Here is a 67,964-nt window from a genome sequence, read left to right as displayed (position 1 = left end):
ATAACTCCTGTCTTTAAAATGTTGATACTCATAACAAAGGCAAACATTATTATCATTATTAGTATTATTTTTATTGTGCTGCACACACACACACACACACACACACACACACACACACACACAAACAAACACACACACACAGATGGGCCGAGTGAGCCAAGCGTCACCAGAGGACCGAGTGACTGCGGCCCCGACAGATTTTGGCCCCGCGACCGCCTTGGGGCCCCGCGGCGTCCTGGAGAGCTGCCAGACGACTCGCTGCATCACGACTCGTCATGCTGATGACGAGTAGCAGACTGAAGCAGAGACTCTGGTCCTCTCAGAGTTTCTTTGACTCTTTCCTGTGATAAAATGTCACCATTTTACAACCAACCAAATCTCCAACTTGAACAATCGTCTGTCAGGACCCATAGACTCCTATGAGCGTTTAGTACACATGTGATTATACAGACATGTACGGTTCACTGCTGTAAAAAAAGCTCCAGTTTCTGTGAATTTAGGTACAAAACCACTGAGCTAGGTTTAGCGCAGAAACCTTCCTGGTTATGCTCTAAAAGAGTTTAAAGAGGAGATAAATTATGGAAATGCTGGAACGTAAGTTATGTAAAAAGTGGTTTACTTTTGTTTTCACCTGGGACATGAACCCGTTCTCCACCGTTTGTTCTGTCCTAACTTAAACCCTTTTATGCCTAACCTGCTGCAGATCTGTATAAAATAAAGGTTAAATCTCTTTCTTTCCTTCTCTCTGTCTTGCAGGTTTGTCAGCAGTTGTGAAGAAAACACACACATGTAAGTCCACTGTTTCTTTTCTTTTTAATCAGCTGTGTGTTGGATGGGAATGTCTGGTTTATAAAGCGTCTGAAATGAACACGATGAGGTGCAGAGAGGTTTTGAGTGTCTGAGCCTTGATGATTTGTGTGTGTGTGTGTGTGTGTGTGTGTGTGTGTTTCAAGACAAAGGAAAATGATCATATGTGAGTCATATCAAATGATTTTTTTTCTCGTACATTTGTGAATTTTTTTCTTTTAAATTCATGATTTTTTTCTCTTGTAAATTTGTAACTTTTTTCTTGTAAATTTGAGAAATTTTTTTCTTGCTTATTTGGGATTTTTTCTTGTAAATTTCAGATTTTTTTTCTAATGGTAAATGGGGTGCACTTATATAGCCATTTTATCCAAAGCACTTTACACTACACACTACGCTTATTCACCCATTCACAAACAGATTCATACTGGGAATTCATTCACACACCGATGAACGCAGCATCAGGACCAATTTAGGGTTCAGTATCTTGCTCAAGGGGGGTGATCCCTTAGACACAGTTTCTCAAAAAGACTGATTGATTTTAATAAGTTCCATTCACCTGGATCGCATCAGGGCAGAAAAAGTAAAACTGTATCACTGGAGCTGCAGAACATTACTTCTAGTAATATGTGTGAAGTTACCCCTTTACAGGTTTCATGTGAGCTGAAACATTTTCTCTGGATGAGTTTTTAATGCGGCTGTGGTGCTCTGAAATGTGATGTTCTGCTCGTTAGAACCAGTTTGTGCAGAGGATGGATGTGTGGCGGGGGACGCTGCCAGAGCCCGTCTCTCTCATTAGAGCTGATAAGGATGGGTAATGAATGTGAGATGTGGTGTGTGCGTGGGCTGAACGCTGCTCCTCCAGGCACTGCGGAGGCTGTTTCCAAACAACTCGTAACGTGCTGCTGCGAGTCTATTGACGGGCTCTGACGAGGGGAGGCGGGGAGCTCGCCGCCAGCCGACCAGCCTCTCCAAGCGTAAACCGTCCCCCTGTTCTGCCAATTTTGGGGAAGAATGAAGCTCCTGCTGCTCCTCAGTTAGTCTCTCAGCTGGCAGGAGCCGCTCCGCCTGCAGCCTCTTGTCTTCAGCAGCCTCTGATTTGCTCTGTTTTCAGCCTTAATCGTCGTCCTCAGTCTCATGAAGCAGAGTGGGATGTTAGCTGGAGCTGCTCTTCAGCTCTTTCACTGATCTCCCTTCAGCTCTTTAAGGGAGTTTTCTGTGTTCGTCCTCTGCTGCAGCCTGGGAGCAGAAGCTGTGATACAGCAACATGTTCTCACAACAAGATCTCCAACCTGAAGGACAGAACAGCTTGTCTGTCAGAAACACACAAAACCGCACGAATGAGAGTTAAAAATAGCGCCATTACATCCTTAAACAAACAAACCCAGGACTTTCAACAGGAGAGGTAAAATGACCAAAAACTTACAAAAAATGACAAAAAAGACATGAAAAAGCTGTAAAATTAACAAAAAAGACACAAAATTACAAAAAAGATAGAAATGGTTAAAAAAAGACACAAAATGACCAAAAAGTTACAAAAAAGATACAAAATTACAAAAAGGCATAACAATGCTGTAAAAATGAACAAAACATACACAAAATTAGAGCCTAACAGTTCCTGGTTAGGCTCTAAAAGACAGTTTAAAGAGGAAATAAATGATGTAAATGCTGGAAGTGAAGTAGTTAGGGGGAAGACGTGACTACTGGAAGTGACATAGTTCAGTAAAAACGTGATGCAGGAAGTTAAGAGATGTTTGAATCACAGTTAAAGTAACAGCTTCTTGTTTTTTTACTGTTGGATATGTGTTTAATAATCATTTAAGTGAACATATTGTATCGAAAGTATCCCACTGGACTCTGTGCTGACAGATCGGAATCAGGGACATCCCTAAAGAAAAGGGTTATTTAAACTAACAAGACTTCAATCAGTCATAGGCATCCTACAATATTTTGACGAACTTGTGACAAAGCAATGTGATGTTAAAATGCAGTCAGTTCTCCTCAATCTGCATGAAATATTAAAACTTTAGACCTTCAAATTACGTGCATATAATATGCCAATCTGCCCTCTAGAAGCCGTAGTAATTGTGAATTACGGCGAGGCGGAGTATAAAGCACAAAGTGTCAGTTAGGGTGGGAGGGAGGGGAGGTGGATGGGTCAAACAAACCAGGATGGAAAATGACCAAAAAGTTACAAAATAAGACACAAAATTACAAAAAAAGACATAAAATGACCAAAAAAATTACGAAATGAGACACAAAATTAGGGAAAAAAATTTGGAGCCTAACCAGGAACTGTTTAGCCCTAAACCTAGCTCAGTGGTTTTGTAGCAGAAATTCAACCAAACTGCAGCTTTTTCTTCCAGCAGTGAACCTTACCATGTGTTTAGAAATGCTCATACACTCTAAGAAATTATTCAAGGAACCTGTAAATGTGACAGTAATATATAGGTATGCATACTAATAAAAATGTTGAATATCATCATGATGAGTATTTGAGTTGACTACATCAAAATTCATTAGTACTCCAACAGGAATCTTCGTGTAAAATATCCATATTTAAATTAAGTTTACTTAATATTTAACTCACAGATTATATGGTTTAAATATTTTCCAGATGGTTAACATAATATTTTAGTTACATTTACTCAATTTATGTGGTAATTGAGTAATAGCACTAGTAATGGTAATTTACTCATGTTTTGTTTAACAGATTTGAGAGCTTTCAAGTCAACTCAATATTTTTAAGTGTAAAAATGTTGCAATGATTAAATAAAGTCATGTGCAGTATTATTTTTTTGAGTGTATGAGTGGTTTTGTGTGGTTCTGACAGACGACCTGTTCTGTCGTTCAGGTTGAGATCTTGTTGGATCTTTCGGATCATTTCTATTTTCCATTATATCAAATCGCATTTTTGATACTTTGTGGACTCAGATGGTTTTCGTTGTCTCATTAATTGGCTGCAAGATGACTTCTGTTATATGAGCCAATCGAAGGACGACAAACTTTTACTGAAATAGTGATGAGCATTGAATGAACCGCTGAAGTGTTTTACTTTAATTTCTTTATTTGAATAATTGTGTGTTTTTTCTGTTTAAGCTGGTGCAGTGATGACAGAAATGACTGTATGTGTGTGTGTGTGTGTGTGTGTGTGTGTGTGTGTGTGTGTGTGTCTTTAGCCTGCTGGCAGAGGAACGGAGCGCTGTGATTGGTGGAAACGTTTCTGCTGAAGCTCAACTTTTTCTGTGGTTTCTTGTTGTGTCATTTTTTTTCTTCTGCGGTTGTTTTATTCCTCGTCGTATTTCTCATTTCACACCTCCTTCCTTCCTCTTCACACCTCCACCCTCCCTTCTTTCTTTGAACTGTTTGTGTATGTGTGTGTGTGACAACAGGAGGCGGGTCAAACCGAGTGTCCGTCATAATGCTGCCTGTTTGTTCTGCTAGACGTAGTGAGTAATATTAATCTGAGAGGATCTCACCCTGTTTCCTCCAGCAGCTCAGACACGAGGCTGAGAGGGAGGAAAAGATTTCTGAGGAGAAACATATTTAGAAAACAAGATGAAGGCTGCAGCTGCTTCACCTTTCAGAGCTGTTCTATGGAATCAGCACAATCATGGCTACAAATGGGAACAACTCAAACATTTATTTGTACAGAATAACACAGTTAGAATGACAGAAATCAGAAAAACATTGAATTTCGCTGATATTTTTTAATTTTTAAAATTTGACTAAAATGGAATTTATATACATACACATTGACAAGTGCCCACAAGTGTCACAAATAAATAAATGACCAAAAATACACATAATGACTAAAAGAAGACACGAAAAGACCAAAAAAGACACAAAAAGACAAAAAAAAACCCCACAAAATGACCGAAAAGACACAAAAGACAAAAAGAGACACAAAAATCACTCACTTCCGGGGAGTGTATGGCGCGAGTGTATGGCGCGATTGTCTGCCGCTGCTCTCCATGAGACCTGTATCACTCCTGCTGCTGCTCCTCTCTGCTGTCTGAGAGACCTGTATTACTGTGTTTGTTTGTTGCTGTCACTGCTGTTTTGAGCACTTGGACTTCAGCTCACTCTGCCTTCTTCTGTCAGAGCTCGGTGTATTCTACAGCCAAAGAAAGGGCAGTTTCAACAGCCAACAAGTTACCTGTGGGAAGTCTGGCTTGCCAGCTCCCTCACCTCATTTGGGCTGCTCTCCTCCACCCTAGGATTTTGGGCGGTCAGCTATGAAGATCCCCGGCTCGCTCACATGGATTCTTTTTACCTAGATCATCACCTCCTCCATATTCAACCCAGTGGCATCGCTACTCCAGTACACAACGGCAGAACTCTTCAAACTGCAACTCCGATTCGCTGAGCCGTCACCGGCGCTACACCTTCGACTAGATGAAGCTTGTCCGATCCTTCTGGTCCTCCTTTCAACAATCTCAAAAGAAATCTTCTCGGACAGCTGATCACAGCCCGCTAGCTTACCCAGCTAGGTTGGCTAGCGTCAAACCCACTAACAGCATCAGCTTCGAGCTATTCAACACCACTCGCTCTCCAACAAAGGTCTGCTACTGTACGATCTCATCACCAATCGTAAGTACGATTTCTTCTGCTTAACTGAGACATGGCAGCAGACTAATGACTATTCTCAGCTCAACCAAACGGCTCCGCCAGGGTTTGTTTACATCTGTCAACCCCGTGCGGTGGTCTCGCGATAATTTACAACGAGAAGTGGAAGGTCTCATCTGTCACTGTACCTTCCCATGTCTCCTTTGAATCAATCTCACTACAAATTAACGGACCAACCCCCACTATTTTAACCACAGTCTACCGTCCTCTTCACTGTGTTCCATCCAATTTGTCCATTTCTGTTCAAAACCGGTGTCTTTCAGTGCCCACTTAACAACATCCAGAACCAACCCGCCTCGTTCCATCTGCTTCCGTAACACCAAGAACATTGATTTACCCACTCTCACGAATAAACTGGACATCCTCCCCCATAGAGGCAAGGATTTGTTTTCTCACTTGACACCTGGGGTAGTGGGTGTGGTTGTGTTTGTGTGTGTGTGTGTGTGGGCGGAGTGTCTGTCTGTGTGTGTGTGTGGCTGAATGATTGCTGAATGAATATCACCTGCACCTGCCTGTGAATCCTTTTGTCTGGTACAGAGAATTGCATAAGGAGGCAACTTCCCTGCATGAGTCATTGGTGGAAATAGTACCTGAGGTGGAAAAGGATAAACAAAAGGTGTGGTTTGCAAGCATCAATAAATACAACAAAGGATTTATTGAGGATGTGACACAGTGGTTCTCTGAATCTAAGAGACCAGTCTCAGGATATGCTCTGGAACCTATAAAGGTGATTCCAAGTGAAGACAGGGGGCCGTATGCGGTTCAGACCATGTTGGGATTGACTGTTAACGGGCCAATGTTTGGTGAAGCAGAATTGGAACAACCCAGCATCACTGCTAACTGCATCTCTGTGGTGAAATTAGATGAACTGTGGAAGCAGCAGTTTCAACTCAACTTCCCTGAATGCAGCCATTAAGAGCAACTGGGTCCACCCAGAGAAGATGGCCAGTTTATGGAAATGGTGGCTGTTAAGCTGGTGGATGGTCACTACACCATTGGTTTACCTTTAAAAAGGGGAAATATGTGCATGCCTGATAACCGCAAGTTAGCAGAACAACGTGCCTTGAATTTGAAGAGCAGGTTCCAGAAGGATTCCATGCAGACTACACCACCTTTATGCAAAACATCATTACCTGCGATTATGCTGAAAAAGTGCCTGTGGAAGATCTGGCATGTAATGATGGCAAAACCTGGTATATTCTACATCATGGTGTATACCATCCGAAAAAGAAGAAGAAGATCAGAGTGGTGCTTGATTGTGCTGCATCATTCCAGGGTACATCACTGAACACACAGCTGCTGCAGGGACCTGATCTTACAAGTTCATTGATTGGAGTCATAGCCAGATTCAGAAAAGAACCCATCGTTTTGATGGCAGATATTGAGGCCATGTATCAGCAGGTGCGTGTGCCAGCTGAAGACTGTGACTTGCTGAGGTTTCTCTGGTGGCCAGGTGGGGATTTCTCCCAACCTATGGAAGAGTACAGGATGTGTGTGCATCTCTTTGGGGCAACCTCATTGCCAAGCTGTGCAAACTTTGCTCTGTGAAAGTGCGCAGAGGACAAGAGCAACTCCTACAGTCAGCAGGTCGTGGACACCATCATGCACAGCTTTTATGTAGATGATTGTCTTGTCTCTGTGCCCTCTGAGTCTGAGGCTGTTGCTCTCTACCACAATCTTCGAGCCATTTGTGCCAGAGGTGGCTTTCAGCTAAAGAAGTGGATAAGTAACACTCGGAATGTGTTGGCTGCAATTCCTGAAGAGCAGAGGGCAGTGGATGTACAGGAGATGGATCTGGACCATGGCACACTTCCTGTTGATAGAGTTCTGGGAGTGCAATGGTGTGTGCCATCAGATGCATTCAAGTTCAGGATTTCAATCCAAGAACAACCTTTGACCCGTTGAGGGATCTTATCTGTGGTCAGTTCCATTTACGATCCACTTGGAGTGCTTGTGCCAGTGGTGCTGAAGGCCAAACTAATCCTACAGGTTCTGTGTAGGAGAGGCTTTGGGTGGGATGATCTGGTAGCTGAACCCATTGCACAGGAGTGGACAAATTGGAAACAGGAGCTCCATCTACTGGAGGATTTCAAGGTCAGAAGATGTTTCGTTTCAAGCCTGTGGACTTTGGTACTGTAGCTTCTGCCCAATGGAGAGCTGTGCAGCACCCTTGTCATGGGAAAGTCAAGGGTGGTTCCCTTAAAACCAATTATGATTCCCAGACTGGAGCTAACAGCAGTGGTAGTTGCATCACGCATGGACATATTGTGGACAAGGGAGCTGCAGATGCCATTGCTTGACTCTGTTTTTTGGACTGACAGCACCTCAGTGCTAAAGTACATCAAGAATGAGACCTCTAGATTCAGAACATTTGTAGCCATTTGTTGAGTCTCTGGAAGAAGAGGAAGGAGGTCAAGGCACTGCTGTTACACTCAAAGACATGTGAGAGGGAGCAGAAGGATGTTCTAAGCAAGGAACTGCAGAGTGTCAAAGACTCTTTCCATGTTTCTCTCACTGTGGAGGAGTTAAGAGAGGCAGAGTTGGAGATAATTGGATCTTGCCAACAGAAAAGATACCCATAGGAGTTTTCCAGCCTCCTAAAAAATCAGCCTGTGAAACAGACGAGCCATACAAACTTCACCCAGTACTTGATAATGGCACATTGATAGTCGGTTTGGAGGTTCAGTAGGGCAGCAATGCCCGAAGAATCAAAGCATCCTGTCATATTGGCCAAAGACCTGCATATTTCTGACCTCATTCTAAGACATATACACACTGAAGTTGGCCATGGTGGAAGAACCCACACGTTGGCAAGGCTATGCCAGAAATACTGGATCGTTGGGGCCAGTGTGGCTGTATGAAAAATCTTGGTCAAGTTTGTTGTCTGCCGACGGGTTCTGGCAGTGCCAGCCAGCCAACAGATGGCAGATTTGCCACGTAACAGGATTTCTCCAGATGAACCACCGTTCACCTCAGTGGGGGTTGATTACTTTGATCCATTTAAAGTGAAACATGGAAGATCAAAAGTGAAAAGATATGGAGTGATATTCACCTATTTAGCTCTAAGAGCTGTGCATATTGAAGTAGCTGCATCATTGGAGACTGATTCCTTCATCAACACCCTATGTTGCTTCATGGCAAGAATAGGCCAAGTCAAGGAACTCTGCTCAGACAACGGAACCAACTTTGTTGGCACTGATCGAGTTGAAAAGATCCTTGGAACAATGGATTCAGACTCAGTTCCGTGATGAACTCCTACATAAAGGAATAAAGTGGAAGTTCAATCCTCCAGGTGGTTCCCATCATGGGGGAGCCTGGGAGAGATTAATTCATTCAATCAATCAGAAAAGTCCTCAACTCCACTTTGAGAGTACAAACTTTGGATGAAGACGGCCTCCACACTGTGCTGTGTGAAATCGAAGCTATCCTCAATAGCAGACCAATAACAAAGGTATCTGCAGATCCTAATGACCTGGAGGCTCTGATTCCTAACCATCTTCTCCGCCTCAAAGGTCAGCCATCTTTTCCACCTGGTGTTTTCCAGAAGGACGACTTGTATGCTGTGCGTAGATGGAAACAAATCCAGTATATGTCCAACCTGTTCTGGAAAAGATGGACAAAGGAGTACCTACCGCAGCTTCAGGAGCACCAAAAATGGAACCAGATCAAGCGCAATATTGTTCTAGGAGACATTGTGCTTGTTGTGGATGACTCTGCACCCCGCAACTCTTGGATTATGGGGAGAGTTGTCAAGGTTGTTCAAGATAAAAGAGGACTTGTTTGACAAGCAAAGATCAAGACCAGGACAAGCTGTCTGGACAGGCCTGTCACCAAGTTGTGTCTGCTTCAGGAAGCGGAGGACATCTGATGGGATTACTTGTTGACATGACTTGTTTGACATGACTTGACTTTGAATATGACTTGTGGCACAGACCACACTCTGTCTAGGCTCTGAAAGTTCTAGAACCTCTGGCCTAGTGACACTTAAAGACACATGAAGAACCTGCTCATTCAAGGACTTTGAAAATGAACTATTCTTATATCTGCAAAAAGAAAAAGGAAAAAAAATCTAATGTTCTTCTTTGATTTGATGTATTTTGCATTGAATTTTTCCATGCTGCTACTATTGTTCAGTTATTATTATGTTATAATAATTAGGGGCCGGAATGTAGAGGCAGGGATTTGTTTTCTCACTTGACACCTGGGGTAGTGGGTGTGGGCGGAGTGTCTGTGTGTGTGTGTGTGTGTGTGTGTGGCTGAATGATTGCTGAATGAATATCACCTGCACCTGCATGTGAATCCTTTTGTCTGGTACAGAGAGAGGGTGAGGTGGGGTGCCGATACTTCTGTTGACCGCAAAAGGCTAATTTATTCCATCATAGTCTAGTCCATGTAGTCCTACGAATCCACTTGCATATCTGTATGTTATTTTTACTGAAAGGGTAAAATAAATCCCTCAAACTGCAGTAATGACTTCATGTTGCATCCTTGGACTCAGCACCTCAGACAGAGCCCCTGCTTTCACCTGTCAGGGATTAATTTGGTTTTTTGATAGTCACACAACATCCCCAGTACAGAAAACTTTTCCACTCCCGATGAACTGGTTTCCCTCTACAATGACGAACTAACCAGTGCACTCTATCCAGCCTCCTATCCTCACCCTTCTCTCCTTTTTCCAGTTTTCAACTCCCAACTGTTGCTGATATTTCTAGATAAATTAAAAAATCAAAATCATCCACCTGTCTGCTTGATCCAATACCTACCAACCTCGTTAAAGCCTGTCTACCTTCTCTGTCCTGCTTAATAACTATGATCATCCAGTCTTCTCTCACCTCCGGTCTTGTCCCAGCATCTTTCAAAACGGCGGCATTAACCCCTATCCTCAAAAAGCCTGGAACTGATCACAATAATCTCGACAATCTCAGACCAATCTCAAAACCTCAATTTCTCTCGAAAACACTGAAAAGAGTAGTTGCAGCTCAGGTTCACTCTCACATCTCTAACAATACTCTCTGGGGGGGACTTCCGGGTCACAGATGGAGTAGACGTGCTTCCCTCGAGCTCCCGCTTAACTTTGCATACAAATCGGTTTCAGAGCCTCATTTGCTCATGCAATCGAACTGAACCAAACAATTAACGCACAGAGAACCTATTTTCTCCCAAAAAACACAAAAATGGCTGCGAAATCCAACAGAAAGAAGGACTCATCCGCCCCCGTCCCGGCCCCGGCCTTGGCCTCGGCCTCGGCCTCGACCTCGACCCAGGCCTCCCCAGCCCCTGCTTCCACCCAAGACATCATGGCTAACATGACGAGGCTCCTCGAGCAGCATAAAGAAGCCCTCTCACTTGAATTCAAGTCGGCTATTACACCACTGGAACAGAAACTAGACTTTGTTCAAGCCACGGTCACCGACCACGAGCACCGCCTGTCCTCACTTGAGGAGAACGCTAACCAACTTAGCGACCAAGTTGGGATGCTACAGGCTAAGTGTGAGGCTATGGAAGAGGGCTACGCTAAGCTCAAGGCTAAAACCATCGATCTTGAGTCCCGTTGCCGCCGCAATAATATAAGAATAGTCGGCCTACCGGAATCCATTGAAGGCACACAGCCTACGACATTTTTCTCCGAGTTGCTGGTAGACATTCTCGGCGAAGGGACCCTCCATGCACCTCCAGAGCTCAACCGTGCCCACAGAGCCCTCACAGCAAAACCAGCCCCGGGGTCCAGGCCTAGAGTGGTAATCGCCCGTGTTCACCACTACAAAATCAAGGAAACGATCATCCAGGAGGCCAGACGAAGAAGAGGTGAGCTGTCTTACATGGGGAAACCGGTGGCGATATTCGAGGACTACTGCCCCGAGGTCATCGAACAGCGGACGGCGTACCGGGGGGTGATGTCGAAGCTGTACCAACAAGGCCTGAAGCCATTACTGTTGTACCCAGCTAGGCTACAGATCACAACTAAAGACGGGAGGAAAAAGATGTTCACATCGGTGGAGGATGCTGAGGCTTTCGTGACACGCAGCGATAATGCACCACACTCACCAGCCGGGGAAAAGCGGTAACTCACTCAGGGTGGCCGATGCTAGAGTAAAGCTGCTATCTTCATATTGACATGACAAGCTAATGTTTACAATGAATGTTGCTTTCGCTTTCCCTGTTTACACCTAGTAGGCCTTACATAGCACTTTGAATGTATAATATAATCTAAACATATGTTCCACGTTTCTCTGGACTGTCTTTACAATGATGCTTTTGTACACTCGGCTGCCGTGTAGTGGGTAGCTACGGCAATAACATTTTCACATGGCTACTATGGGGGCCGCCATATTGTTTACACAGAGACTGTTTCATACTGTTGCGTAGCAACGGAGACGTGTGACTGTGAACTCAGCCACCACACGCTGCACTTGGCTGAGGCTCCCCACAACTCCAGAAAGATAGTTTCTATTTAATTTTGAGGCACCTCAGATCTTTACTTCTGGTTACTTATTATTATTTTGACTAACAATACTCTCTTCGATTCTTGACTATTAACTATTCTCATCCTTCTTGACCTCACCGCAGCTTTCGACACCATCTCTCACATCACCCTTCTTGACAGACTTGCTTCAATCGGCTTCACTGGCACCTCCCTCTCCTGGTTCAATTCATATCTCTCTGGTCGCCCTCAGTTTGTCCTCAGGGCTCTGTCTTGGGCCCCCTCCTCTTCATTATCTACCTTCTCCCTCTTGTTCACATCTTCAGAAAATTTGGCATTAATTTCCACTGCTACGCTAATGACACCCAGCTCTATCTCTCCTCCAAGCCCCATTCAGTCCTTCCACCCTCATCCCCATCCTGACTGTCTCACTGAAGTTAAATCCTTGTTCACTCATAACTTTCTCAAACTCAAACAAAATAGCAATAAAACTGAAGTTCTCCTTGTTGGCTCCAAATCTACCCTGGCCAAGTCTGACCACCTCACAATAACAATTGACAACTCCATAGTCCCTCCCCCCCGAGTAAAGAGCCTGGGTGTCATCCTCGACAGCACTCTTTAATTTGAATCTCATATCAACAATATCACCTGATCAGCCTATTTCCACCTGTGCAACACCAACCGTCTCCATCTGTCTCTTACACCTAACACTACCGCCATCCTTGTAAATGCCCTGATTACCTCCCATATAGACTTCTGCAATTCCCTCCTTTCTGGTCTACCTCTCAAGCTTCTCCATAAACTCCAACTTGTCCAGAACTTAGCCGCCCGGATCATCACCAGAACCCCCTCCATAAATCATATCGCACATGTCATTTAACAACTGCACTGTCTACCTGTAAAAATACAGCATCGATTACAAGATACTATTTCTCACTTTCAAAGCTCTTCATCACCTCGCACCTTCGTACCTTTATGATCTCCTTCACACCTACACACCCTCCAGGACCCTCCGCTCCTCCTCCTCCATGCTCCTCACTACTCCTCCTGTCCGCTTCTCTACAATGGGGTCCAGAGCTTTTAGCCAGGCAGCCCCCCGTCTCTGGAACTCTCTCCCACAAACCATCCGTGACATTACCTCTCTCTCCACCTTCAAATCACAGCTCAAAACTCACTTGTTTAGATTAGCCTTTTCTGTTTGACCTTACCATCCTCATTTCTGTTCTGTTTGTTGTTTTTATGTAGTTGTTTGTTTTTATGTAGCTGATTGTGTTCTTGTTTTTATCTAATGTTTTTTGCTGTGTTTGTAAGGTGACCTTGCAGTGTGACGTGAAAGGCCCATAAATAAAATGTATTATTATTATTATTATTATTATTATTAAAATTACCAAAAAAAAAAGACACAAAATGACTCCAAAACACTAAAACACCCAAAACATACTAAAGACATGAAATCCAACCAAAAACCAAAGTAAACCCCCCCCCCCCCCCTTTCTCAGTTTAGTTTCCTGTTTTTTGTTTTGTTACTTGTTATGTTATGTAACTGTTGTTTTGCCCATATATGTTTGCATGTTTTTATACATACAGGAGCATTAACTATTAATCACTTAATTGATCATCATCGATCGTTGTTACAGATGCTCCACTAGGCATGTTCCATCCCTCGACTCAACACACATTTATGTGAAAATCTTTGAGATTATTACTTTAAAAAACTCTAAAACAAATAAAAATCTGACAATTGAAATTCATGCAATAATTAAATGGAAGTGTCATATCAAGGAGTTTATAAATCTTAAAAAATAAAAACATATGGATATATTCTGGTTAATTTACATGACTGTGACCTCCCCTCTCTCTTGATTGGCTGACAGCCGTGTCAATCAGGGGAGGGCGGGCTGATGACGTCACAGTCACATGGATCCTCATGTGGTGCAGCGAGCAGCAGATGATGACAGAGCTGAGCGAGATACACACACACACACACACACTCTCTCTCTCTCACACACACTCTGCTCCTCCATGAGTCCGGATTATAAATATGTATTTTGTGATTTCTGCCATGAAAGGTGAGTTACAATAACTCTCTCTTAATATTATAATGTTTGTGTCTGTATGTGTAATGATCCACTCTGAAGCTTGAGACAGACTTTGATGTTAAAATTATCTTCATGATTTTATTCTCGACTCAAACTTTGTTTCTGAGCTGCACACAGAGACGTGTGTGTGTGTGTGTGTGTGTGTGTGTGTGTGTGTGTGTGTGTGTGTGTGTGTGTATGTATGTGTTTGCTGAGGAGCTGCATGTGTTTGTGTTGTTGTGTTTACTGTGCAGGAGGAAACTCGACTCTCTCACTTGGTGTGTAGAGACTCTATTCCTGGAGCTGTCAGTCAGATGAACTGACTGTACAGGAATGTGATCTGAGAGCTGCTGAAACATGCATTATGATGAGGATGATGATGGTGATGATGATGTGGTTATAAATCTGTGTGAGGGGAATGAAATGTGACAGTTTGAGTAGATACAGTGAGAGCTGGTGGTCAGGATAAAATATGGGGACGTTTGATATTTATTTTGTCATTTAAAACAACCAGAAAGACACACAATGACTTAAAAAAGACACAAAATTACCAAAAAAGACACAAAATGACTTTAAAAAAGACACAATGACAAAAAAGAAACAAAATTGATTAAAAAAGACACAAAATGACTTAAAAAAGACACAAAATGATTTTAAAAAGACACCAAATGACTAAAAAAGACACAAATTGACAAAAAAAAACACAGTTAATAAAAAATACACAAAAAGACTAAAGAATGACAGAAAATACACACAATTACCAAAAAAGACACAAAATTACCCAAAAAAGACAAAAGACTAAAAAAGACACATTACCCAAAAAAGAGACCAAATGACCAAAAAGGAGACCCAAAATGACTAAAGAATCACCAAAAACCATAAACTGACGACAAAAACACACAAAAAGACTAAAATAAGACACAAAATAACAAGAAATACACAAAATGACTATAGAAATACACAAAATGACTAAAAAAGACACAAAATGACAAAATAAAAGTTTTAACAGAAAATGTATAAAGAATTAAAAGAGATTTTGGAAATGTGTGTTTGTTTTAAACACCTGTGGCGAAAAAATTGGCAGATAAACTTCATTGTCATAGCAACAACATATCAGGCTCAGGGCCAGAAATGACTCTGGATGATGGTTTCTGACCCTCCTGTCCTGGCTCTGAACCTCTGGCTCTGGAGGTCCAGCTGCTCAGGGAGTCTCTGAGGGGTTCTGGATCAGGGTTTTGGGGGATGGAGCCAGAAAGTCGGGGGTGTGCTGTGTTCCTGGTGGTGAATGTGTCTCTTGTCCGTCCTCTGTCCCTCTGATCCTCAGAGACGCTGACAGGCTGCAGACTTGTGTCCTCCAGGAGATGTGACATTTTTTTTTTGAGGTGGTCAGTGTGTCACATTATAAAGTGTTTTAGTGATAAAGTGCTGTTGCAGCGCCCTCTGCTGGCCGACCCAGAGAACAGCCTCTTCTCTCTAAGCAGGAGAAGCTCAGACAGGATGTTGGTTTTCTCAAATATTCTGATCATATTCAGAATGAAACAGATTCAAACCTCTTTCTGGTGCTTGTTGTTTATTAGTTATTTGTCTCATCTGTGTTGATAATATTCATGTTAGTTGCTGTGTTGTCTGAATGAACCTGAGATCAATGGAGTGTGTTTCTGGTTTGTTGGTTTTGCAGCTTGTTGTGTGTTTTCTTTAATGTCCTGATATCTCGGCTGCTATCTGACGTTTCTTTGCTGATCACATCAGTTTATTTACCACTTCTTCATCATCTGAAGATTTTTGCATCACATTACCTCCACGTAACCAGCCTCAAGACTCTCAGACAGCTGGAACTTCAAAGTTTTTGTTTGAATGGAAGAAATCTGTAACATCTTTGGTAAATGTTGCAGAAAAGTCTACCCTCAGATCCTCGTCTACCTGCTGAATGAAGCGTGAAGGATGAGCTGGAAATACTCATAATTGTTTCTTGGGCATTGCTGCAGAAATTTTCAGCACATTTTTGGAATTTTCTAACATTTTTACTGTCTTTCCTGCAGCTTCTTTTTGCACCAATGTTCTCATGACTCTGCTCTCCTTTATGCTGTCTGATAAAGAAAGTTTTGGGGACCAATGAGAGACAAAAGAAAGACACAAAATGACTAAAAAGACACAAAATGATGAAAAAGATACAAAATGACCAAAAAAGACACAAAATGTTTAAAAAAATACACAAACTGCTTAAAAAAAGACACAAAATGACTAAAAAGACACACAATGACTAAAAAAGACACAAAATGACCAAAAAGACACAAAATGTCAAATAAGACTGACTGAATGTGTTTTAATAAAGCTGTCATGATGGGACGATAGGTTGTGTCATCTTGGATCATGATTTCAAAAAAAGCTATTGTAAGATTTATGTTGAATTGCCACAAACGTGATAATGTCTCAGCAGGACAGAGCTGCAACTTCAGGTGAACTGTCTGCAGTTTTTCCACCAACTGGAACATTAATTTGACCTCTTCTTTTGATGTTCAGTTCCAGTTTCTGACATATTTTTATGATTATCAGGTGAACATTGTAAATCGCAGTTATTTTGGCGAGGAAATTGTGTCTCATGTTTCTCCTTCAGGAATAAACTTTTCATTCATTCAGACAATTCAAACCTGTATTTTCTAGGTGTGTGTGTGTGTGTGTTAAAGCTGTCTGGTGCAGCGTCACAGACTGTGAGAAAGCTCTGCAGGAAGCGGTTAGCCAGCCTGTTATGTCACAGGATTACAACAGCCGGCAGATTATTTAACTGCTCTCTGCAGGAAGGGGGTGGGGGGGGGGTGACATCACTGGTGACAACACAGCGATAGCCACTGAAACATGTGCAGAAAAGGCTGGAAATGGCGACTTCTTTTACCTTGTTGTGCAGCTGTTGAACGTGTCTTCTTCATAATGTTACGGCTGAATGATGAGGTGATGCAGAGAGTCAGGAGGCAGACAGAGGGAGGTGGAGAGGAGAGGAGGAGGGGAGGCTGAGGGGCTTGGAGGTCAGACAGACCTCCTGACTCCAGCAGGAGGAGACCAGACAGCCATGAGAGCAATCACACACCAGCTTCAGTGAAGAGAAAACTGTTTCAGGGCTGTTTTTTACATTCTCCTCTCTGTGTCCTCAGGTTTCACTGCAATATATAAAATCTCTATAAATCTATTAATCCTGCAGCTCTGTGGGATCAGCACAATCAGAACAACTCAAACATGTCTTCGTGCAGATAACACAGTTAGAAAATCAGAAAAAAGGTGAATTTCCCTGATAAATTATTTTTTTAAATATAATAAAATGGAATGTATATATAGATAACTTTCCAAGTGCCCACAAGTGCCAGGAATGTTGTAAAAAATGACCAAAAAAGACACAAAAAGACCAAGAAAGACATAAGATAACCAAAATAAAAAAAATACCAAATCAAGACATGAAATAAAAAAAAAATAACATTTAAAAAAAAAACATAACATTTCCCAAAATTACCAAAAACTGTAAAATTACCAAAAAGTCCACACATTGCACATATTGAAGTAAAATCTCCTGTCCTGTCCTCTCTGCTCTGTATAAACAGATTTTCAGTGAATATTTGTCACGTGACCGTTGGTCTCAGCAGAATCAATCATGTCTTCACAGTGTCTCTGAGGAGCAGAATTTAATGTTTTTAGGATACAGGATCTGGTTAGTGCAAACGCTTTATTTTAAATTACATGTGTAGAATAAAGAGATTCTGACACATATATCAACATTTAACACAAGTTTTGGTCGCTATAATGCTACAATGAAAATGTTTGTTATAGATCATCTGTTAAAGGGCTGCCATAAAGTTCAAATTTCAATGTCAATGCCTGTTTTTATAGTTTGTTTCGATGATAAACTGTATATATTTAGCTATCTTTTAAATAAAACTAATTTGAGAGGGTTCAGAGGGTCACTAGCACTCTGTGTGTGACTTTAGAGGGAACACAAACATTAAATGCTGATGTACTATGTACAGAAATGGAAAACAGGAAAATAATTTCAACAGATACATTAAAATCAGACATAAAGTTCAGCTGGAGCAGAGGAGAAACAGGAGAAAAGGAGGAGAGGGGGATGGAGGAAGGGTTTACATCTCCTCAATAACCTCGACTCATTTCAAAGGCTTGGTGGCTTAACAGCGTCCTCTCTGCTCCTCTCCGCTCCTCTTTGATCCCGTGTCTCAGAAACTTTTTATTTTTATTTTTCTGAACACTGCCTCTCAGATAATTTATCCATCAGGGATTTGTTTTGCCCGAGCTTTAGCATTTTGGGAGTAAACACTGTGGTGGTGGCTCTCGTGAAGCTCTTCAGCTCATTAGCTTCATGTAGCGCCGCCACACCGCCAATTACACATTATACATACGGCGGCATGTATACGGCGAGCAGCTGCAGCCTCCACGGGGAGAACGCTTCATCTGGAGCTCTGAGTTTAATTACTTTACATGCAGAATATGTTTCAGTCGCAGCAAAGAGAGATTTCACACCTGAACACAACATCCGACTGCAGAACCTCGTCTGTTCTGTCAGATCAGACAGAAAGTTTCGGTTTTTATGGTCCAACAGAACAGTTCAGTTCATTAGACTGTTGATTTTAGACTTAACTCTCTGAACCCCAACAAGCAGTTTCAGGGCTTTTTTTTTTACTCTTTTTACATTCTTCTCTCTGTGTCCTTGTATTTCACTGCAATTTATAAAGATCTCTATAAATCTATAAGTCCTGCAGCTCTATGGAATCAGCACAATCAAACAACTTGAACATGTCTTAGTGCAGAATAACACAGTTAGAATGACAGAAATCAGAAAAAAGTTGAATTTCTCTGTTTATTCTTTTTTTTTTAAATTAGAATAAAATTGAATTTATATATAAAGACTTTCCCAAGTGCCCACAAGTGCATCGAATGTTGTAAAAAAAAACCCACAAAATGACAAAAAGGCATAAAATTACCAAAAAAAGACATACAATCACCAAAAAATTTGTAAAATGACAAAAAAAAAAGACAGAAAAAGCTGCAGAAAAAGCTGCAAAAAATAGACGCAAAATTACAAAAAACAGTTTTCTCCACATATTGTACATATTGAAGTATTGTCATGTTTCCAGCCTCTCCTGTCCTCTCCTCTCTGCTCTGTGTAAACAGCCTTTTCATAACAGAAACGTTCATAACTGATGATCCCTTCAAGGACCGTCGGAAAGTTTAAATTGTGACGATAATGCCTGCTTTTACAGTTTCTTTCTAAGAAGAAGACTGTTGTTGGTGATCTTATAAAAAAAACATACCAGAGGGTTAAAAAGAGACTACATGTGTGATGTAACTGCCATATGTTTTGGCCATATGGTGGAATTTTGCATATCTGCTTTTGATGGTAATTGAAAGCTAATTTCGACTGATTTTGTCAGCATCTTTGTCAGTTACCGCCGTAGAATATGTGAATCATGTGTTGCAAGATGAGGTATTTGTCTTAAGTGCACAACTTAATGAGTTCCAGTCCAGAATGGTTAATCAGTGTGAAGCGTTCTCTATCAATATCCATATGTTGAGTGTGTGTGAACGTACACAGACTCACAGTTTGCAGATTAGAGCTGCAGAGGTGACGCAGCACAGCACCAACTGTGGCTGTGGAACAAGCTGTTGCTTCGTCTGCTGACGGGCTGAGCGGGCGTGTCGGCGCTCCATATGTCTGCCGTTATTACATCCACTGTGAGATTACGTGGAAGCTGGACGGGCAGATTAAAGAGCCGGCTGGCAGCGTCTCTTCTGACAGAGAGGAGACGAGATGTTTGGACCTCGATCTGCAGGGAGGAGAGGATCACTGAAGACTGTGTGCACCAACTGCATCATGTCAGTTTGGAGACTGAGTCTCCAACAGCACTGATCTGTACTGAGACGTTCAAAGACCAAAACCCTGATACTAAATCAGGTACTGATGCATGATAAGCGGGAAAAATTTGACTTAAAGCCTGTAAATATGCTGTAATGATGGAAGATGCAAGCCTAAAAAACATCCAAAATGCATCCATAAAACATTTTTTTTTTTAGAAAAGATTTAATAAAATGGTATTTATTTATAAACACATTTCCAAGTGCCCACAAGTGTCAGGAATGTTGCAAAAAAAAAAAGACACAAAATGAAAAAAAAAGAATTAGAAAAAAACTATGTAAACTTGCCAATAATGACACCCAAATTACAAAATGGCACAAAATTACCAAATTAGCTACAAACAATTAAGAGAAAAAAATATATATATATATAAAGTAATAAAGTAAAAATATAAAAAAAAAACTAATCATTTTTCTCCACATATTGTACATATTGAAGTGTTGTCATGTTTCCGGACTCTCCTCTCTACTCTGTGTAAACAGCCTCTCCTGTCCTCTCCTCTCTGCTCTGTGTAAACAGACTCTCATTTAACATTGACATCCATGGAGGGAAAACAGACACTGGCCAAAAGTCATCTAGAAGTTGGGAAATAGCCTTGACTTGCCAAAAAATATCACTCACAATCTCACATAAACCTCTTTCCCACCAAATGATCTCGGTTCTTGTACTGGTATTGACTAATGTTATGTAAATATGTGGTAGATATTTATAGCAAATTCCATGATTTGATGCAATTGATTTGATCAGAGACAATATAAAGCACCTGCGTAACCATGAACTTTAGAACCGTAGTTACACCAGAAACTGCTGGACAGTTTTTCTGTCAGTTTCTCTTCTCTCCATTTTTATTAGACATGTTCCGGAGCAGAGAGAAATTAAAGTGATGATCAGGTAGATCTGTTATGTGGAATAACAAAAATAATCTTAAGAATAAAATAATAAAGAATGTGAGGTGCAGCAGGTTAACATCCAGCCAGGCTCCCTGTCTGCTTCTCCTATAGATTAATTTCTTTATTTTCCTTGTTGTCCAGAGAAGCAGAGCTGTGAGGAGCCTCGGTGATGCTGAGGGTGGCGGGGAGCTGCTGAACTCCTCACAAACACAAAGCAGATGTTTGTGTTTGTGTAAAAATATCTGCTGCTCTCACAGAAAGTCTAATTTCAGGCGGTGGCTTTGTTGAACGTCGCCTTTGATGTTGAAATGTGGAATTCAGACGGGATTAACACTCAGAGAGCTAATTACTGAGAGAGGAGAGGAGGCTGAGCACAGAGGGTGTGTGTGTGTGTCTGTGCGTGTGTGTATGTGTGTGTGTATATATATGTTTGTGTGTATGCATGTTCGTGCATGTCTGGACATATGTGAGTGTGTGTGTGCGTGTGTGTATGTGCATGTATGCAATGTCTTTCTGTGTGTGTGTGTGTGTGTGTGCATTCGTGTGTGTGTGTGTGTGTATGAGGTTTTCGTCTGTTGTTGACTATAAAACATTTATTTTAATGCCAAAATGTTTGATATCTGAAATATGTAAATCTGTTTTTATCAACAAGCTTCAGTTCAATTTACTTTAATAAGATATTATTATTTTAAATGTTTAGCCAAAACACAGTAAGTTAATTTATAGAATAAAGAGTTGCCGGGCCATCTCTCTCACATACTGGCGTTTTGTTCTGGCGTTCAGCAGTGAGGCTGATGTACATGGCTCCTTCAGTGTGTGTGTGAGACTGTAATGTAAATCCATTCACTGCAGTATTATACGCCTTGAGTAAATTATGTAATATATGTAGCATGAAGCTTTCATTCAGAGCTGGAAAGAGTGGAGGCAGATAGATCCAACAAACCCCAGAGTTAACCAAGAGCAAACGAACAAATGGCGGACTTTCACCAGGAGAATGGGGGTCGTGTCCAGACAAAAATAACCAACTTTTTACGTAACATTATATAATTTATTTTCTGGTTAAACTGTCTTTTAGAGCCTAAGCAGGAAGGTTGCCCTAAACCTAGTTCAGTTGTTTTGTACCTAAATTAACAGAAACTGCAGCTTTTCACAGCAGTGAACTGTACGTGTACTGCAAAAAAAGCCATCTTGTATTTTTTGGCGATTTTAGTTGGTAAAACTTGGAAATATAAACTATTGACATTTAGGGCAATAATGTAAGTTAGCACAACAAAGGAAGCCAGTTGTCTGCTCAAAAACAAGTTTGTGAATTGTTGTTACTTATATCTTTAAGTTGGGGTTCACAACAAGGGACAATAGTTCTGCTAACTCTTATTTCTTTGTTGTGAAATGCGGGAAAGCGGTGAAATTGATTAACGAAAGCTAGCGGCTAACTGATGCTAGCCGCGCTGCTTGTTACAGCTACAAGAGTAGCTATTAGCGTATCAATGCTAACTCAAAATTGCGGTCGCAACATTAGCTCACATTTCATAGCGGCGTTACAATCGTGCCAATTCAGCACATTGCAGAAATTAGCAGAAGTAAGGATTAAAAGTTATTATCATGTAAAATTATAAGTTAGTACAACTTACAGTTGAGTTGATATAAATCTGAATTCAGAGTTGAGCAAACTCGAAAACAAACTTAAAATATTTAGTTTAATTGTCCAACTTAAAATTTTATCGAAGTTTGTTGCCTTGAAATTTTGAGTTCACCCAACTTTTCTTTTTTTGCAGTGTGTCTGTAGAATGACGAATGTGTTAATTTTAGAACTCTCCTCTCTCTACCACGAGCCACCAAACGCTCATAGGAGTCTATGGGTGGTGCTGATAGATGGTCTGTTCTGTTGTTTAGGTTGGAGATCTGGTTGAAAGTCAATATTTTCATTTGGAGTGGATCTGTGTAACTTCGTCCTGTAGCCCAATGTGAAAGTCATTCTTTTTAAGCCTAACTCTGTTCTTTTACCCTAACGTTAGTCAAGTGTTTTTTTTGTTTTTCAAAGTTGTTTTTTAGTAGAGTAGTAGGGAGACAGAGTGAAAGAAATGCATCCATTAAAGATGATTAACATAATTTAATAAATTCCATGCAGGGAAAACAGACATTGGCCAGTTTTTGTGAAACATCTTGAAGTTGGGAAATAGTCTTGATGTGCCAAAAAATAACAGTCTTTCCCACCAAATTATCTCTGGTTCTTGATCTGGTTCATTCAGGATTCTTGGAACCTCGTAAGATGTGATACCAGAGATGTAGTAGATATTGATATCAAATTGCATGATTTGATGCAATTGATTTGATCTGTCAGAGACGATATAAGGTACCTGCATAACTATGAACTTTAGAAACATAATTACACCAGAAACTCTTGTTTTTCTGTACTTACATTAGTCAAGTGGTTTTTTTTTAGTTGTTCTTTAGTAGAGTGGTAGGGAGACAGAGTGTAAGACGTGCAAGAAAGTGTTTTGAGCCAGATTCAAACAGGGGCCCACTGGATTGCAAGGACTAGGCCCTAATGGTATGCACTCTACTGATGAGCCACCGGGAAGCCCTGTCAAGTGGTTTTATTGCAGAAAGTTAACTGTTTCCTCTGAACGCTGGAGTTTATTTTGAAAAGCCACTATGCATGTAACCTGTAGAAAGTTAAATAAACCAAGACAGAAGCATTTACATTTACATTTAGTTATTAGCAGACGCTTTTATTCAAAGTGTGATAAGAACCGTTAGTGCAGCAATAATTGCTAGTGAGGATTCTTTAAGGAGTAGAGTTGTGGTGTGGTGCTAGGAGAGAAGGTCCTCTCTGAAGAGCTGGGTCTTCAGGAGGTTTTTAAAGATAGAGAGGGACGCCCCTGCTCTGGCAGGAACTCGTAGTGGTTCCACCAATGGGGAACAACAAACACAAAGAGTTTGGATTGCCTTGGATGAACAGGTGGCAGAGCCAGGCGCTGTTCATTGAAAGAGTCGTGAGGTAGCATATGCCTGAATCAGGGTGTTCAGGTAGGTGGGTGCAGTACTGGAGACAGCTTTGTAGGTGAGCATTACAGATTTGAATTTGATGCGGGCTGCAACAGGTAGCCAGTGGAGCTGGATGAGTAGCGGTGTGACATGTGACCTTTTTGGCTGGTTGTAGACCATTCTAGATCACCTGAAGGGGTTTCAATGTGCAGTCTGGCAAACCCGTCAGGAGGGCATTACAGTAATCAAGTCTTGAGGTGATGACAGCTTGTGTCAGGAGTTGAGTAGCATGTTGAGTTGGGTAAAGTTTTTCTGATGTTGTAAAGTGCAAAGCAGCATGACCATCACCATCCTGGTAGGGCAAGACACAGGGAGTCAATGTTGAAGTTGATGTCATGGTGAATTGTAGGTTTAGCCAAGTGGTTCTACTTACATTGGTACCAGAAGTCGAGAGTTGTGACAAACCAGCGGTAAGTGAGGAGTGCAAGAGCATGTTGGAAAGAGCTAGAGTTCAGATCAATCATGAGCTGTTTTACTGATACAAACTGTGTGTGTGATGTCAGGTTTCAACACTTTCTTCCACAGATGAAGTCATTGAACTGAACCTGCTTCAGACTTCACTCTGTGTAATTAAAGACACATGCACTCATTATCATGAGTGTTCTCATGTCATTTAAATCATCTCCATGTCAGTTTAAAAAACTAATTGAATTTTAAACGCCTCAAATGTGACAAACGGAACGTTTTGTTCCGTTTGTCCTCGTGCTGACGGGGAGCTCACCACTGTGGTTTGTGGTCATCCTGAGCACAGGCTCAACTCTGCTGCTCATGTTTCATTACAAAGGCAGCACGGTTTAAAAGAGAAATAATCAGGCTTTCCAATCGTATAAGATGCATTGCCAAGATTCATTGTTACAACGAAGAAATAATCTACCAAACACAAATGTCTTCACTTTTTGTACATTGTTTCGATACAAATCAAATCCGGCCAGTTCTTGTTTCTCAAAAAAGTTGTTGGTTTAAATCCAACATAAGCAAGTGTTGATGATGTTTTTTAAATTTAAGGCAAATTTAAGAAAAAATTAAGGCAAATTTAAGGCAAAATGTAAAGCAAATGTAAGGGTAAATTTAAGGCATATGTCAAGAAAATTTAAGGCAATTATACACAAAGTGCTTTACAGAGGCAAAAACATACATGAGAAACACATTAAATAGATATTAAAAGCATAAGAAGCTGCATTAAAGCCAAATAAAAATATAATATTAAGGGAAAGTAAAAGTGTATCCAGAAGACGATAAAAACAATTTAAACAAGAACGTTTTGTTCTGTTTGTCCTCGTGCTGACGGGGAGCTAACCGCTGTGGTCTGTGGTCATCCTGAGTAAAGACTCAACTCTGCTGCTTGTCCCACACATGCATGTTTCCTTACAAATGTGGCACCATTTAAAATGGAAATAATCAGGCTTTCCAATGGTATAAGATTTGTTTTTACAACAAAGAAATAATTTACAGAACACAAATGTCCTTTCTTTTTGTGCATAGTTTAAATAATATTCAAACCCAGCCAGTTCTTGTTTCTCAAAAAGGTTGTTGGTTTAAATCCAACATAAGCAAGTGTTGATTATGTTGTTTATTTTCAAGGTGTCTGCATGTAAACAGACAAACACGATACATTAAATCTGATCCACGAGCAGATTTATAACCAGACAAAAGAGTGAAGAGATTTCTCCTCCTTTCACCCTGCAGCTCAACACTTCAACACGTCTTGTTTGTGATGTGTGTGTGTGTGTGTGTGTGTGTGTGTGTGTGTCTGTGTGTCTGCACTTGTTACATAACTTCCCTCAGCTAAATATAACACAGAGGAGCTGTCAGTGTGTTCAGGCTGCTGAGGTATAAATACACTCAGTCAGTCAGTGAGTCAGTGTGTTTCACATTCAGTCTGATGAAACTTCAGCTCGACTCTCCGTCTCTCAACATAAGCAAAGAGAGAACAAAATGCTGTTCAACAAGCTTAACATCTGCATCTGTTGGACAATAAGTTCTCTTATAAGAAATCAATGATGAATCTATTAAAACATAACGGTGAAATATTTTAAACAAGCAAATGTAAGGTAAATTTAAGGCAGAATTTAAGGCAAATTTAAGGCAAAATTAAAGCAAAATTCAAGGCAATTTAAGGCAACATTTAAGGCATAATAGGCAAATAATTACATGAAAAATACATTAAGTTAGACATTAAAAGCGTGAGAAGCTGAAATAAAAGCCACATTTTAATATTATATTAAGACAGTAAATGTGCATTTAGAAGACGATAAAAACAATTGAAACAAGCCATTAAAAGGATTGAAAATATATGTATTATATCTGTGAGAAACACCTCAGGTTTTCAGGATCTTCTTCCAGGGTGAGAAACTAAATTTTTGCAGTTTTAAAGTTTATAGATGTTCCAGTTGGGTCATGACTCTATAATACTATACCTCTATAATCTGGCTTCTTTGTTGAACAGCATCTATGGATCTCTTGTTTTGGATTTAAACCATCTGAATGATTTTTGGTCTCCCTCTTTCAGGCGTGGATCAGCCCCCGATACTTTTTGTGTAAAATTGATAAAGCACTCCTTGTTATTTGACTCTGACTCGTCTGTGTGATAACTCTGAGGACAGAAAGTCAAAGAGCAACATCTGAACCCTCCACATCTCTCCTTCTATCTGTAGCCCAGTTTGTCTTCTTCGTTTTGGAGGGAACAGTTTTTGCAACCAGATCCCCAACCTAAACAACAGAATATACAGTTTGTCAGAACTACCCATAGACTCCTATGAGTGTTTTGTGTTTTAAAACAGTTTAAAAAGTAAATATATGATGTCAATGCCAGCAGTGAAGTGACGTGAGCCACGGAATTTACGTAAAAAGTATTTTACTTTTGTTTTCACCCGGTTCTCCTGGTGAAACTCTATATAATATAATTTGTATTTTGCTGCCTGTATAAGCGCCCTGTATTGTAGTTTTTGGAGGGGAGACCAGTCTGTTTTTGTAAGTTTTGTGTCCTGCTTTGGTTGTGTTTCAGTGTCTTTAAATCAGAATCAAACTGCATCATCTTAACATCCTAAAGAACAGAAACTTCTTCTGTGATGTCTCTGCTACAGCTGCTGACAGATGTTTTCATGCCTCACACTTTATTTCCTCTGTGTCTCTGCAGCTCAGATTGAAATCATCCCCTGTAAGATCTGTGGAGATAAATCCTCAGGGATCCACTACGGGGTGATCACCTGCGAGGGCTGTAAGGTAAGCTGTTTTTAAGTTTAGATTTGTACACAAATCCCAACACAATATTCATGTTACCCTCCAGATATCCATGTCACTGCAGCAGCTGGAGTCTCTCTGTCTCCTCTGCTGCTGGTCCAGCCAGTCTGAGTCTCATTAACACAATCAGAGGAAACGTTTCGATGTTCAGTCTGGACCGTTTGGCAAAGAGAACCTTCTCCTGGTTATAACCGTCCCTCAAACAAGCAGCTGCAGCAGCTGCTGCCGGCAGCTGGAGGCTCAATTCACAGCCAACGAGCAGCAAGGGACATTTATCTGTGTACACACAAGATGGAGAGACAGACAGAGACAGAGAGAGAGGGAGGCCGATGGGAGTTGGATCATGGAGGTTGTGGTTTGGGAAACCGTAGAAAATAGGCGGTAAAGTGAAGCAAAGAAACGAAAAGACAAGTGAAGGTCTGATAACAGTGTCACTGACTGACTAAACAATCGACTATATCTAAAAATAAAAACTTGGTTAACACGAAAAAAGCAGGTTTTTTCCACATATTGAAGTATTGTCATTTTTCCAGCCTGGCCTCTCCTCTCTGCTCTGTGTAAACAGATTTTCAGTGAATATTTGTCACGTGAATGTTGGTCTCAGCAGAATCAATCATGTCTTCTCAATGTCTCTGAGGAGCAGAATTTAATGTTTTTAACAGGATCTGGTTAGTGCAACACTTTATTTTAAATGACACGTGTAGAATAAAGAGATTCTGACACAAATATCAACATTTAGCACAAGTTTCGGTCACTTTTTATAACGGAAACTGTCGCAAACCGATGATCCGTTCAAGGTCCGGTGGAAAGTTAAATTTTCGATGATGATGCCAGTTTTCACAGTTTCTTTCTACCATAACCATTTTGCCGACCTTCCAATGTAAACACACATTTCCTAGGTCAGATATAACTAGTATAATGCTTCTTTATCTCTCAGGGTTTCTTCAGGCGGAGTCAGCAGAGTAACGCAGCCTACTCGTGTCCTCGCCAGAAAAACTGTCTGATCGACCGAACGAGCCGCAACCGCTGCCAACACTGCCGTCTGCAGAAATGTCTGGCTGTGGGCATGTCCCGGGACGGTGAGACAGACACACACACACACACACACACACACACACACACACACACACATACACACTCACCTGCAGAAACATCTGGCGGTCAGCATTTTGCAAGATGTTCACCTGCAAACGAAGCAGCAGTGTCTGGCTCTGTGCAACATGTTGTCTGTGTTTCTGTTTCATGCAACAACGAGCCTGAACTTTCTTTCTCTCATCACTTCCCGCTCTCTGCTCTGCTGAGTTTGGTGTTTTCTTGCAGGGAACAACAAGGTTTTTTTAGGTAATAAAACCTCTCTTCTGACTGAAATTTCAGCTCCACTCTCCGTCTCTGAACACGAGCACAGAGAGAACAAAATGCTGTTCAACAAGCTGAACATCTGCATCTGTTGGCCAATAAGTTAGAGAGACGTCACTAAAGAAATCAGTGAAGCGTTATGAAAACACAACAGTGAAATACTTCAAACATCAAAAACTCCTGTAGTGTTTATTACAGTTCAGATTGTGCTTTTTTATAGGATTATAATCTTAGTTTTTAATATATCTAGACATTGATATATATATTTGTTGTTTGTACTAAATAAAATGTCCAAATAAGGTTACTGTTTAAATGATTCTGATGTATATTCTATTAGTTACGGCAAAATTTAAGGCATATTTGAGGCAAAATTTAAGGCAAATTTGAGGCAAAATTAAAGACAAAATTAAGGCAAAATTAAAGACAAATTAAAGACAAATGTAAGGAAAAATTAAAGACAAATTTAAGGCAACATTTAAGGAAAAATTAAGGCAAATTTAAGAAAAAATGAAATAGGCTGTGGGCAAGTCCTGGGATTGTGACACACACACAAACACACACACACACACACACACACACACACTCACTCACTCACCTGCAGAAACATCTGCCGGTCAGCATTTTGCAAGATGTTCATGAAGCAGCAGTTTCTGGCTCTGTGCAACATGAAATAGTAACCTTTTCTTTCTATCTTCTCAGCTGTAAAGTTTGGTCGCATGTCTAAGAAGCAGCGGGACAGTTTGTACGCTGAGGTGCAGAAGCACCGCCTCCAGCAGCAGCAGCAGCAGCAGCAGCAGCAGGGGCCCGGCCTCCTGTCCCACCCCGGCCTCGGCAGCCCGAGCCCGGGCGAGGCCGAGCCGCTGTCCCCTCAATACCGCCTCTCCTCCACGGGACTCACGGAGCTGCCGGACGAGCTGGGAGGCTACATGGAGCAGGACTCACCTGAGGGAGGATCAGTGTCATCAAAGGTCTGTTTTTTTACTTTTCAGACGTTTTTGAGCAAAATCTGCACCATAAACTGTCCTGAATTACCAACTGTTGATGTGGTTTTCTTCCCCTCACAGGCAGACTCTGGAGGAGGAGGGGAGAGAGGAGAAGGTCGCGGGTTCTACCTGGACATCCAGCCGTCCCCGGATCAGTCCGGACTCGATATTAACGGCATCAAACCGGAGCCGCTTTGTGACTACGGATCCGAGAACGGCTTCTTCCCGTACTGCTCCTTCAGTGATGGAGACACGTCGCCCACAGTGTCCATGACTGAACTCGGTAAGACAGAAACAGAACGTTAACCCTTTCCTGCTAAACTAATCTCAATCAAATTTGGCAAATTTGGATGCTATTGAGTTGCATTTTGGGAAATGTAGGATCCCATGGTTTTGGGGTTTGACTCTTTATACTCTGGACAAAATGTCAGGATATCAGAATACCCTTTTAGGCCCCGTTCACACGAGGACAGTCTGAACAGAAGACGCAAAAGTGGCGTCGCGTCTTCACTTTTTATTCCTCGTTTAGACGAGCTTTGTCGGGAGGAAACCTGCGTGCATACGGTGACGCAAAAGTGTGTGAAATTCGATTGTATGCATGCCAGGCGGCATCACTTAAAGCGATAAGAGCATCTTTGGGCATGCAGAAGTTTTCACGCCACACACTTTCATCAGCTTCTCCTTCCACAAAGTTATCCGCCATCCACTAGATCTCCCAGGTCTCGTTCACAGCCGTCTGGCTCGCCTCCGACGAATTGCTGCATCCAAAATGTGATAGAGGTAATTCCAGATCCTTCTCTGTTCATTAATACTATCTGTACATATCCTGTACATTTGGTGGAAAGACTCCTGTAAGTTAATTAGAGCTGCCAGAGCAGCTTGAAGGTCCGACGCATAGAAATAATCCCACATTTGTTTATTTTCCTGTACTGGAGCATGTATGTGACGTAAACACATACGTGACGTGAGCAAATCTGAGCAGAGTTTTGCGTCTTGGCAGTGTAGACGGACACGCTACGGCGGAGCGTATTTAACTTTTCCACTTTGGAGGGTGGTTTCAGATTTTTGCGTCTTTAAGCCCCCAAAACGCCGTCACCGTCTAAACGAAAGGCACTTCCGTTAAAATATTTTGTCGTTTTCACCCGCGAGCGTCCTCGTGTGAACGGGGCCTTAATCTAAAGTTTTTGGAGGTACAACTTTGCCTCTCTAAAACATACTTCACATCCTCATACTTAAACAGTGAAATAGGTTGTTTGCCAACAGGCTTTTTTGGACAGGAGGAACTTTTTCATGCTCAAAGAACCCCTGTTTTTTATTGTGTCCGCATTGCAACAACTAGAAACTTTTGTAGTTCTGAGATGCCGTTTTGAGAGACTTTTTTTGCTCTTATTTTAGAGTCTGTACTCTCAACACAAGAGGAACCATGAGTGACTTCAGTGTACGTTGATTCGTCAAATACAGCCAATGCAGGACCAGAAACTGCCATTTTTTAAAAACAATTTAAAAACAAAACACAAACTACAGCTCTTTACAAAAATATGAAACAAAATACAGATAAATGGACCAATGTCCAACCAAAATCATGGTTTGGGTTAAAACACAAAGATGATAAGCTGCTTCAAAGGTATGAATGAAATGTTTTTCTCCTCCTGTCTCCAGTGTGTTGGTGTGTTGGAAGTGGTGTGAATGTAAAGGATCATGAATCTGTGCTTGTTTAAAGAAACATTTAGTATTTAGTATTACAAAAACTAGCTTGCCAATGTTACTTGAAGTGAGCTATACTACCAGATCTCACAAGAGTTTGTTGCTAAGTCAGGACTTTTTCCTCAGATCTGTCAGTCTAAAAAATGTGATGTCAGTGTGAGAATGTTATGAGAAGATAGGCAGCTTTTAAAAATGGGTCCAGTATTTACTTTGGTGACTTTTGAACAAAGGAATCTGTGCTCACTTCTCCTGTGAATAGACACAGGAGCTGCTGCTGGTCTCCTGAAGGGATGTGACAGCGGCAAAACACACCAGACTCAGAAGAAGACTTTCTCGGTGTCGGTGACCATCTCGTTTTTTAACTGTCTCTGGTTTGTTATCCAGTTTTATATGTGAGGTAGTGGGTCACATGGTTACGTACATAAGTTACACTAACAGCAGTCTCCTGGATCAAAGTAACCAGTTGTTCTGCATCTGACAGACTTGAGTGTGGGGTGGAGTTTGGCAATGTTCCAGAGGTGGTAGAAGAAGATCTTGCAGAGATGTTTAATGTGGGTGTCAAAAGTGAGATGAGGGTCAAATTTTACACCCAGGTTGGTGACTGTAGATGACAGGGGGAAAGTAAGATCAACTAAGATAGCTTCTGTTTTTGAGCTATTAAGTTGTAGAAAGTTTTTCGACATCCACGCCTTTATCTCCTCAAGGCAGGTGTTGATGAAGATGATGACGATGTTGATGATGATGATGATGATGATGATGATGATGATGATGGACCAGTTTTTATATATAGTTGTGTGTCGTCAGCGTAGCAGTGGAATGATATTCCATGCTGATTTATGATGCGGCCAAGGGGAAGAGTGTAGAGGGTAAACAGGGTGGGGGAAGAACCGACCGAGAACCGACCCTTGAGGGACACTACAGGTGACAGTCTGTGTCTCTGACTTTGCCCCTCCCAAGGAGACATATTCTGTTCTTCCAGACAGGTAAGACTGGAACCAGCTCAGGGCGGAGTCAGAGAGTCCGATGGTGTGGTGGAGGCGCTGAAGGAGGATGTTGTGATCAACTGTGTCGAAAGCTGCAGACAGATCTAAGAGGATGAGGAGTGATGGTGAACCAGTGTCAGCTGCCATCAGAAGGTCATTGGTGACTCTGACCAGAGCTGTTTCAGCGCTGTGGGCTTGACAGAAATGGGACTGGAATTTTTCGAAGAGGTAGTGCGAGTTGAGATGGTCCTGAAGATGGGCAGCAACGACTTTTTCCAAAGTCCTGTGTTTGTTTTTATTCCTCCAACCACACCAATCTCCTCCCTACGCAGACTAGAATGATATGGAACAGAGTGTATAAAAAGTGGCATTTTCTGTGTAAACAGTTAATAATAGGAGTCTGCATGTCCAAATACATCAAACCTCTAAGTTTTTTAAATCTCTTACAGCAGGGATGGGCAACTTAAATGCTGGAGGGGGCCACAATTTTTCATGGACACTACCACAGGGCCACGTATAGGACCATGCACTTAACCAGATATGATGAAACTGCAATTTTAAATATGTTAACCGTGCAGTAACTTAACATATTTCATGCTCAAATACATGCATAACAGTATAAATAGGAATACAAAAGGTGTGAAGCAAATACAAAATAACCACTTACTGTGATTTATTTTTTATCAGCGCAAGAACAGCAGACCAACATTAATTGTAAGAAGTAATTTTGTGCATTTTTACACTGCACTTTTAAGATTTCATGCTCAAATGCATGTAGTTGTACTGAGGGCCACTTCAAATGAAGTTGCCCATCCCTGTCTTACAGCAATAAGGGTGAGATAAATGTTGGGAAAACAGCATTAAAATATTTGATCAACCAGAAGTCACTCTGCATTACAGTCAAGAATAAAAAGTAGAGTTCAGCTCTTTTAACTGATGTCATGTTTTAATCAGAGAGTGAGGCTGAGGCTTTATACTGGAAGCAGAAACTAAAGTCCTGTGTTGGTTTTTATTCCTCCAACCACCCTGATCTCCTCCCTACACAAACTTTGTCACTATATTCTAGATCACCTTACTTTCCTCCCCAACGTGGGAGCCAGCTGACTTATGTGACTTCATCTTTGGTTTAAATAAGTACGTTTGTTTTAGCATCTCCTGGCTCAAAGTCCTGTGTTTGTTTCATCACTCCAACCACCCTGATTTCCCTACTCAGACTTTGTCTCTCTTTATACTACATTGCCTCACTTCCTTCTTTGCTCCCATCATACATTACTGCAGCCACTAAAGGTCGCCAACTAACAGCAAATGGAAATACGGGTCATAAAATGATGCTTGCAAAGATGACCTACAGTCATGGAAAAAATTATGAGACCACCCTTGTTTTCTTTGTTTTCTTGTTCATTTTAACGCCTGGTACAAGTAAAGGAACAGTTGTTTGGACAAATATAATGATAACAACAAAAATAGCTCATAAGAGTTCAATTTAAGAGCTGATATCTAAACATTTTCCATGGTTTTCTTGATAAAAACCAAAATCATGATCAAGAAAGCAAAGAGAAAATAATGGTCTAATAATTTTTTCCATGACTGTCAAAACTGTATCTGTAACAATGGATATACAGTTCTGCAGAACAGACTCATGTCCTTTGCTCTGACTCCCATCGTGACCTTCTTATAATAGATATAAAATCTGTCTCCACTTCTGGGGCCACGTGAGGAGCTCTGAGACAGAAAAGAAGAAACCTACACCATACGGCAGAAAGATGTCGAGAGCTGGAGGGAAGAAAAGAAAGATGAGGAAATGTGTTGAAAGAAGAGAAGTAGACAGAGAGGAGGAGAAGAAAAGAAAAGAGGAGATGGAGGAATAAGAAGCCATATAGAAGAGTTTGAGACACAAAAAAAAGAGAGTAAGGGAGAGAACTGAGGGGCAAACAGAGACAGAAAGGTGGTTTAAAATAGCAGGAGGTTGAAACTCATCTTCAGAGCTCATTAAAATCTCTGTGTGGTAATTAGCCGTCTGTTAATTAGGGCCAAGTGGGACATGGAGGGCACTCGGTGGGGGAAATCATCTCTCTACTCTCCCCAGAGATCTCTTCTTTTATTCAGGTTTTTTTTCTTTGACAAAAGCGTTTATCATAAAACCCCCAAACCTCCAAACCCTCCAAACCTCTGATCCTCTGATCCAGGAGCTGTTGGCTGGCTCTAGTTCTGTTTCTGATGTTATTCTGAATTCATTGGTTCATGCTGGAACAATTAGATGCAGCTCACAGAGGCTGAAGTCACTGCGTTTTGCTTTTGGGTTTGTTTCTGATCTGAACTGCAGTTTGTTCACACAGTTTCATAAAGAATAAAGACTTGAATAGAATAGAATAGAATAGAAAGCCTTTATTATCATTAACAGTATACAACTGGTTCATTTGTTACTTTAGAGACAAAACTAGCACAACTACAAGAAAATACACTAAAGGCATTAACGCATTAAAAAGGCAATCATTTAAAATGTAAATTATATATATTTCATAGTGGACAGTAGATTTAAAATGAGTGCAGGTACACAGAGTTCTAAAAATTGCTGTTTAAGGAGGATATTCAAGGATTTTTCAGGAGAAAAAGTGCATAGTTGCACTCAGTGCACATAGTGCACAGTTCCATAAAGGATAAAGACTCGGCTGAAGGATGAAATTACCCTTCTGATATAAAACATCACAAACAGGCCTGGTGAGGAAATAGAACAGAATAGAAGGCCTTTATTATCATTAACAGTATACAACTTACCCTTGAAAGACAAAAACTAGCACAACAACTATAAGAAAATACACTTAAGGCATTAACACATTAAAAAGGCAATAATAAAAATTTTTAAATATGTACATTACAAGTCTTAAACATTTTTTTAATTGATAAAAAAATAAACTCTTAAAATTCATATTTTTGAAAGCATTCTTATTTTAGGGCATTTGTTCACACCTGCCTAAAACTTTTGCACAGTATTGTATTTAAAGTGCAAAGTGGATTCAAACGAGTGCAGGTACACAGAGTTCTATACATTACTGTTATTCAAGTTTTAAGGAGGCTATTCAAGGATTTTTTTTAATAATATATTTTAAAGAGTATTTAGAGTGAGGCTGTGGCTACAGACTGGAAGCAGAAACTAACTACCGGTAACTGTCTATTTAAGGGAAAAAAAGAGGTTTTCGCAGGTGATTTCCTTTTTTGTTTCAGGATAATTTGTGTGAAAAGGTGTGTTTTGTTGTATTACTCATTTTTGTTGCAAGAGGCTGAAGTGCACCACAACGTCATTTTCTAAAAAAAACATTCATGTGTTCTTCCAGGTGAGATTTAATTTCTCCATGCACTCTTAAGTCACAGTACATACAATATAATGTGTTTCTAGAAGTTGTGCAGCATTGCTTTCGTGTCATTTCCTTTAGCTCAAATGTAACTCACCGGGAGAAAACATCAAAACATATAGTCTTTTTATTTATATAGTCATGTTTAGAACACAGGGGAGTGGTGCAGCTCAGCCCCTTGTGACCAAAATGAGTATTACAACCCAAAACTACATACCAAAACATTAATTTACTGTTTTTACAGATGAAGAGATGAAGAGAACTTATGAAAGATTATCTTTGCAAAAACATTTTTACGCTTTAAGTCATAATGAGAGAGAGATCAAACTTTTTTTCTAACTTAAGTTGCCCCTCAGGACTTCTGTACAAAGCACTTGACAAAGAAGATTAAAATGTGCATTTTTAAAGTAATTATTTTTATGTCGGGATGGGGGAAAAAAACAAAATCTAACAGAAAGGCAAGGCAAGTTTATTTGTATAGCACAATTCAACACAATTAAAACAGGGAAATAGAAATAAAAATATAAATAAGATAAAATAAGATACAGCAGGATAAGAAAATAGATAAAATAATAAAAAGCACAAGTCAAACATTGCGTAGTTAAAAAGTAAGGGCAGTAGAGTACAGCAGATAAGTGTTAAAGTTAAGAGTACGCTGCAGTGAACCATAGTGTTTTTAGTCCTGATTTAAAGGAGCAGAAAGTCTGACATCAAAAGCACAAAGCATCTCCCTGAATTTCCGTCTCCTTCCATCATCAAGAAACGTATTTTTTCATCATGTAGTTGTTTGTCTTGACCTGGTGTGTGAATGAGGCCGTGCTCTGTGTTCTGCTGCAGATCACCTGGTTCAGACCATCTCCAAGTCTCACCTGGAGACGTGTCAGTACCTGCGGGAGGAGCTGCAGCAGATGAGCTGGCAGAACTTCCTGCAGGACGAGGTGGAGAGCTACCAGAGCAAGGTGCCTCCACTGCCTCCGTCTTTAAATATATTATACAGTTTTAACTCACCTCAGCTCAGAGTGTGCAGTGATAATATGTTCCTGCTCTGTTCTGTGCAGCCGCGGGAGGTGATGTGGCAGCTGTGTGCCATGAAGATCACTGAGGCCATCCAGTACGTGGTGGAGTTCGCCAAACGCATCGACGGCTTCATGGATCTGTGTCAGAACGACCAGATTGTGCTGCTCAAAGCTGGTGAGACACAAGGCTATAATCGTTTTGGATTTTTCATTAGTTTTAGTTTTAATTTCATTGTCAATTTTTGTTTTCAAATTCAGTTCGTTTTTAGAGTGAGTTTGCTAGTTTTAATTAGTTTTTATTTTTTGGAAAAATTAGTTTTAGATGATTTTTTATTAGTTTTAGTGTTAGTTTTAGTTTTTTTTGTAATGGGCTATGTGTTTGGTGCGAGATTAAAAGAGGTCATACATTTTTTTGCTTTTATTTCCTTTGTCTTATCCATCTCAGCCCCAATAAGTTTACTAAGTCATAAAACCAAATAGATGAAATAGGTTTCATATCAACCAAAAGGTTTACGTATGAAAAAAGTTGCAAAGATGACAACGAAGGACATTTTCGCTATAATTTTAGTTAGTTTTAGTCAGTTTTGTAACCACAAAAAACAGTTTCAGTTAATTATTGTTTTTTAAAAAACTTTTGTTAGTTTTCATTAACTATAATAACCTTGGTGAGACAGAGCTAACATTTCTCTTATTAACAATGTCCAGAACCAAAACAACAGTAAAAGTATCTTCTAAAAAGTGCAGCCTGGTGTATCTTTGTCCTCTGTGTCATAGAGCTCCATTATTATTATTATAATCCTGCAGACAGCGTCCTCACTAGAGCAACAAATGTGGATTAATCTGCTGCTGAAAATAGACCCAACAAATGCTCTCTGTCAGGGAGTCAGACAGTGTTCAGACGGCTCAACATGTTGGTGGTTTTTGCTTTTAAATGGAATTTATTTTCATAAAGACAAGAAATACAGTAAATAGAACTGAGAGAGACAAAATTGAGAGACAAAAATTAGCACAACGAATACAAGGCTAACAACACTAACACTAACAACTAAATGTCCACACTGCGGGATAAATAAAGTCATATCTTATCATATGTTATTTTTTCTTATCTTATCTTAGGAAAATATACTAAAGGCATTAACACACTAAAAATACAATAATTTAACATTTAAAATGCATATTTAAAGTACACTGTGGATTTAAAATGAGTACAGGTACACAGAGTTCTATATATTGCTGTTTATAGGAGGATATGTAAAGATTTTTCTGCAGAAAAAGTGCAGTGGAATTTATTTTCATAAAGACAAGAAACACTGTTATCAAACTGATGCAGATGAACTGACATACAGATGCATCTCAATACATTAGAATATAATGTAAAAGTCCATTTCCAGTAGTTCAAGTCAAATAGCCCCAACCAAGTATTGAGCCATATAGATGGACAACATGTCCATATTAAACATATTTTTTAACCTTCCTCTTCTGTTAGCTTTCTGTTACTATCCATGGTGTTAGCGGGTCGGTTTTGACCCTTAAATGATCCATAAAATACCCTCAAAACAATTATTTATCATCCAATTTGTTTCTTACCTCTTGGTTTCTTTGTTAGGCTTCCTTATCCATGAAAATATTAGTTTTAATATTCTTGGTGTGCCTCCCTGGGCCTTTCTTTTGACAGCATACCCCTCGTTTTCAATTTTAAAAAATGGTAAAATGATCTCTCAAATAAATGGTTTTATTTCTTTTTTTTTATTTTAATATTATTAACTATAGAAACATTTATGGTGTTCGGGTCAAAAAAGGCAAAAGTTTTTTTGTTTTTTTTCTTATATATATATATATATATAAATGTAGATTTGCAAACAACCAATAAAGCCAATCAAACCAATAGAACAAGATGAATTACTTGTTCCAGTCTTTGTGTGCAAGAACCTGCATGTGTATGTGCTTTTCTTTAGATGCATGTGTGGCAAGAGGAAGGTTAAAATTGGTCTTTTGTCATATTAAAATTTTAGGTCTTCATTAAATGTAAGCCATAATCATTATAATTAGAATAAATGAAATAAATTAAGACATGAAGTGTTTCATTCTGTGTGTAATGGATCTATAAAATGTGTTATTTCCACTTTTTGAATTGAATTACATAAAATGACATGACATGAATGACATAAATAAACTTTTTCATGATAGTCTAATTTATTGAGATGCACCTGTGCACTTTTATCCAAGCTGTATTATGTTTAGAGGAGAAATCTTCCTTAGCTCTACATGCATTAACCACAAACTGGAAAGTAGCTTGTTTACGACATTTCTAACTTACCAGCTAAAAACAAAACACATGCACGCTCACACAAAGACTGCTGCTTTTACTGCATCAAATCCTGCAGAGCTGCAGCTCTCAGGTCTGACATGGTGTAGTAAGAGCTGTATCAGTGAGCTGAGGGGTCTCTTGTTGTCTTCAGGCTCTCTGGAGGTGGTGCTGGTCAGGATGTGTCGGCTGTTCGACTCCCAGAATAACACGGTGTACTTTGACGGGAAGTTCGCGGGTCCTGACGTCTTCAAAGCTCTGGGTGAGAGACAACTTCTTCTTCTTCTGTTCCTCTTTTACAGTCACACTCTAGAGGAACATCTCCTTCCTTTTCTCCCTCGTAGACACACCAAGAGTTCAGTTTAAGATCAGTGGGAGGTTTTAATGGTAACAGTCTCAAACTGTGTCTTGTGTTTGAACAAATATACTATAGAAAGATTTAGGCTTCAGAATCTGACATTCAGAAAATTAGAAAAAAGTGATTTGATTTCATACAAAAACGACCTAGAAATGGAACATTCTGCATAAAGAGTGCTCTCACTTTTTGGTACTGATGCTAAAACGTATGTACTTAGGTAAGATCTTTAATACAGGACTTTTGCATGTCACAGAGCATTTCTACACTATTGGATTTGAGAATTTCTGTCCATCGTTAATCACAAATCTTGATGTTTTAATGTTATTTCTGTAAGATCAAAGTAGTTAATGACTTGACGCTCCTAAATTCTAATTCTAAATGCTTATTTTGCACAAGCATATTCTACACGGATGCATTTATTTTTTTTCATGTTAAAAAACATTACACTGCAAATAAGGGGTCTCTAAAAACAAGATAAAAAAACTAAATCTGAGGGAAATTATCTTGCTGGATGGACAGATAATTTCACTTGACAAGATTTTTTTTTATTAAAATTGTTAAATCTAAAAATAAGCATGTTGAACACTTTAAATAAGAAATGAACTCTTAAAACAAGATACATTTTGTAACACTTCTAAATCTAAGTTATTTTTATCTTGGTAAGAAACAAATAATTTGCAGTGTTGCTTTACAACTAATTCCTTACACGTGTCCAGAACAGATTGCATGTTGATCCACAGCTGTTTCATTTCCTCAACTGACTTTGCTGACATGTTTTTCTTTCTGGAGCTTCAACAAAACAAAAAGTCACACTTCAGCATATGTTGCATTCACTGAATTATTGAATTTTCATAATTGTTTCCCTTTGTGTGTGTTGCAGGTTGCGATGACCTGATCTCGTCTGTGTTTGACTTTGCTAAAAGCATGTGTTCGCTGCATCTGTCGGAGGATGAGCTCGCTCTGTTCTCAGCGTTCCTCCTGCTGTCTGCAGGTACGTTTATCCCCTCTGACATCCTCACTGATCTGCAGCTTTACAGACTTCATGTGACTTATGTCTGTGTGTGTGTGCAGACCGGTCGTGGCTGCAGGAGAAGCTGCAGGTGGAGAAGCTGCAGCAGAAGACTCAGCTGGCTCTACAACACGTCCTGCAGAAGAACCAGCGAGAGGACGGAGCCATGAACAAGGTTTACTCATTAAATCCTGATTTAAAAAAAACCTCTAATACAAACCTATTGGGTCATGATAAATAACTTAAATATAGAATCTTACATGAAGCAGATTGCAGCACCAAGTACGCTCACATTTCTCATAAAAACAGGCAGTTTCCTTCTCAAAAATAAAGATTTAATGGATTTAATCAAATGGAAATGAACTAGGTATACACATCAACACATTGTGAAGAAATTAAACATTTTTCACCTTCTCAATACAATTTAAAACTCAAACAGGAGGACAAGCAGTTTGAAAATAGTCTCACGCTGCCCTCTGGTGGTGAGATGGTGAACTACAAAATGTAAAACATCACATTTCCCTTAAAACATTCAGAGCATTTTAAAACTAAATATCCTGATACCAAATACATAATACACACATTAAACTGTGTTTCTGTTCTTCTCTTCTCCTCCTCCCCTTGTCTCCTTCTCTTGTCTCCTTGCCTCCTCCTGTCCTCCCCTTGCCTCCTCCCATTGTCTCCTTACCTCTTCTCCTCCTCTCCTCTCCTCCCCTTGCCTCCTCCTCTACCCCACTCCTCTCCTCTCCTCTCCTCTCCTCTCCTCTCCTCTCCTCTCCTCAGCTCAGATGTAAGGTGACGGCGTTGCGTTCGCTGTGCGGTCGTCACACGGAGAAGCTGTCGGCGTTCCGGGCCGTTTACCCGGACATCGTGCGGACACACTTCCCTCCTCTCTATAAGGAGCTGTTCGGAGTCGACCTGGAGCTGACTCTGCAGAGTGACGACTAAACGACAACCGGCAGCCGCACAGAGCCGAGAGCCGAGCCGCCACATCTGGACCGAGCCCGGGATCCACGGCGGCGGAGGACGGGACGATGACTCAGGTGATCTCTCTTCACCTGCATTTATACACGTTTTGTGTCCTGGATCCTGGATCTGGATTCACCTCAGACATTAAAAGACACCTTCAGTATTCACACTGAAACCTGCTTCTGTTTGTCACCACATCACCTCTTCTCCTGCCAGTGACTGTGACAGTGAGAAAACACATTCATAAATCCTGGAGGACGCTCAGTGATGTTGTGAGAGCAACCGGCCAAAATATGTCACCAAGCAAAGCAAACAAAAGCAAACACACCTTTTTGTGGAGCAGTTTATACTCGGAGCAGAGCAGGGTTTTGTAAAACTGGATGGTGCAACAAGCTTCCTCAGTTTTTATCTCCTCACTCTCACAGATCTGCACTCACACAGCAGTTTACAGTTGTGCAATGGTGTGAATTTTGTTCTAAATGAATCTGTATCATCTCTGATTTTATGGCTGCACTATTCCATCAACACATGTCTACGACATCACACATTTTTAGAAACATTTTCCCAAAATGTAATCTAACAGATTTGTCTTTGGAAAGTTTTCATCTAGAACTGAAGGTTAAGTTTTGTGTGTTTGAATAATGTTTTACCAAACATGTTGAGGTTGGATTGAGCTGCTGCATCAAAGTTTAATGAGAGAGAAAATGTCAAAAAGTCTGTGGAGATATTTTAGTCATGTCACACAAAAAAAACAATACAGACTACAACTGGGTCTACAAAAATTCTGCTGCATTTAAACAGCACGTATAGAGAGAATTTCAAATGAATTTGTGTTTGCAGCGGCAGAAGTATTGAGAATATTCTAAAAAGTTGGAAACAAGAATTGTTTTGGTCTGCAGCTGTTCTTTAAATATTTGGGCTTCCTGCAGACCAGGTTTTTATCACATTACCCCTAAATATATCAACCTGACTCCTTTTTATCCAGAAAGCTGTCTTTTAAATGTCCAGGATGTTTCTTAACCACTAAAGTTTCTTCTGTTTGTGGGGAAAGTTTAAATGAGATCAGCTGGTCTGTAGTTTTCTGTGTTCTCCTATTGATGCATCACTCAGGTTTAACAGTCTGTGAACATCCCAAATAATCAAACCAAACACCAAACACCCCCCTCACGTCTACTCTCAGGCAGGCTAACTGGATTTTTAATCAGCAGAAGCGTAAATGCTGCAGTTGATTTGATATATTTTGTTATCTGATGATTTGTTGAATTCCCTTCTCTTGTTATTGTGTTGATTTTTCAGTAATGCATGCTGACCTCAGAACAGAAACTGTTTTTCTTCTCTGAGGTTTCAGAGCAGAGATTAAGTGATCCTAAACGACAAAACTAATCTGGTAAATTTGCACGTGGAGCATCTTTAAATACTGAGCCAACAGAGAGAAGCACCTGAAGAAGTTTGAACCAAAATGTGAAAAACTTTTGTTTTGCTGGAGTCTGCTCGACAACACAGCCGCTGAGGCTCATGGGAACTGTAGTATTTTGATCTGTGTGTTTAGAAACACACACACACACACACACACACACACACACACACACACACACACACACACACACACTTCTCTCTATAATCCAGATTTATTCAGTCTCACAATTTGGAACAGACTTCTTCAGACTCAGAACAGATGAAAAATAACAGTTGTGGTTAGTTTCATCCTCCATGATTGCATCCCTCCTCCTCCTCCTCCTCCTCCTCATCTTCTCTCTCCTCCTCCTCCTCCTCGCCCTCTCTCCTCCTCATCTTCCCTCTCCTCCTCCTCCTCCTCCTCCTCCTCCTCCTCGCCCTCTCTCTCCTCCTCATCTTCTCTCTCTTTCTCTCTCTCTCCTCCTACCTCCTCCTTATCCTCCTCGTCCTCTCTCCACCTCCTCCTCTCTCTTTCCTCGTCCTCTCTCTCCTCCTTCTCCCCTCCTCCTCTCCTCCTTCTCTCTCCTAATCCTCCTCTCTCCTCTCTCTCCTCATCCTCCTTCTCCTCCTCTCTCCTCTCTCTCCTCCTCCTCCTGTCCTTTATTCCTCCCAGCAGCTCATTCATTCTAATGTAGCAGTTAACATGTAGCACCACCTGGTGGCCTGGCAGGAAAGTCCAGCTTCTCTTATTTCTCTTGTCAGTTTGTCTGCAGCCGTTACAGTCCTTACAGAGTTTGATGTCATATGTCAAGTGAATCTGAATCCACTGACACCACCAGAATCATTTCAAATCCTCAGTGAATCTTATTGGAATAATCCTTTAACATTAGCAAATAAACAAGGTTACGAAAAACCAAAATGTTAAGTTGAAATTTGTACACTGTAAAAAATGTTTGTAGAAATTACAGTAAAACTGTCAAATTACATCAGTAATAGGGCGTGAAACTAAATGTTTAATATCACTGTAGTAGATGCTTTAAATTACTGTCAATCAAGGAATAATACAAAACTTTTAAACTGTAGAAAACACACATTTTTTCATGTAAAATTAAATGAGAAATACCATAATGTAAGTGCAGAGCCAAACCAACAATCTGTCCCTCTGTACTTTCTGACTTCCTGCCTGTGTCCCTTTAGCTTAAAACCCATTTGTTTCTTCTTTAAAAATACCTCACTAATATTTAGTTTCATTAAAAAAGGCTCAGTAATTTCCTTAAACATCTGGTAATCTATATCAGACTAACTATTCTAACAATGTTCAGTGGCAAAATGATTTAAATTACTCAAAAGAAGAGAGATTTATTCAGGATTATTCAGGACCATCTTACTGAAAGCAATATTTATAAAAATGACACAGTATTAAGAGCAATAGAAGAGAAGAAACTATGCAGAACAAGAAAATATCACATGCACTGTGTTGCACTACAGTGACTATACTGCCAAGCTGATAGTGTGTGTGTAATGTGTGTGTGTGTGTGTGTGTGTGTGTGTGTGTGTGTGTGTGGTACAGTTTAGTTACAGACTGCTGGTAGGAGTGACATCATTATCTTTATGTTTCAGCACCAGCTCCACCTCACCACAGCATCATATCCAGGTCCAAAGCCCAATAAAAATCTGTATTTCTGGCAAATAATGAACGTAATTTTAGCCATAAATGAATGTCGAGCAATAATGTAAATTTATTTCTATCTTTGTTTATTGTGTATAGTTTGAAAATGATGGCATGTCGATGCAGATTCTAATTTATAAGATTTCATTTGGGGTTTTTTTCTTTTGAATCTTTCACAGTTTGTGATTCTGTATGCTGACGACACTCTTCTCTCCCGATCGGTTCAGCACTCGTTCTGTTAGTAACTTTATTATTAATAAGTCTGTACAGGCCACAGGAAAATACTGCTATAGATGCCTGATGAGCATCAAACTTTGTATCTGTTGATTGATATGCATCTTAATGTATCTGGTTTGATATGCAATGCTCTCCGTTAGCTTTAGTTTAGTTACAGACAGAGAGAGCTTCTTTGTGTTTTTAACATGTGTGAGATGCTAGGTTACCTTTTAATTTTACCAACTATGCCACATTGTATGTTTCCTCACAGGGTAGGACACTGAAAGGAAAATTCTGCTTTTTATTAACAATCTGACCTCAATGTCTCTCTTGTTCTGATCCTGTTCTCAATGCCAATTACATTGTCATTTTCTCAAGAATATTTTACAAAGCTGGAACAACTGATGAACTCTTTTTTTATAGAGACATTAACTCAGATACAATTTACCCAGGACAACCTGCCTTTATTCTGTTATCAAACGCTTCACAATGCAACAAGTTCTCCATCCTAAACAACAGAAGAGGTTGTTTGTCAGTACCAGAAATTAAGACACGTATGTATAGAAAAAAATATTTTTCTAATTGTTTTCTTCAATTTCTTGTTCATTTCAATGCCTGGTACATCTAAAGGTACATTTGTTTGGATAAGTACAATGATAAAAACAAAAATAGCTGATAAGAGTTTAATTTATGAGCTGACATCTAGAAATTGTCCATGGTTTTCTTGATAACCAAAATCATTAGTATAAAGAGCAACAAAGTCTGTGTTGTCCGGAGATCGGGGTGGATGGATGGACTTCGACCCAGGAGACTGACACTCATTTCAGTAAAATCGGACTCTGGAACACTTTGTCTAACACGTGTAACTGTTTTTTTTTTACCAAAATGTAGGAGGACGTATGGTGAGGTAGTACAAAGAGCAACAAAGTCTACGTATTCTGGGTGGATGGAATGATCTCCCTTTGAGGAAACTGTCGATCTGACTGCTGTCTGAGTTGTATAAAAACAGAATTTTCCTTGAAGTTGTCAACATGTTATTATGATAATGAGATATCATAGTACAGAGATGTTATTTCCCAGCCTGCACCTGTATCAGCGTGTGGGGCTCTGGGCCTGTCGATTTCTTTGTTTAAACTGACTTCTTTTGTTCAGATACAGAGCAGAGCTACTGTTTCTGAAATGTATTAAAAATAAAAATAAAAACAGAGAGAAAGAAATCCCTTTATTTGTCTCTTTTTGATTCCATGAACTGCTGCTCTGAGTAAAAACACATAATAACAAAGTGCCAGCACGGCCTCTGTGAGCTCACTGTGAACTTGTGAACTGTTTACGGCCACCTTACAAACTAAAATAAACTTCTTTGTGTTTGAACAACTTGCTGAGAAAGTCAGCTGGAGTTTAAGAGGTAAAAATACAATAAACCAATTCTCACCAATGTCCAGGTGCTGCCCTTCTTCCTTTAGCTGCAGTGTTTTATTTGCTGAGAGCACTGCTTCTCTGTAGTGAAGGGGAGGCAGAAAACAGACCGCTCAAACATCCTGCAGGGAGAATAAATGTTCAGTGTTTTATTTTTGTGTGATTTTGGTGAACTGACTCTTTAACCTCCTGAGAGGTTTTTGGCTTTTGTTTGGTATGTATTGTTAGTTTCTCCTAGATATTTAGGATTAGGACAAAAACTAAGCATTGTCTTTGAACAGGAAGTAGTTAAAAAAAATTATAATGGGTTTATTTTACTGTATAACACAATTAATTCACCGGTGTATAAAACTGTTTATTTCCTTACATTTATACCCTCTCTTTGGAAGAACGATAGTAAAAGTCTATTTGTTTTCAAATGAGTACTTCCTGATTAGCAGTGTCATAGCTTGTTGCTATTGCTTAAATAGTCAAATTTGTACAGAATATCAAACTAAAAAACAATATCAAGCACCAATAAACAAGTTTTAACCATAGAATCTGATCAGGTTTTGGACCTGGTCCATTTGGTCTGGGGGTAAGCTGTTGATTGACTTTACCAAGATGCTGCCATCTGATTTTTATACTGATTGATGTATTGTGCTTTTTCTAGAGTGTGTACTACTGAGGACAACAGGTCATAGTTAAGCAGGATAAAGTATAAGGTCCAGCTTACCTAAAATGTAAGGTTAATGCTGCAATGTGTAAGATATGGTCAGAATTTTAGCAACTTTTTGTCTTGCAGAGTTTCTGCTAAAACCAGCAGAAAGCAATAAGAATAAACTTTGGCTCATGCTACCTATACATCAGAAGACTTTGAAAAGATTTGTCAGAGCCTCCCAGAAAACTATCAGCTCACACCTGCTCACATCTAAAGACAAGTGTTTAGATTTTTAGTCCCAGCCTAGTCTCAGACTGAGATTGTGAATCTTGCAGGGTCACTATTCTCAAGACTAGATTCTTTTAGCATTTTTTCCCCCATCAAGCTTTTAGTAAAAACTACTAAAAACTATTTTACAGTAAAAATAGATATACGGAAGAATAAAGGAAAGGAACATTTAGAAATGAATTCATGATATACATTTATGCCCTATTTAATTATAATTTGTTTAATTGAATAATTATACTTTCATTTAGTTAATCATACATTAACCTTCGATTATTTATTACTTATTTATGTATACATTTATTTATACATTTTAACTGGGTCTCCTTACTGTTGTCTTTACTAAGAAACAGCGCCCCCAAAAATCTAAATATATGACATCACTATATTGTTATTTAGGACTGAGCTTACTAGCATTATTGTGATGTTACTTTTTCCTGTCGAAGTTGTTTTACTGGCCAGTCTGGAAACGGGGACCTCTCCCCCTCATATATTGGTTGTTGGTTGTGTTACGTCACTGCGACTAGGAGACTAGGAGAAAAGACTGATATGAAACAGCACAGATTACTACCTAAAACTTAACGATGGAGATGAAAGGAGCGCGCTGTGACTCCAGTAAAACCCCTAGATTTACTAAAGACTTTCAGTTTTTAGTCTGGGACTGTTAAAATCTTTTGGTGTAAGCCCAGCATAAAGAGACAAGGTTTGATGCTAAAGGTTTCTGTCCTCTGCTCTCCTGTTCCCAGGTGCTGCTGGTTAGCTGATTGTCCCTGCCTCATATTTAAGAGAGGACTGAGGTGAAGCTCTGTTTCTACACCAAAGTACGCAGCCATCTGATCAGCACTGTTGTCTCTTTTGTTAACTTCTTTTGAGGATGGGGGTCTGGTAGTTCAGTTTTCATGGCTTCGTTTTCAAAGACTTTCTAGTTTAGTTCCTCTTCATAGTTTGGGGACAGAGGGAGTTCTGGGTCCGACGGCCCTCGTTGGGCTGTCCGAGGCTGCCTCCACTCTTCTGTTCTTTTTGGCTAGATAGACCTCCTGACTCTCATGGTTTCTTGTAGTTTATTATTTACTTACTTTATCCTCTGGTTTATGTCCTTTCTTATATGTTGTAGCCAGAAAGTGGAGTTAAATTGTCTCGTTTGTTGTGGCTCAAATATCGAGTGTTGCCCTAATTTCAACTAATTTTCAACTCATCAAACTGTAAACTACAGATGGAGATTATAAAATGGCAGTGATATTTTGACAGGCTCTCTGAGTTTTAGCAGTTTGGTCAAATTTGGCAGATTCTCGCCCTGCTGTTGTGTGAAGTTTAGCAGTAGAAACACTTAAAAAATGTTGCTTGGGTCACCATATTGTCACCATACCACAAAGTGTTACTAGTCGTGTTTCCATCAATGAATATATATAAACATTCTGAAGATTCTCATGGGAAAAGCTTGATGAAAACACCTAAATTTACCAAGTGAACACTACGTTTACACTCGCTTGAGGTGTTTTTGTCTTTTTATAAACATAGTTAATGCTCTAAAGAGGAGATGGAAACTTTCTCTGAATAATTTCTGACATAGCAAACATTTAACTTGTGACTGATCAGCTGTTTTCTCTGACATTAAAGAAGATTAGAAGTTGTCCAGTTGAATCTAACTCCCGAAGACTTATTTTCTTTCATAGTGGCCAACGTTGTCCAATTAGCAACCTTATATTTTTTCTCTTGTTCAATCTCTGCTGCTCCTGTTTTCTGACAGATTAGCCTACATCCTGGACATTTGGGAAGTTCACTGTTTTTTTGAATACATTGCAAGGTTTAAGGAGAAGCTGACATGCTGCTACCCTCTCGTGGTGAACTGCAGGGCTGAATGATGAAGCCAAAAACTGCAAATATCCACTTGAGATGGCTCCAAAAATGAGTAAACCCCTATAGACCCCAAAGGTAAAATGTCCAACTTTACGGCCAAATTAAACATGTTTGTTGACGTGTTGGTTTATGTTGGGTCAATTATGTGTATGATCTTGCACATCTTGTTATTGCATAAGATGTTGTTCTGTATCGCATCAAACTATATTGTGTGGTGATGTCTCCCATCCTCCTGTGTTATTATATTATATATTGTATATATTTATTTTGTAGGTACATATATATATATATATATATATATATATATATATATATTACCTTTTTTTAAATATATTTTTTATTTATTTAATTAGTTATTTTATTTATTCTTGTTTATTTGTTTTCTCTCTCTTTCCTCCTCCCTCTCTTCTCGCATTAGCGCTTCTTGCTTTGTCTGCCTATTTATTTTCATTCTGTTATACATATAAGTGAGCCATGTTATATATATTTATATATATGTTGTAGCATCTGCCCCTCACATACACACCCGTACACACACACACACACACACACACACACACACACACACACACACACACCTGTGATGCCTCTGTGCAAATCGTTGATCATTTATGTTTTTCTTTGTTGTTGTTTGCGCTGTATGTCTACTGTCTCTACTTGTGGTCCACATGGTGTAGTGTATTTGTCTCTCATGTCACCTTGTTTGTTATGTCATTTCACCAATAAAAAAAACAAAAAAACAAAAAAAAACGTTTACAGTACAAAAACAGTCAGTGTGTGGCTCCTGATTAGCGATCAGGTATCACACTGCACCTTTTAAACTAATCTCATGTATTTTTATCTTCCATTAATTTTAATGTAATCTGATCATTTTCTAAGTTTAAAATGTAAGTTAAGAACAGAAGAGAACATGAGGAGAAGGTAACATGAGATGCGAGGAAACAGGGAGAAGAGGATCAAAAGGGAAACTAATAAAACAAGATGAGTTGATATGAGTTTCCTGTATCTGTGACATCCTGTTTTCTCTCCACCAGATGGCAGTAGAGTACAGGTGTGTCTCTATAACCTGCAGTAGTGGGGTTTTTTTTTGCAGAAAACAGGCACATTGAGCCAATTTTCCCTGAACAGTGACTGCAGAGCTCATCAGTGCTGAGCTCGAGTCGCTCTGTGTGTGGATGATATTACCTCATGGCTGATGGAGTTTATATCTGCGTTCAGGCTCAGAGTTGAGTTTCACATGAAGGAGAAAAAAAGTGTTGATGAGGACTGAGACAGCTGATGGACTCACCCTGTTTCTCCTTCAAACATTGTTTTCCTGCTCAATTTTTAGACTTCAACACCTTTTTCTCTTGTTTCGTGTTTCTCATCTGAAAGTCTGCATGTGATCCCAACTTCCAAAATAGAAAATAGAAGTAGCCTTTGCTGTTTCCTGTCTGCTGGCTTCACTTTCTCGGTGTTTTTTTACTCATCTGTCAGACCTCCTGCTCTGCAAACCTAATTCCTGACAAAACACATCACTCTGATATGTTTATTCTCTCTCACTTCCCAACTTTTGTCTTTTAGCTGCTCACGGCCTGCCGGTGAGACTCTTGTGGATGATGTTAGTCATCAGTAGTAGCCAGTTCATTGGAGTGAGGGCACGACCTCCCTGTATAAAATGAGCTGCTGTGACCTCTAGGATAATCACAGCCTCATGAAACTTTACAACCACAAACTAGAGACCTAGAGCATTCAGAGGATGTGCAGCTTTACTACACCATAAAAAATGTTCAGTTGCCTCAACTTAAAAAATGAGTGAACTAGTTGCATGAATTATTTTGATTTGTCAGAACTTCTTATAGATTGAAGGGATGAATGCATTAGTACACTGAACAGATTTTTTTATGTTGACACCACCAGACGAAGAGTAGTTAAAACTCAAAATAATTTGTGCAACTAACCTTTTTTTTTTAAGTTGAAGCAGATTTTTTTACATTGTAGATTTATTGACAATAAGGGGGTTTCTCAGCAGTTTGTAGAACAGAAGTGCTCGTCATCCAATCGCTGAAAATACAGAAATCTCCAAAATGACCAAAGTTTTTGAACCCAAATCACAGCATGGATTCTTCTATGTTGTTCCAAAGGTTTTGATATATTGATGTTTTATTCTGGAGGGTTTTTTCCAGGCGGCAATCTCCGTGCCTGTGCATGGAGGCCAACCAGGATGTGCCTTAAGCCTGCAATCCACCGAAAATTGCGGCAAAATCTGCCCATTCATTTCAGTGCAAAATTTGAAAATTTCTGACTTGATTTATTACCTCAGAACATTTTTTCAGGACAACAATATGGTCTCAATCGCTAGTAAAAAATCATCTTCAAGACAATTTGATGTCAATAGTTCTAATAATGGCCCCATTTAGAAGGAAATAGAAGATAAAGAATTGTATGATTTGGGGCGTTTCTAGCTTTGATTGACAGGTCACTGACAAGGCGAGCCGTCACCAGGAGAGAAGCAGAGCAATGCGTATCCACGGCAACGTGTCAATAAAGTTATATATAACGTTATATAGATAGAAAAGAGGACGTTTACCGATTTGGTCTCATAACTTTGACCCTTTCACACTGTATTTTCACTTAATGACAGTTTATTTGAACGTTTTGTTCAGTAAAAATGTCTTCTTCAGTGTTTGGTTGGATTAACAGACACTCCAAGGTACATTTTGTTTTTGTTTTTTTGCTAGCCAAAACTAACATCCCAGTTGATGCTCCAATTAATGCTAACATGAATTAGCAGCGGCTTCTCTCAGTCAGGTTGCCGGTGTAGAGAGGCGTGTAGTCAGTGTCGTCAGATCCCTCGCGCTCCGCCACAGTCCAATTATAGCCTGCTCCGCGTATCGAAAACAAGATGGTGATGCAAGATGGCGACGAGTACAATGCTGAACTCGAGGCTTCCAACGGGCAGTCCGCAAACCAACAGGTGACGTCACGGTGACTACGTCCATTATTTATATACAGTCTATGTTTTTTTCTGACCATTTTTATCCATTCTCCATATAACTAGAATTGCATAATTCAGCACCAAATATGTGGAACAATCTGTGTTGACACTGCCATCCTAAAAAGGATTTGAAACACTGATGGCTCTACATAACGGAGGAACAATGAAGAATCAGACACACAAGCTGTATCCCAAAGTCAAGGATCCTTCCTTGGTAGGATCCTTCCTTCGGCGTCGGGTCCTCCAGAGGCAAGGCAAGAGTCCTTCCTTCCACTGGTGTAACGCACACATGGGACAGCCTTCGGAGTGTGCAGCTGTGTGTCATTGCGTAATTGGACGTCCTGCTTAAATTCAGCGCTGCTATTTCAAAATCAGTTCAAAACATGGATGTGGCTTTGGCATCAGCACTCTGACACATATTTGTGAAAATGGAAGATGATGCTTTAAAGTTGAATCTCCACGATTTAGCAAGTAAAAGCCACAAAGTGGATTAAGCCTGAATATTTTATTGATCCTGGCTGAATTTGGCCGCTACTTAGTTTCATAAAAGCAGCGGCGCATTATTCACCATGGAGATGTGTTCTGTGATTTTTTATTCTACAGTACAGTACAATAACGGATATATAACGGATAATAGTGGACTTTCGGTCCCTGTAAACACAATAAAGAAATGTATAACTTTCTGAATGGCATAGCTATATATACTTTGCACGTAGTACATCATCATCTGACGCATATAAATTAATTAATAACTTTAGCGACTGAGACGGCATTAATTAACTTAACCGGCAATGTATCAAGATGACGTTTATTATCTTTAGCTAAATATTCTGGCATTTGGTCATGTATGTGTTTTTGCTTGACTTGGAACACAAGTTTTATAAGTTATGTGACAACATTCAGTGTAAACTGAAAATACTTATATATTTAAATGCATATTGCGCTGCCGGCGTCGCCGTTTCTGAGCTCGCCATTTTTAAAACTCCCGGTAGACCGGTGTGCGCAATGCTTTATGGGTACTCAGGGTGCATGGAGGATACACACATGCATCCTTGGATTTGGGCAAAAGAAGGACTCTGTCCTCTGGAGCATCCTGGACATTGGGACAGTCCTTCGGCGGATGTCGATGACGTAGTATCCTTCAAATCCAGCTGTTTGAGGATCCTTCTTTGACATTGGGATACAGCTACTGTCTTGAGTTCATTTGACTTGCATGTTTCAGCTGCGCCAGAGCAAGCTGCAGTTCCTTTAATCGTAATTTGCGGCACCTGTGTGTAACTCCTCCCATTCAGCGATCAGGCAAATCAATGTAAGAACAAACAAAACTCAACACCCCCACATGTTCCTAGATTGATGGTACAGTTCTTGACAAACATTTATACAGTTTTTTTCATTCACAAAAAAACAAAATGCACAAATTTGTCCATTCTGAGTTTAGTCACAGACTTATCTGCCACCATGTCTGCTGTAGGACAATATTCAATAGTTATTTTTCCATCACCAAGTGCAGATCGAACAAAGAGATATCTAATATCAATGTGTTTACTCCTTTGGCGACATACAGGATTCTTTGACAGAGCAATTGTGCCTTGATTGTCCTCATAAATTGTCTCTGGTGCATATTCACATTGATTTTCCATTCCATTCAATAAATTCACAAGATACAGGCTATCCTGTGTAGTAGCTGCTAAAGCCATGTATTCTGCTTCACATCTGGATAAAGCAACTGTGGGTTGTTTCCTAGACTTCCAGGAAATAATGGGCCCAGTCTCAGATAAACTAAAGCAGTAACCAGTGACACTTCGTCTGTCATTCTGGTCTGCTGCCCAGTCTGCATCACTATATGTCATAAGGTTGAGATTTACATCACCTTTCTTGCAACACAATTACCGGTCCACAGTGCCCTTTAAATATCTCAACACATTTCATTGCCACACAATGTTGTTCTTTTGGTTCATATAAGTGTTGTGACAATTTACCGACAATAAAGCTTAAATCTGGTCTAGTACATGTCATTACATAGATTAAACTGCCAACCCTTTCACGATACATCTTTGGATCAACAAGTTCACCTTCATTGTCAAGTTTCAGTTTGGCTCATTCTCATTTCACCTTCCCTCTGTGTGAAATTAATCCCCAGGAAATATTTAAGTTTACCAAGATCTTTGATTTTGAATTTGGCTCCCAACATTTCCTTCACACTTTTGAGTGTTTGACTGTTCATCAACTGCAATAATAAGATCATCAACCCAGATAATCATTAATACCCTTTCATTTTCAGTTTGTCTACTGTAAACACAATAGTCAGCTGGATTCTGAACAAAACCATGTTCAACAAGAAAATCATGGAGCATTTTATTTCGATTCCGTCCTGATTGTTTCAGACCATAAAGGGATTTGTTAAGCTTCCAGACAAATTTTTCACCTGTCTCTGACTTAACTTCAAATCCTCCAGGCTGTTCGATGTACACTTCACAATCGATTGGAGCATGCAGATATGCTGTTTTGACATCCATCTGATGTAACTCTAAATCATACTGAGCTGCAAGCTGCATTAGGATACGTACAGATGTCATATCAGCAGTTGAAGAAAATGTCTTGTAATAATCAGTGCCAGCAACTTGACTATAACCTTTTGCTACATATCTGGCTTTGTATTTTGGCTCAACAGGATTGTCTTTGACAGTGTAAACCCGTCTTCCCCCCCACTGCATGTTTACCTTCAGGTACTGGTGTTAGGGTAAAGGTATTGTTCTCTTTCAGAGAGTCAACTTCTTCCTTCATAGCCTCAGCCCACACTTCTGATTTTGATGAGCTCAGAGCCTCCTTCAGTGTTTGGGATACATCACAAGCAACTCTAAAGCAATAGTCAATACTTGTTAGTGCTTGATCATCACATTTTACCTCACACTTATAGTCCCGATAATACTGAGGGGGTCTAGCATGTACTGTGACTACTTTCACTTTCATCTGTGGTGGTATTTGTGTCACATGTCTCTGCTTTTATTCCCTGTGGAATTGTTTTTTGTCATGTCAGATTTTGGTAACTGGGTTTCAACTCTCTTCTCATGCAAAATGTACTTATTATCATTCTCATCTGTCTGAGTGTAACATTCAGTGGCTCTCTTTGTGATAAAATTTACCAACCTATTTTTGAGTACTTTTCCTGTGTCCGGATAGAAGACAAGATACGCAGGGCTATTCTTGTCATAACCAACAAAAATCCCTTTATCACAACGTGTATAGCTTTTTCTTGTCATGTTTGTATGCATAGCATTCTGACCCAAACGTTCTCATTCCTGAAAGGTCAGGCTTCTTTCCAGTCAGCATGTAATATGGAGTCTCCCCCACACGTCTGTTGTAACATCTATAGCAGCTATAACAAGTACGTTTCATGTTAAAGTTTCTCTTTCTCTTACTTTCATCACGCTGTCATAAGTTGAGCAAGCAGTAGCAAACTTCCCTGTGCTCTCATAGCTCCTCAGCTTTGTCTTAAATTCGGCAAAGTTTAACTTCTCATTACTCTGTGTAATGTAAACAGAATGGTTTGAAGGCGTGTGGCAGGCGCTTTAAAATCATTGCAGTCAGTAAGCCAACACTTAAAGTCTCTCCTGCATTCCGCAATACTGTGATAGCAGTCTCTGCACAAATGATATAGTCTGTGACGCTCTCATTAACAGCTTTCTGAAGAGATGTCAATTCTGTGTACAAACTTATCACGCGTGGCTTCCCCTTACCAGCTTCAGCTGCGCCAGAGCAAGCTGCAGTTCCTTTATTTGTAATTTGCGGCACCTGTGTGTAACTCCTCCCATTCAGCAATCAGGCAAATCAATGTAAGAACAAACAAAACTCAACAAATGGTATCAACCCAAAAATTGCTGCAACAACTTATGGGACATAGTTGACTTTAGATAGCAACATATTGATATTATGATATTTACACATTAATAGGTTTCAATAATTAATTAATTTATTCAATAAATCATTATAATTAGAAAATTTCTTCTATGTGGCATTTTTAGTTGACCTGCTATCTCCCCCTGAACACCCACTGCCCACAACCACCAGTTCTTGAACACTAAGTGGTTGAACACCATCCAGGCCTTTTTTATTAGTATTTTGCTGTAATGTGTGGACAGACTGAAGGACATTGTGTTCTCTGTATTCTGGAGATTCTGCAGTAAAGACCCTGTTCATTATTCATTTTTACTCTATTTAAATGACGCAGGTTTAAGGCCAGAAATAAATAAATAATAAGTAGGTGATTCATTGTTTATCCATCAGAGTTTTGGTCCTCGCAGCACAGCGCTCATGTCGGGAAATAAAAAGCTTTATTTTACCGGCTCCCTGGGAGGATCCACAGTAATATAGAAACTGATTATAGAGACTTAGTCCTGGGACACTTTATGGTTGTTTTATCGTTGACAGTTTATTAGCTGCTGTTGATTTTCAGAAGAAAGGGAAACTTGTAAATGCTCCATATAATGGATTAAAAAATGGGAAATAAAAAAATAGCTGATTTGCTTCCTTAATGTGTTCATCTGTGATTCGCTTAGCTTAACATAAAGAGTGAAAGAAGTTAGTTTCTTAGGGCGATTTCACAGCTCCAGTCCGTTTGGTTTGTCCGAATCAGAGTGAAATTGATACGTTTGACTGGTTTTGTTTTTAGTCTGGTTTCTTTCACAGAGCAGAAATGTAAGTGGATCAAGAAATCTAAAAAGTTTTGCAGAGGGGCGTGTACGAAGGTGGAGGGATGAAATCTACTCACACTATTATTTCTTATTGGTTTTTAAGTTGGCGGTGAAAAATGTAAACAAAGCAACATGGAACCAAGCACAAACCGAGTCTGTTTGATTCTAGCGGTCATAATCTGCTCTGGTGTTCACCAAACTGATGTGGAGAGAAACAGTCAGAAGGAGCTCCTGGTGAGGCTCCGGGGCGTCAACAACGTGTCGATCCATCATTCTGCAATGACAAGTTAGCGTTTTGGTTCATTTCCTCTAATTGGTTCAGATTCTGGTCGGATTACGGTCACAGTGAATTGACCCTCTGACAGGAGGTCTGGGATCAAACCAGAGGATGACTGGAGCATCCACATGAGACCAAACCAACCGGAACAAGGATTCAACCAGCAGAGTTCCATTAAAATGGACTAAACTTTGGCTTGTGAAAGCGCCCTTAAAGACCATCTCCATGACTTTTGAACTGTTGACAGAGCCAGGACTGTCCCGTTGCTTCAGCTTCATGTTTTCTGTGCAGAGTGTGTGACTGTTTTTCCCAAAATGTAGGAGGAAGTCGGGTAAGGTAGTATAAAGAGCAACAAAGTCTACGTAGTCAGGAAGTCTGGGTGGATGGATGGATCCAACAAACACTATTCCTTGAATAAAACTCCACAAAGAGAATTAATTATATTTAAACCCACATGTCAATTTTTGTCACATTCTTCATGCAAACTTGTCTCTGAGACTGTTTTTACAGTACATACAGTATTTACCACAAACACCCAATGTTTGTGTAGAGTCTATCGCTATAACAAGCTAGCATGCTCCACATCGACGATTGCAGACTGTTCTTATTCACTGTTCTTAGACTTACGAACGAACGATATGATAGGTTGCATCCTCTAGTGGTCATAGTTATTATGACAGGAGGAAATGAGGAAGTAAGGCCACATAAATAAAGACTGAAAAGGCTGTTTAACGGGGCGGTGGCAGTGTTGGATGGGTCCAACAAACAGGAGAACGCTGTGAAACCAAAAGTCAACTTTTGTACATGGATACATCTCACTTCACCTTTTACATCAACCTTTGTCACTGCATCCAGTAGTTATGTACAGAAGTAGTTATTTTACCTCAAACCCTGATCTCTTCTTATTTTAACCAAGGGTTTTTGATGCCTAAACTTAATCAAGTAGTTCCACTTCACAATTTGAAGCCCATGTTCAGTAAAAGATCGGTCATATTTCATCAGGCATCATATGAAATGATCATGAGAATATGTTGCACATGAGTGTTGCTGTGTGGTTCAGCTGTCTGCTCTTTAGCAGGTAATCGTTACAGAAACTGTGAACACCTGAGAGTGATTTCAGTCTGACTGCAGCTGGCAGCTCTGCCTGCCTGTGTCTGACTCTGTCGCTGCAGCTTCTCAGTCTCAGTAGACGAAGATTTATTTAGTCAATTAATCCGTTTTGAAGACTTTTTTTACAAGCTAAATGACTTATTTCCACAAAACTCATGCACACATCTCTGCAAAACACACACACACACACACACACACACAAATAAGTAATGCATTCATTAGTGCTCACCTTGACCTCTGCAGCTCTGTTACTCAGTCTTCACTCTCATGTCTCCAGTGTGCAGAACACTGCTGCAGGTAAACATTGAATATATTTCCACTGCATTTGCTTCTCTCCACTGTCTCCCAGTGAGAGTTAATTTCAAGATTTTACTTTTGTCGATAAACCCTTTATAGATTTGCACGTCCTTACCTCTCTGACCTTTTTAGCCCAACCACAAAAATGTACTGTATTATTTTACAGGGTTTTCTTGTTTTTTCTACATTAAGTGCAAATGGCAAAAAAAAAAAAAGAATAGAATAAAATAAAATACTATTACAAATATTAACCATAAAATGGGAGTTGACATTTTTTTAAGTATTGTTTTATAATTGCTTAATGGTCTTAAATGTTAAATTACAGTGAATTATATGTAAAAATAAATAAATAATAAAAGTCTGGATGCAAAAGTTACAAAACAAATGCTTACTGTCATATTAAAGTAAAAAAAAACTTTATTTATTGTGCAGATACTTTTTTTAAACAGATTAACTTTATTTATCCTTATCTTCTTAAAGAATGTATCTTTAAAACAACTTACTATATGTTTTTGGCAACTTTTGCTGCCAGACTTTTTACTGTTTTATAATTTCATTTTTTTTTTACAGTGCAGATAAGACCACCCCTTTTCACTACTAATTGGCATTCTATAATTGTTTATAGTTTGATCTTGATCTCTGATTATGTTCACCTGTTTTATTCTCCCTGTGTTTTAAAGCACACAATGGTTTCAATAAGCTGCAGAAATAAATGAGACTTGACTCAAAGTGGACTCCAGACACACACGTCCATATGAGAGTGACAGAAAGAGATAAAGTGGATCCTGCATGACAGACACAATCTGTCTTCAGAACTGATTCTTCAGATTGGATTGAATGGACTCTGCTCAGAGACGTTCCTCTGTTTCTAACTGATTAATGTTTGTTTAACTACGAAGCTAAATGACTTCACTGACGTGTGAACCGAACTGTTTCTGTTTACACTTTCTGTTTCCCCATGTTAGAGGGTCAAAGAATCAATATGAAGCATGCAAACTGGAACACAGACGAGGAAAAGTGTGTGTGTGTGTGTGTGTGTGTGTGTGTGTGTATGTGTGTGTGTGCGCACTGAGGTGAAATGTGTTATTAAGTTATCCATCTGTAACAGGAATCCCTTCGGTATATTAGCACTAAAAGTAATGAACGAGTGTCAGCAGCTGAACGGGGACAGGTAAAAGGTTATTACAACAACAGCTCACACACACACACACACAGGCAGGAGCGTTTTCAGGACATCAGGGAAAATAAAAATAAATAAAGAACACTTTACAGATGAGCTCCTGCTGTTCTTTTACAGCATGAGAATCTCATCAGAACTGTGAAAACGTGGAAAAATGTTGCATGTGACTCATTTATTTTCAGTTTATTTTGCACTGAGGGAGTTCACTGTCATCCATGAGACACACACACACACACACACACACGGATGGAAAGTAGAGTCTGTTAGTGAGCAAACAACTAACTTTTATATTGAATCTGCACAAATTTCTCTTTGGTAGTCAGTACTTTTTATTTAAAACATGAAGCTGTTTCTTTCAGCCCTCAGCTGTCAGAGTCACATCTGTCCAAGGTCCAAAACCATAAAACATCTTTCAAAGGTTTGCAGAAATTTCCATTCAAGTCCTCTTCAGAATGACCCTGACTGTGGTCGTGGCATGTTGTTTTGACTGTATATTTTCTAAAATATATATATAAAAAATAAATGGGACAAACACCAACAAATAATGTCCTCCTGTTTATACTTTCATAGCTTGTTTTCCTGCAGAGATTTGATAAAATGCTCAGTGTAATCCTGTTCAGAGTGACCCTGACCACGTAAAACCTCCAGTATTTTCACTTTCTTACTCTTGCTCTAAAACTAAATTGAAAAGTTTGCAGCACTGTTGGTCCACAGGGTTCGCCAGAGTTAAGGCTAATACAGACTCCACGAGAACAGAGACATTTGTTAGTTTTCTCAAGGTGTCAAGAACAAGAACAGTTAGTTGTGGCCAGGACATTTCATACTTCATGAGAAACTCAAGTGCAGAACTCCTCACAGCAGCGAATTCAAACTTCTAACCAATCACACAATAGTTGTCGGAGTTCTGTTCCTGCAGCTCTAGGAGAGAGAACTAATTTCTCTGCTCTGGACACATAATGTGCTAGCCTTTAAACTTGGCTACTTCTCCACTGTGCGCAACACGTCTTATTGTGGAAATATGGCCTATTTTATTGGGAAATTTCACGAAAAAACTCAGAATTCGTCATAGGACCCTCACACTGCAGCAGACATCACGCTCAAATTCAAATTTTTGACCAATTGCACAAAAGTTGTCAGACACCACACAAGAAAAAAGTTCTGCCCAGATTATGTGTCGAGAAAAGAGAAATCTGAGAGCATTTCTCTGTTCTTGTGGAGTATGTATTAGCCTTTAAACGTCGCTACTCTCCACTGTGCACTACAAGTCTTATTGTGGAAATTTGGCCTATTTTATTATTATTTTTAATATGCTGTTTAAATGTGTGGTAGGTGCCACAGAGATTAAAGGCTAATACATACTCTGCAAGAACAAAGACATTTACAAGAACAGAGTTAGTTCTGGCCAGGACATTTCATACTTCACAAGAAACTCAAGTACAGAACTCCTCACAGGACCCTCCCACTGCAGCAGATTCAAATTCCTGACCAATCATACAATCGTTTTCCAGACACCACACGAGGAAAAGGTTCTGATCAGAGGAATTTGAGAGCATTTCTCTGTTCTTGTGGAGTATATATCAGCCTTTTAACTTGGCTACTTCTCCACTGTGGACTACTCTTGTTATTGTGAAAATGTGGCCTATTTTATTGTGAAATTTTGCTGTTTAAATGTGTGATAGGTGCCACAGAGATCACCTCCGTGTATCTGTCTGTGGTCCTTTCCAGCACTCTGCCTCTATCAGAAAATATTTACTGCTACTTTCTGGAGGAAAAACAAACCCAAAAACTCTGGATCTGGTCAGAGAACAGACTTTATATGAATAATGGACGTAGTCACAGTGATGTCACCTGTTGGTTTGTGGCCCATTTGAAACATCGAGTTCAGAGTGTGACCATCTTGTTTTGGGTAACAGGGAGCAGACCATATCTGGACTGTGGAGAAGTGAGAGGGATCTGACGACACTGACTACATGCCTCTCTACACCTTAACCTGACTGACTCATGTTAGCATTAACTTTTCTGCAAAAACAAAAACTAAATGTACGTTATCTGAAAACTGAACAGTGACTCCTTGGAGTGTCCTTTTAGTCCAACCAAACACCGAACAAAACATTTAATGAACAAAATGTTCAAATAATTGAAAATATAGTGAAACGGTCAAAGTTATGAGACCAAACCACTGAACTAAAAAATGTATATAAAACTTTATTGACTCGTTGATGTGGATATGTATTGCTTTTCTTCTCTCCTGATGACAGCTCGCCTTGTTAGTGACCTGTCAATTAAAGGTAGCCACGCCCCAAATCATACGATTCTTTATCTTCTATTTTCTTCTAAATGGGGCCATTATTAGAACTATTAACATCAGATTGTCTTGAAGAAGTTTTTTTTTTTTTTACTAGTGATTGAGACCATAGTGTTGTCCTAAAAAACATTTCTGTGGTAATAAATCAAGGGAGAAGTTTTCTCATTTTGTATTGAGATGAATGGTACCAAAATGCTGCTGCAGCCACCGTCAGCGCCCCGATCTGGAGTCCGGATCCTTAAGTGCCAGAGTCCCCTGTGTGTGTGCTGCATGTCTGTCGCTTTATATTCTGTCTTTACACAGATCTTTGGGGAAGGTCAGCTTACTGTAAAATATAAAATATGTGCACTAGATGTCAAATCGTTTCTGCAGCCGGTCGCCTCTAATAGTCCTGGCAAACGTCCCTTTTCTTTCTTTCTGGAGCACTGTTCACACAAAGCGTCTACATTTAGCAGCTGTCTGTTGTTTTCTGTCCTTGTCCTGGCTGAAGACAAATCTCCATTAAACCCTGAGAGAGCAGAGAATAAAAACCAGCCAGGATAAACAACAACACGGCAGCGCCAGGCTGTAATAACCAAACACTCTCTCCGTCTCCTCAATGAGACTTTAATTTACACAAACAGCTTACATGTGCCTCCTCTTCTTTTACCTCTTTACCCCTTCATCCGGCCCTGCGGCTCTAATTACCGGGACACACGTGAGGACGTCCCTGACGGCGGGCTGCGGCGGCGAGCTGTGGAGGGGAGTCACTGGGGAGGTGTGTTTGTTAATGAGATGGATCAGACTTGGCAGGCAGCAGAGCCTGGCAGCAAACTGTGGACAGAGAGAGACGGACGCCCAAATCTGTGAGCTCCAGTCGCACTTAACCAAACAGATCTGGAGCAGCAGCAAAGACCTGGACTGTAAATAGCCTCTGAGTCTATTTGAGAGCCTGGGGATTATCTGCATTTTCATACTGTCAGTTTGATAAAACCTCGGTGAAGCATATGTGAAGCAGGACTGATTTCACGGTGGAACAGAGAGAGCAGATTGTAGCTTTAGTTACAGAGAGCTGCAGAGCTGCTCCGGAGGCACAAATAATCTCAGTGAGTAATCAGAAGATAGATGGAGCTCCGGTGAGCTGATGGCCTCTATAACATCTGGCCACGCCCCACACTGTGAAGTCACAAAAGGTGCAGAGATCTCTGGAGTCCAACATGCTTGATGGTTCAAACCACAAATAAACAGAAACATTTGTGTCCCCTGGAGACGACCGTGAGCCTGAAGGGATTCAGAGCAAAAAAAATGTTTCCCTGTGTTAGTCAGCTGAGCCAAACAGATTACTTCATTAGCCAAAGTGATTGTTAATCTGGAAAAATGGTAAATGGAGTGCACTTTATAAGCGCTTTACACTACACACTACACTCATTCACCCATACATTCATACTGGTGGCCGAGGCTACCAGGGCACACTGGTGCCACCTGCCACCATTGGGAATTCATTCACACACCGATGAACACAGCATCGGGAGCAATTTTGCTCAAGGATACTTCGACATGTGGGCTACCATGGTCTGGGAACGAACCACCGACCTCCTGTTTAGTAGGCGACCGCTCTACCAACTGAGCCACAGCCAACAACATCAGCTTTAAGATCAAGTACAAGCTCTACAACTTCTTGGTGGTTTTTATTTCCTTTACGGGTGTGAAACGTGAACCTTCTCTGACAGCGAGAAATAAATCCAAGCGTTAGAACAAATGCCATCGAACGCTGCTGGGCATCATCGGAGAGAACAAAAAAGCAACAAGTTGGTTGGAGAGAGGATGCAAGCGTTAGCAGGCAAGCAGGAACCAGCCTGAGCCAAGGTGAAGAGGAGGAAACTGCAATGGTATGAACATGTTACCCGCCAAGACCACCATGCAAGGGACCCTTAAGGGTAGCTGACAAAGGGGAAGGCCCAAGAAGAACCGGAGCAGCACCATCCTGCAGTGGACCAGCCAAGACATGAACAAACTACTCCGATTAACCCAAGACCGACAAGAGTGGAATAAAGTGGCAGCTGAAGCGTCCCTCCAGTCGCCCCACGACCATCAGTTCACGGGACTGAAGGATCGTTTAATACTTTGACATTTTCACTGTATGTGTCCGTAAAGCTTAATATAAAATAAAGATACAAAACAATGTTTAATAATCTCATAATGACATCTATGGGTCGAAATACCTTTTTGAAAAACATTTTTTAGATAGATCCCTTAAAATTAGTTTTAGAATTAGAATTTGCACCAAAATATGAAGTGAGTAGGTGTGATACAGTGTGATACTTATTTTTATTGAAGCTCCTCTCTATCATGCTGCTCTAAGACTGGATATTTCCCTGTTGTGGGACTAATAAAGGAAAATTGCATCTGATCTTAGAAAAATGTGAGCATTATTGTAACTGATGCATTCATGATATTTGGCAGAAGCATACGTACCAATTCTTAAATACTGTAAACATGAACATCTAATTTGTGATTGTCTGGGATTTTTTCTAAAAGCTCTAAGAAACTTATGGAAGTGCTTAAAAAGTTTGTTTCAGCATCCCATTGGTCCCACGGATCCAAAAGTTTGAAGAACAGATCTTTCTTGAACCTGAACCAAGTTGTTTTTGTTCCTAAAGTCTTCCTGAACCACAGTGTTGAAACATAAATATTTTTCAAGAAGCTTGTCAGTTACTGGGAGTAACATAATGGGTAATGGGACAATGAGAAGTCCCCGGTCCACTATTGAATGTAAATGGACCTAATTTAAATGGAAAGTCTACAGTATCAGTGCCTAGTAAAACCCTCAGAAGACTCATATATGTCCCATCTCTTCTATCCATCTCACAATGAGTAAAATGAGAATGTACAGGGTTTCCAGCAGCTCTGTGAGGCTTCAACTTAAACTTTATAGAACATTATTTATATTTTATTATATTATATTAATATTTCCATTTTGAAAGAAGTGGTTGATCAACACAAGCTAAAATATATATAAAATGGTTAAAATAAAGGCACACACGCACGCGCCCAATGGGAATGGAGCTAGATCCAGAAATAACCATTAGAACAGAAGCCAGTTGGCTCTGAATGTCACTTGCATTAAAATCCTTCTGAAGAGCCATTTGGTGTGCAGATTTTTTAACTTCTGGGAGCTAAAATATGTACCTGCTGCAGCCGCCGTCAGCCTGTAATAAACCCTCGATGAGCTGAGAAATTCCTGCTACAGTCTGTTTGCTGAACATCTTTTCTTCCAAACAACCGGTGCGACGCGTTAAACAGCCGAGCGGAGAGAGAGTGACAGCAGGAGGATGAGTGGCAGCAGAACAGAGCTGCAGGACAGACGCCCTCCGGCTGCTGTTCGCCTCAAATGGATCACATTTAGCAGCTTTCAGCCTCCACGCTCTGTCCTCTGGTCCCCTCATCTCCCCCGCCTACACACACACACACACACACACACACACACACACGGCGTCCACTCCTGTCCATCATATTATCTGCTCTGCGAGGCCACATCTCCTGTCTCGTGTGTCGCAGCTCTTCAGGGGTTTATCACTTTATCAGCCCACTCAGAGCCACACGGAGTGTCTGATAAAATCACATCATGATTCTGTCCAATGACACGCCAGGAGCCGCTCCAGCTGAAGCCATTAGCTACTCTTCACACTTATTCTCACTCAGGTCGGCATGCACGGCTGCTGCTGACGACTCAAAGCATTTCAGTCATGTTTCATATTTTCATGCACTCAAATAACCATATATGTTAGATTTATTCCCAGTGTATCTTTAACAAACCAGTTATAAAGAGAAACTAACCAGCCAGAGTCGGTGGAGCAGCAGAGATTAACTGCCCTACATTGGCCTGTTCAGCATTCAGCCCCTATCAGAAAAGATTTAATTTCTGGAGGAAAAACAAACCCCAAACCCCAGAGTTGATGGCAAAAAGAGTTTATTCTCAAACACGTGTGTGTGTGTGTGTGTGTGTGTGTGTGTGTTAGTGTTCCTCAGTGCTCTACGTTTGCTAAGTTTATGACCTTGGATGTATCTCTATGATTGTGTCTCTGTGTTATCTATGTGTGCTCTTTTGTGCTCATTTACTAATGGTCATAATGCAGATAATTGCATTCATTTTTATCAATCCCTAACATGATATAAACCTTATTTTCTAAACTTATCACTTTCTCCTTCGTCATTTTGTTTAAATTTGGTACATGACGGTTGGAAGGCCCCTAAAATACCCCTCAGAACAACTTCAGGATGGTTTTGGACAGTGTTGTTCCAGTCTGCAGCCCTCCCCGCTCTGTCCTGACCCGGTGTTTAAGGGACTTTCCAGACTGTTTTAACTTCTTTTTCACCTTCAGGTTTTTATGCTTTTCCACACTCTTTCTAAGTGATAATTATATAATTTGTACAACACAACACATCTGGGTAAATTACATGATGACATGATTTTTTAAAAATTTGATCGATGTCTTAACACGGTAACTTATGCAACAAGTCCTCTAAATTAAACAACAAACTACATTATTTGTAATGTCAGACCTTTTTTTTCCATCAGTGAATTCCAAAACCACCACAAAAATAAAAGAATAAATATGTCCTGGAAGGCATATTGCTCAGTCCCCATGAATGCATTGTGACCATATTCTGCTGCAATATGTGGGCATTGCAGGATGTGACACACACACACACACACACACACACACAAACACATATACACATATCAGGTTGCTGGTTTGTTATTGGTTGAGACTTCGTCAGTCAAAATTCACAACATTGCAAATTTGCTTTGCCAATGGAAGTAAATATTTTCTTCCCCACTTTCAAGCAAATATTCGTCAATGTAACATTTTTACTCCATCAGATGCACTCCCTCTCAGGTCAACCCTCACCAATGTGCGTACAAATAACACAACTTTACACTTTCAGATTATGTGTAATGCATACGCCAAAGTCCAGTTCAGTGTGCTTATGAAACAGAAGATACAGGAGTGTTTCCAAAAGCAGCAACCCTACCGGATGCAGGACATCACAAAGTTCACTGTTGTAAAGAAAAAGCTTTGGTTTGGTTGAATTTGTGCTCCGTCAGCACTTCTCTAAGGTTAGGGCCAAACAGTTCCTGGTTAGGCTCTAAAAGACAGTTTAAAGAGGAAATAAATGATGTAAATGCTGGAAGTGAAGTAGTTAGGAGAACCACGTGACTTCTGGAAGTGACATAGTTCAGTAAAAACATGATGCAGGAAGTTAAGAGATGTTTGAATCACATGCTGCACTTTGGTTTCACATGGGACACCAACACTGTTCTGCTGGGAGACAGTTATGGTCTTTTATTACTTTGTATTGGTCATCTCACGTTTTTTTGGTGCATTTGTGTCTATTTTTGGTCATTTAGTGCTGCTTCTTGGTAACTTTGTGTCTTATTTTGTATTTTATGTCTTTCTTTTGGTAATTTTGTCTCTCGGGGTAATTTTGTGTGTTTTTTTGGTCTTTTTGTGTATTTTCTGGTCAATTTTTTTCTTTTTTGTCTCCTGGTGAAAGTCCTGGTTTGTTTGACCCTCCCACCCTAACTGACCCTTTGTACTTTATACTCCGCCTCGCCGTCATTCACAATTACTACAGTCACTAGGGCGCCACTAACTCCAAACGGGAACATTGGACCCATCATATGCACGCAAAATCAGATTTTAGCGTATGCATCGCACGTCATTTTAAGGTCTGAAGTCATTCTATTTGCAGATTGAAGAGAATGAGTTGCTTGGACACGATGCTGTAGAAGAAACAAACCTGAACATCCCGGTGGAAATGTTGTAGCTGAGTCACAGTTCTGGTTGAAAATGTTGTTGCAACAAAATTACTGTTTTGAAGAAGTTTGTTTTCTCAGATCTCCCCTGTGACTTATATTTATTCCCTTTTTATATCCACATTTCCACTGTAGTCTGAACACACACAAACACACACACACACAGACAATCTTGGCTTAAGTATTAAAATACGTCCATATTTCTGTTTGTCTCTGAAAGTCTTCCCTCTGCAGCAGAGCGACGAGGCTTTAATCTGCACACAAGTTTTCTGCTTTTCATCTCTTCTCTGGCATCTTCCAGCCAGCTACCTTTGACCTCATCTTCTTTCATTTCCTCCCACTATCTACCATTACCCCCCACCCCCCACGACATCTCTGCGCCACCTCCTCCACCTGACACCATCCTGCATCCATCTATCCTCTCTCTCTCTCTCTCTCTCTGTGTGTTTCTATCTGAATCACATCTGAGTGCCAGCAGGACTGATCCCGCCTCCCATTACCTGCTCTTCACGCTCCCCCCGTCGCTCTCTTCTGTCCCAGCTCCTCTCCTCTCTGGTGTTTTCTTAACCTCTCCTGTGGTGATTGAGAAGGCACACAGCCGAGCTTCCTTTCAGCTTGTTACATTCAGGAATAACTTCATGTTTCCTGCGACTCGAGGAGCAGATCCAACATCAGTCACACCACGCTGTCACTTCCATCCTTCTCCTCTCTCTCTCTCTCTGGCTTTTCTCTCTTCTTTCTGTTTTATATTCCTCGTATACTTTCCTGATCTTTCCATCTCCCAACAAATATTCA

At 40.1% G+C, this 67,964-nt stretch overlaps 1 protein-coding gene across 1 annotated transcript; it reads left to right on the top strand.

Annotated features, from left to right (window-relative positions):
- The first annotated feature begins 13,833 nt into the window (after nt 1–13,833).
- On the top strand, nt 13,834–42,649 carry LOC131983615 (nuclear receptor ROR-alpha A-like). The gene is made up of 11 exons (XM_059348373.1): nt 13,834–13,923; nt 26,918–27,003; nt 27,959–28,100; nt 29,077–29,345; nt 29,442–29,643; nt 36,235–36,356; nt 36,456–36,588; nt 38,873–38,980; nt 39,957–40,067; nt 40,148–40,260; nt 40,869–42,649. Exons 1-11 carry the CDS (start codon nt 13,896–13,898, stop codon nt 41,031–41,033), a joined length of 1,479 nt encoding a protein of 492 aa, XP_059204356.1. The 5' UTR covers nt 13,834–13,895; the 3' UTR covers nt 41,034–42,649.
- The last annotated feature ends 25,315 nt before the right edge of the window (nt 42,650–67,964 follow it).

Source organism: Centropristis striata, chromosome 2, assembly GCF_030273125.1.
Source record: "Centropristis striata isolate RG_2023a ecotype Rhode Island chromosome 2, C.striata_1.0, whole genome shotgun sequence".
In the NCBI taxonomy this organism is placed as follows: Eukaryota; Metazoa; Chordata; class Actinopteri; order Perciformes; family Serranidae; genus Centropristis; species Centropristis striata.
This window is presented reverse-complemented; position numbering and strand designations above follow the sequence as displayed.

Bases quoted from the DNA above. Each gene is read 5' to 3' on its own strand.
- LOC131983615 (XM_059348373.1), top strand. From the start codon at position 13,896: ATGTATTTTGTGATTTCTGCCATGAAAG. The intron at 27,004-27,958 runs GTAAGCTGTTTT...TTTATCTCTCAG, and splicing joins TCACCTGCGAGGGCTGTAAG to GGTTTCTTCAGGCGGAGTCA. The intron at 29,644-36,234 runs GTAAGACAGAAA...GTTCTGCTGCAG, and splicing joins AGTGTCCATGACTGAACTCG to ATCACCTGGTTCAGACCATC.